Source organism: Coffea arabica, chromosome 5e (genome assembly GCF_036785885.1).
Source record: "Coffea arabica cultivar ET-39 chromosome 5e, Coffea Arabica ET-39 HiFi, whole genome shotgun sequence".
In the NCBI taxonomy this organism is placed as follows: domain Eukaryota; kingdom Viridiplantae; phylum Streptophyta; class Magnoliopsida; order Gentianales; family Rubiaceae; genus Coffea; species Coffea arabica.
This window is the reverse complement of record NC_092318.1, coordinates 17,033,718-17,097,026: the sequence shown is the minus strand read 5'-3', so window position 1 is coordinate 17,097,026 and position 63,309 is coordinate 17,033,718. Positions and strand designations below refer to the sequence as shown.

Below are 63,309 nucleotides of genomic sequence, written 5' to 3'. Positions count from 1 at the left end.
ATAATGGTTGTTAGTTGTGATTGATTATGGTGTCTCTTATGTTTATCACTTGATTTTATGGATTAATTTAGTGAAAGATGAGGCCTTGAGGTTCGGCCATATGAACCCTAATTAGGGTTTCATGCTAAACATGTTGGTTAGCCTTAATCTTGTGTTATTGAACTTGTAATGGTTATGTTTGATGATTTATTTCAATTGTTTGGTGAGTGGGTGGTAGAAACTGATTTGGGTTAAGAAACCCTAGGCTAAAGTAAGAAGTATTTGCTTGGTTAGGGTTAACTTGGTTAGGGTGTGATACACTAATGGTTAGTTTAAGTGAATGGGTGCATATGAAGTTGGATTAGAAGGTGTAGATAACATGAGGTTAGTTTTGTAGAATTGTATGGTTTAATTTCGGATTCTGAGAAGGGAGTTAGGAGCTGGTTTAAGGGTGTGTATTTGGTGTGTATTTGGCCAGCAAACTTGCATGTTACTCATAGAAACGGACCATGCGTTTGCGACGCGCAAAAACCGGCAAATCCGGGTAAACAGGGCAGCCAGCACCAGAAATTGAGCTCCATTTTTCTTGATACTACGTATTGATTCAGAGTTTTCTCAAAACATGAAAGTTGTAGCTTTTGAAGTCTTTGTGGTGGCTGAAAAATTTCAGGTCAAACGGATCTATGTAACCTGAGTTATGGCCAAAATAGTCGCATCTATTCTAAACTCAGAATTCTGCCGCGTTTCTTGTTTTAACCTCTGACCATGTTCTGTCCATTTTGATAACGTACGAACTGGGTGTTGACCTCTTCATAAGAAATGTAGATCTTGGTTTTGGCTTTGAAACAATATAAAGTTCATCTAAATCCGAGTCCCGTAGCTTCAGTTATGACCAAAACAAGATCAGTCGTCAGAACTGCCTTCGAATTTGGACAGTTCTGACAGGAATGTTTAGACCCATTTTCCTCCATGCTATGTATTGATTCAACTTTTAGTTCAAACCCGAAAGTTATAGCCTTATGGATGATCTTTCTAACGCCTCTAGAATTTCTTGATTCCAATTTCTGAGCCATGAGTTACGGTCTTTCAAACAGGGCCTGTTTGGTAAACCAAAATGAAATGGCTGGAACTATTTTGTGTATTTTTGACCAATACCTATTGAGATCTGGGTTGAGATGTTTAAATAAAAGTTGTATCCCTTCCTCGTAGCTTCGAAACGGTGTCTCACCCACCTTGATTTGATATTCCTAGCCTAACTTTTGATCAAAACGGTCTGAGGTGGCAGATTTGGCCGTTTCCGTTTGCCGTTCCGCGCGCGCGCGTGTGTCCATTTTGCCGTTTCCGCACTTGCATGTGCCGATTTTTCCGTTTTGCTTGTTTTGGGCATGTTAGTGGCCGTTTGTGATATAATGTGATGTAATTTTCTATTTCAGACCGTGGTGAGTTAGGCGGAGCTGGTGGGGTGATGAGAATATAAAGACCAAGGCCCATTCAAGCACATGGGGAATTGGAAGATTCAAGTGAAGACCAGTTGATTGCACGGATACTTGAGTTTAGTAGGATTATTTGATTTTCCTCGTTGATTTTGGTTATTTCTCGCTTTAGAAAGTCTAGGTAATTAAGCTAGTTTAATTGCGGCCCATTTGTTAGTAAGTGAGGCCCAAAATCTTCCTTAAGTATGTAGGGTAGTTTGGTCAATTTTTGGATTAGGGTTAATGCTTGTAAGGGCTATAAATAGCCCCACTTCTTCTTTGTTTTGGGATCAGTTTTTTGACTATTAAATACAATTAGTGAGTTTTCACTTTTTTCTTTGGCAAGAGAGTTGCCTTTGAAAACTTGAGAATCTTCTCAAGTTATTCACCCGAACTTATCAATCGAGTATCTCCTTGATTATGGCGTTCTACTACCTCCAATTTGGTTCGTTAATTCGAGTAGTTACGGGTTGAGATAATATCAAAATTGTTCGTGACTTCTAGGGATTAGTTGGGTCAAATTTTCGCTGCCTAAGCCATGGAGTTTTGGTTGTCTAGATCGGGGTTTCACATCAGTTGGTACCAGAGCTAGTCGACAACCACCAGGTTATATCTTTTTAATTTTTGTTTATTTCGAGTCATATATGTTTATCCCAATCTGTTCGTTTGTTTAGAACCAAAAAAAAAAAAAAGAGTCACTGTTCACCGGTACTGTTCACCCAACACTGTTCATAGTTACTGTTCATCCGAATACAAATCTGTCCAGCCTTGTTGTTTGTGTTATCCAACTTGTTTACTTGGTTTTCAAATCTGGATTTTGGCAAAACTTGCTGGAATTTTGTGAATCTTGAAGAGAACTTACAATAATCTTGAGCTTCTTGCATTCTTGATCACAATCTTGAAATTTCTGAAGTTCCTGACAACTTCCTTGAAAGTTCTTGAAAGATCTTGGAGTTCTTGGTAGTTATTATTTGTGGACTTCCTTGTTTTGTGTCGTGGTTGATAGTTGTAGTCAAGAAAAAAAAAACAGAAAACAAAAACGAAAAAAAAAGGAAAGGAAAGAAAGTGGCAACCGAATTGTTTTGAATAGGGAACCAAATCTGATTTGTGCAATCTTTCTTGGAGTAGAATTTGGAAGTTACCAAAAGTTGTTTCAAGAATATTACCAAAGGTTGTTTCAAGAAGGTTACCAAAAGTTGTTTCAAGAAGGTTACCAAAAGTTGTTCAAGAGGGAAAGGATTTTCAAAGGGTTTCCAAAAACTAATTTGTTTCCAAAATCAATTAGGAAACTAAGTAAAGCACTTGGATAACTCTTTGTACTCATTTGGACACTCTCTTTCCTACCTTTTTAGGAAACTTTCCCAAACTCTCTCATCCATTTTTTTTGGAAACTTTCCTAAATTCTCTCATCCATTTTTTTAGGAAACTTTCCTAAATTCTCTCATCCTTTTCTTTTGGAAACTTTCCTAAAGTCTCCCATCTATTTTTAGGAAACTTTCCTAAATTCTCTCATACATTTTTAGGACCTTTCTTATATTCTCTCATCCACTTTAGGAAACTCTCCTATATTCTCTCATCTACTTTAGGAAACTCTCCTATATTCTCTTCCAAGATTTTAAGAACACTCTCCTACACTTTCTCCTATATTTTTTCCTATATTTTCTCCTAGTTTTTAGGAACACTTCCCTACACTTTCTCCTACATCTCCGTGATTACTCTTGAGGAAGAAGTTGGTGACAATTATTTGGGCTTGAGCAGCATTTCTCAAACTACCTAACCCAACAGGTAAAAGTGTTTGGTAAGTCCATTGGAGCGCTTTGAGTGACATACACGAGGATGAGTGATACACTAAGGGAGTGAGTGAGGCAGTTTCTACTAACTGTTTGTTGAGCCTTGCAGGTACTCTATAAACATGTCTCAAACTCATGCGACAAGTGACCCTTATGACATGAAACATGTTCTTGAAGCATTAACAGGCGCCATTGATCGCATGGCTCAGAGAATTGATACACTGGAGGATAAGGTGGAGCAATCAACCCTAGGCAAGAATGCCTCCAAGAGACAACCATACGTGGAGGAGTTAGGTGATTCGAACAATGAGGAGGACATGGCAGATGGAAACCGATTCCGGAATTATAAACGCATCCCTAATCAAGGGGATGATGAACTAAAGGGAATCAAGCTCAAAATTCCTACCTTCCCAGGCAAGTCGGACCCTGAAGCATATTTGGAATGTGAGAGGAAGATTGAGATGCTCTTTGACTGCAACCACTACTCAGAGTCCCAAAAAGTGAAGTTGGCAACCATTGAGTTCACTGAATACGCAGCCATTTGGTGGGATCAGATTCGCACCAGACAAAGGAGACATGAAGAACCACTCATTCGCACTTGGGAAGAACTCAAAAGGATCATGAGGAAGCGCTTCATACCAGCGTATTACCACAGGGATTTGCACCATAAATTGCAAACTCTCACCCAAGGTAGTATGACGGTTGAGGATTACTTCAAGGAGATGGAGATGGCCATGCTGCGGGCTGATGTTCGGGAGGATATAGAAGCAACCATGGCACGTTTCTTGAGAGGACTACACGCTGAAATTGCAGATGTTCTGGAGCTCCAACATTACCTTGACATGGATGAATTATTGGACAAAGCTATCAAGGTGGAAAGGAGGCTCAAAAGGAGGGGTATCCCCCACCAAAGCTCCAACGCCCAATCTGGAAATTGGAGAACTCCGCAGTATAAAGGCGAGATTACCAACACGAGCGAGCAAAAGTCCGCTAAGGCAAGTGGGGTTTCGAATGGAGCATGGGTGCCTGGTTCGTCATCTTCAACACCGACCCAAAAGGCCGAATTTAAGGCTGATCTAGGGGCATCTAAACCTAGAAACCGTGACACTAAGTGCTTTAAGTGTCAAGGTTTCGGTCACATCGCGTCCCAATGCCCAAACCGAAGGACCATGCTCATGCTTCCAAGTGGTGAAGTGCTAACGGATATGGAGGATGAGTATGAAGGCATGCCACCATTGGTTGAGGAAGAAGAGATAATTGCCCCTGACCAACCAGTTGGACTAGGCCTTGTTACAAGGTTGGCATTGAGTGCTCAACGCACAAATGAAGAAGAGCAGCGTACCAACATCTTCTATACCCGATGTCTAGTTAACGGGAAAGTGTGTAGCTTGATTATCGACGGAGGAAGTTGTACCAATGTCGCCAGTGCCTTATTTGTCAAGAAGTTACACCTACCTGTCCAAGATCACCCTACATCATATAAACTTCAATGGTTTAGTGATTGCAGCGAAGTGCGAGTGTCCAAGCAGGTTTCTGTGAAGTTTAACATTGGGAGATATGAGGATGAGTTGGTGTGTGACGTGGTTCCTATGCAAGCTGCCTATCTTATTCTTGGAAGACCTTGGCAATTTGATCGCGAGGTTACTTATGAAGGTCATTCCAACAAATACTCGTTCATGCATAAAGGGATAAGGATCATACTTGTTCCACTCTCACCTACACAAGTTCGAGAGGACCAAAATATTTTACAGAAGGAATGGGAGTTGGATCGATTAGAAGGCAAGGAAAAGAAAGGGCGAACATTGATCCTGCTCGCTAAGCCTGAGGACAACATCGGGCACTGGGAGCTGGATCGTTCTACCTTGGTGGTGTTTAACGTGTTTTCATTTGTGCAGGTTGTTCGTGGTCAGATATCCTTCATCTTGCAGTGTGCAATACCCGCAACCATAGAGATCTGCGAAGAGAGTGCTGGTCAAGTAATTCTAACCAACACTAGTCGAGTTACATTGGTCTTTGATGCAGTGTTTGCACGTCTTGATGCGTACAACTCGCAGCCCAACCAAACCTTGGTTCACCGGGCATCCGCTCACGATCCACCCATAGGGTTGAGATGTCGCTTATGTGACCATTGTCATGGAAATCTTGCTGTCCGCAACATGTATCTACCACCGCCACGAGTTGTCCTTGTTCCACACAAGGATGTCATGATCATTCTTCGCTTAAGAATGCGACATGCAGGCTGCTTGGTGACTATACACATGCTCTCATCACTTTTGTTTTGTAAGAGAGTCATGATTTGGGGACAAATCGCCTTCAAGAGGAGGGGAATGATGAGAATATAAAGACCAAGGCCCATTCAAGCACATGGGGAATTGGAAGATTCAAGTGAAGACCAGTTGATTGCACGAATACTTGAGTTTAGTAGGATTATTTGATTTTCCTCGTTGATTTTGGTTATTTCTCGCTTTAGAAAGTCTAGGTAATTAAGCTAGTTTAATTGCGGCCCATTTGTTAGTAAGTGAGGCCCAAAATCTTCCTTAAGTATGTAGGGTAGTTTGGTCAATTTTTGGATTAGGGTTAATGCTTGTAAGGGCTATAAATAGCCCCACTTCCTCTTTGTTTTGGGATCAGTTTTTTGACTATTAAATACAATTAGTGAGTTTTCACTTTTTTCTTTGGCAAGAGAGTTTCCTTTGAATACTTGAGAATCTTCTCAAGTTATTCACCCAAACTTATGAATCGAGTATCTCCTTGATTGTGGCGTTCTACTACCTCTAATTTGGTTCGTTAATTCGAGTAGTTACGGGTTGAGATAATATCAAAATTGTTCGTGACTTCTAGGGATTAGTTGGGTCAAATTTCCGCTGCCTAAGCCATGGAGTTTTGGTTGTCTAGATCGGGGTTTCACATCATGGGGCCTACTACTAGCTAACACGCACGAAGTGATTTCTGCTCTTGTACTACTTTTGTGTTTTGAGTAAGTATTCAGGCCATTCTTACGTGTTACTTGCTGATGTGTTTTGGTATGTATAAAAAAGGTACCTAGGCGAGGGTGTACTTTATCGCACTCGACCTACACCCTAATTTGCACACATATTTGTATATGGCATATGTATATGAACTATTTTGGAACTAACCCCTTGAGCTTGTAGCTCGGGGTGACTTTTGGGTAGTTTTGTGAAGTTCGTGAGTTTGGGGCCCGATCATGTTTACCTAGATGGACTATTCGAGCCGGTTAGGGTTTGGTCGAAATCAGTCCAACCTAGTCTGAGGTCACCAAGTTTGTGAATCCGGTTCACCGAGTATATGAACCAAGTTTATGACCCGAGCTTTTGAACCAAGCTCAATTTCGTTCGCTCGAGCAAGGTTGTGAGGTGACTGGCCAGTGAGGGTGGTAAGGTGTACGGTGGGAGTACAGGTGGAGTTCTACGGACCATTATTGTGGTCGACGGAGTGTCGACAGAAGATTACACGTGGCATACGATTTGGCTTTGGAACCAATCTGTATCCTTCATTTGTGTTGTTATTCTGTACTTTTGTTTTGACATTTCGTGGCATAATTGTTCGTATTTCTGTGCAATTTACGTTTTTACCCCTGTTTACTTACTAAGCATATAGCTTACCCCTTTTCCTTTGTTTTTCTTAACAGGGGCCGACGCGGGGAACTCTTTGGCACATTCACTAGTTTAGTTAGGTGTGCTTGTAATAGTTCGATAGTTAAGGTGTTTATCCTAATTTTAGTGATGTGTATAAGAACCTGTCTTCGAGTCTACTTTAGCTTTTGGTTAGTGGTGTGGAATTATATAGTAGTCTCGATAGCCCCTTTCGAGGATGTAAATACTCTTTTGAGGATTGTATATATTTTGAATAGTGCTCTTTTGGCTCATATCGTTAATATTTTATTTTGAAATTTTGAGTCCTGGCGCGAGTTAGGCAGGCATCCTGCCGATACCCTAGGGTCCGCCCTTGGGAGAAGCGGGGGCGTCACAAGTATTCTGCATATCATCATGGTTAGAGTTAGAGGAGGATCTGCTGGTGTCAGACGCATTACCCGGCTTATAGATAAAGATGTTGAAATTGTTGAACATTCGACAACGAAATCACCTAGAAAAGGAACTGAAACTCATGGTGGAAAAAGAAAACAGTCCACCAGAAAAGAAACGGACTGCTCAAACTAAGGAACTGCAAACTACTGAGCCTTCTGTTGAGCAAACTGAGGAACAACAAACTGCTGAGCCTTCCACAGGAAACCACCAAGAACAAGGACTGATGTACGGACTGATGTACCAACCGTTCAATTCTGTGAAAAGAGGAAACGCCCTGCCAGAAAGCAACCTGAGGCTCAAATTGAAGAACAACCTACTCCGTCATCCAAATTCATTGATAATGATGCCAGGGAAAGGTTTGAATGGATTTCACAGAAAAGCTTCATCACTCAGAGGACCATTATCCCTTATGAATTTCGTGAATTTGACCTTGAACCAGTTATTAAGTTTTTTGAATTCCAAAAATGGACTCATATTCTGACCATTCCCAACACTTATTACCCTAATATGCTTTACCAATTCTTTTCCAATCTTAGGAAGGGTAACTCTCACACTGATCTTGTTTCTCGAGTCAATTCAGTCAATATTGCTTTTAATCCTGATATTGTTAATGTTATTTTAAAGACCAAAATTGAAAATGGTTTTAAAAGAAAAATTGCAAACTTTTTCTCTTATGAAGAGTTTCCTTCTGCCTATCATCATTTTCATGTTGTAAAACTCATGACCTATTTTCAAACAAACTTTAACACTTCTGCTGAGGCAAAATTGGAGGATCTCAGTCCTCAAAATTTGATCATCTTTCAATAATTTCAAATCTGTTGGTTCCTACTGATGGTCATAGGATTGATGCCAACAAAATGGTGCTTTGTTTGTTTTATTGCTTTCTTGAAAAGATCAGAAATGATTTCAATTTTGTTATGTGCAAGTTTTTACTCAAAATTAGCACTGATAGCCGTGGAAAACTTTCCTATGAAAAATTTGTAACTCCAATCTTTGCTCACTTTAAGATTTCTTTCATTGGAGTGTCACCAAAAGAGAGTGAATCCATCATTTTTTCAAAAGCCTATTTTGAAAGAAAAAATCTAAGATTTTTTGATAGTAAGTGGTGCTACAAGGAGTCTGTTTTGGAGTCCAGGACAAAGAGTCGTCATGAAATTCCTGTCTCCCCTAGAACTTCTCGAGATCAATCTAAATTTGTTTCATCCTTTACTATTATTGAGTGAAAGAGAATTGCTTTTCAACATTGAATTCAGTTGATAATAAGGAATTGATTGGAAGATTTTTCTAGTTAATTTTACTATTGAATGTCTTGGCTTTCGTTAACTTTAAGGATAACCGAATTTATTTGCTTGAATTGAAAGGATGAGTTTCGCACTTCAATAATCAACATAGTCTATGAAGTGAATGTTTAACCTTGAAACCAAGTTATTTTAAATTGATTAGTTTCTTTAATTTTCTTGAATTTATTTTTAAAATTTTTAATTCAAACCCCCTTTTTCTTTCCTAATTTCAATTTCTTGTAGAATGTGTAGAGTTAAATTTTCTAGGGGTTGACCTGATTTTCACCATCATATCACAAAGTTTCTTTGTTTTGATAATAAAAATCAATATTATTTTAGAAGTTTTGTCAGCTAACCATAAATAGCATGGTAATCAGTCCAATAATGAAAGAAAAGAAGGTAAAAAGCGTAAGGATGATGAATTGGTTGGAATTAATTAATTCTTTTCTTTTTCTCCTGTCGCGCCCCACTTTTTGATGATGTGTGGTGTGTGAGTGTGTGTGAACGTGTGCAAAATGAAAATAAAGGCCATGGGACTTAATAATGCGACGGTTTGGCCATATAAAGTTCAAAAAGGGTTTTTTGTATCAAAAATGGAGTCGCCACTTGGTATAGAGTTAGGGTGTACCAAGTCACCCAAAAATGATTTTTGTTTTTGAAAAGTAAATAAACCCTTTTAGAGAACTTTTGGGTCTACGTAACCAAAAGAGGGATCGGGGGTCACATTTGACGAAGGGGAAGGCAAGGATAAAAATCCAAGGCACCCCTTCGACCTAGCCAAGGCTAGTTGCGTGACTTAAACCAATTTTCCCTAAATTTTCTACCCAAGGTATGTATCGCGTATTGGATATGTCTATATGAATGCAAAAACCTAGACCTAGGGGGACATGAGGGAAATTTCTCTTCAAAGGTTGAGTGGTGCCAATCACATTAATTGCGAAACCCACTAATGAGCCTTTGGAGAGGTCACACGTAATCCTAAATGACGTAAAAATGAATGGAGTGCATGTCATGTGAAAATGTGAGTTTGTGTGAAGTGAGAAAAGTGATAAAAATAATAGGATGTAAGTGGAGGTGTGCAAATGTATTTACAAGGTAAGGTGAGTAAAGAATGATAATGTGAAAATAACATAAAGTGCATGTATGCGAGTGATATTATATAAAGTGTAAGTAGTTGAATGAAAACGTGTAAAAGTAGTGTGAAGTGAGAATGTAGAAAAAGAGAGAGAAGTAAGTGTATGTGATCGTGAATGAAAAATGCATGAATCCTATAGGAATGCATCAAGATGGGAACGGGGAGTCCTAACTTTGTGACTTAATTTTCCCTTTGATAGAGGGAATACAAGCGTGCTAAGGCTTGGAAAAAGCCACACTCGTCTATATCCCATATTTAAGGGGACTCTCAAACAAAATGGACCCTATAACTAGCATGGGATGCAAGAGGCTTAAAATGAAGGGGAAAGGGGAATCGAGGAGCATGCCAAATGATAAAACTAAGGAAAAATGCATGATATGTAGTGAACAGGCAAATAATGCATTAATGAAAAACAAAGGGAAAATCCTATTGGGTCTAGCGTTGGACTAGCCCTTCCTATGAATTCCTACTAGCATTAGACTAGTAGAAACGATAAAAGAAGCCACAACTAGCGTTGGACTAGTGTGGTGACGTACATTCATCCACCACAGTCATTCATGGCTATGGAAAGCGAGTAGACATGCCAAACACTCGTAAACAAGTAGCACATAACACTTAGCATGCTCGACTAGATGCAAAAGCCTAATAAAGCAAATTAACACATAGCCACAAAAGCAAGCAATCAAACTAATGGACCTATTACATTTGCTAGCTAGGCACACGTCTTCAATAGGTCTTCATCAAGTGCTTTCCAAGCCCTATCTATTACAAGCCAAGAGGTGTACACATACCCCATAAAGAATAACTAAAATAAAAGTAAAAATAAATGAAATAAATGCAAGGAATTAAGGAAAGGCAAAGAAAGCGAAATAGACATGCATATTCACATAACACGTAGGAGCACGTAGGGTCAAATGAAGTGCAAATATAAGGGATAGAGTGTACCTCCCTTGTATTGACGCCTTAACGGAGTGAAATCACTTATTTATCCTCAAAAATAAAAGAAATGGTCAAGGTACCAATTTATTTGGGAAAATTAAAGAAAATAGGCAAACACAAGCTCACTTGGTCATAAAGCCCCTAAAGTCATGAATTAAATGCAACTGAAACAAAGCATGGTAGTCAATTAAAACAAACAAGCAATGAAGTTGTAGAATTAAAATTGTCAAGGACCAAATTGAGGAAATTATTCAATTGGTTGGGTCATAGTGAAACAAAGGGGACTTGGGGGGTCAGAGTGCAAATTTTCTGGAAATTATTCATGCAAATGCATGCAAACCAACGTGAAAGAGCATTCTGCAAATATTTTCTTAGGCTTTGAAGCCTTCACAACTTTGCATGACAGATTTTCTAAGAAAACAAAACAAAACTCTCAAACCAAAATCCAACTTCAAGTTCCTACCAAACTCATCATACATGCAAGAGCCAAAACGAAGATGATTTCTATGCAAATCTGGTACAACAAACTGAAAATCATTCCAGCAACAAAAAGACTTTTAGCAACAACGAATGAAGCTTGCTGCAACTGTCTTACCAATTCAGATTTTTATCACAGCTTTGATTAGATGTTTCCAAACCAACATCATCAATTCAAACTAAGCAACCAACTTCACTCGAATAAACAGAAAACTTAGCAAGACAGCATGCAATTTTGGACAGTCCAAACAACTTCCTGCAAGGCGTATGAAACATTTCTGCAGCAAAAGAGAAGGCTTTCAGTAGCCAGCTGAAGCTTTGGGAGCTTCAGCAACTGCATGCGGCCGAAACAAAAGGTTTTAATAGGAGGAAGACTTGACTTCCAAGCTGTTATAGAACCCAGAAAACCACGGACATGAGAAACAAAATGCAGCTACGTAAGAAACAGAATTTTCTGCAACTACAAAAACCTGTTGCCTTTTCTCAAACTTGCAGCAAATTCCAGCAACAATTACATCCATTTCATCATACAAACAAGTTCATCAAACCAGAAATTATTGACCCAAATCAAAACATGAAATTTTGTTTGCAGGATTAAGATGGCAAATCTGGTTTTGATCAACAACAGAGGAAGGAAAGAAAGCTGCAGCAAGATTTATTTTCAAATGGCAACTCTAAAACCAAGCCAAATTGCTGCATTTTTGGTTGACAAACACATATTTCTGGTCCAAATGCACGACCTTGATCCAAACTTTGAACTAAACATTAGAGCTCTAAGCCAAGCAACAGAATGCCATTGTCTACCTCAACGAAATCAGCAAGGAAACTAATCATAAAAACAGCAAAAGAAGATGAACTTGGAGCAGCGAAGGTTTTACTCATCCAAAGCTTTCTTTGTTTCTACCATATCATAGCTCAAACAAAAGAAAGAAACATGCATCCCTTGACAACTAGATGTTCTGACTACCTCAGCCCAAGCAATACACAACAAGCATTGAAAATCAAAGGGCTAATTAAATAACCCAAAACCCGAAACTTCAGCAACTGAATTCTAAAACGCAATTTCCCTTTTCATTCAAATGCATCTCATGTCTCGCCCAAACGACAACTTGACCAAAGTAGCAAGATAACCAAGCTTCCTTTTAACTTTTCGACATAAAAATTTATGTTTAAACTCCAGAAATTCATACGAAGAAACTAGCAAACATCGAATGACAGTACTTTCAGAGCTTCTGCAATTTTCCTTTTGCTGCCAAGATTGTGACTTTATCATCGATCAATTAGACATAGAGTTTAACCCATGAACTAGAGAACCAAATTATTTATGGCCTGCTAAAGGGAGCAAAAACATGGAAATCAAACAGCTTCATGCTGAAGACGTGAGAAAGTTTTTGAACAGAGTTTTGGCAGCAGGACATTCATGACTTCTCAGTCAAGCCGCGCATACAACAAACGTCAAACGAACCACCATTTCAGCCACCAAGGAGCACAGACAATCAAAGCAAGACTCGGAACAACAACAAGCAAAACCAAAAAACTTACAGTGCTTGTATTCTCCCTTGGTGAGGATCCGTGACTGATGTTGGCTTAATGAGATGATAACAGCTTCTTGTGAGGGTCAAACAGTCCTAGTACCTTCTTCGTTCCTTGAGGAGACAGCACCTGATCTCTCCTTCTTCCTCCCTGCTGTCTCGTTTTGCCTTGCTTCCCCTGGTTTCTGGGTTTTCCCCGTTCAAAGCTCGTTCCTTTCACAACCCGTAGCCTCCCCTTCTAGTTATTTCCTCTCCACAGCCGCCAACCAAAGCTCTCTGGTTTTCTTTTCTTAGCCGTCAACTCTATCCCCCTTGCTTTCTCTCGCTTTTCTCACTTCTCAGATTGCAGCCTCACCTTAGCTCTCTATCCGTCTACTCTCTCCTCAAACCGTAGGTTTCTTGCCCAGAACCCCAGCTGCCCTCAGCCTTTCTTTTCAGCCCAGCCGTCCTTCTTCCCTCTCTAATCTTCCTCGGCCGTCACTCTCAAAAACCTCCCGTAGCTTTTTCTCTCGTCGACCCTAGCCGCCCACTACCTATCACGACTCTCGGTTTTCTCTCTTTTCTTTTAGACTTGCAGCCGCCACCTCCTCTCCTCTGGTTTTTTTTTCAGTTTGCAGCCGTCCACTCTCCCTCTTACTCTCTCCCTTGCGGCTGCTCTCTCTATCTCTCAAAACCTAGCTATCCTTCTAGATTCATCCCCCCTCCAGGTGTCCTAGACACCTGGCCTTTTGCAACTCCAAATTTCATCTCCAGGACCTCTTCCAATCTCATTTGCAAGCTGCGGCAAAAAACGCAGCTTTCTGGATTGCCGTGACCTTTTTTATTTTTTTATTTTTTTATTTTTTTAAGTAAGAAATAATTTTAACTAAAATAAATAAAATACTAAAAAAATGCCCCAAAACATATTTTCGTGAACAAATTCTTTTCTTTCTTTTCCTTTTCTTACAAATTTTATGCTAAAATGTCTAAAAATGAGATTAGTAAAACCAAACTAAAATAAAAATCAATAAACTAATAATGAAAAAATAAAGTCAAAAATTTGGTGTCTACATCTCCAACATGCTAAACAAAGGTAATTGGATCAACAATTTAAAAAGTTTATTAAATTTTTCAAGAAACTCCACGTGTACATTTCTTTTGTAGATGCATTACAACAAATTCCAACTTATGCAAAGTTCTTGAAAAATATTAACCAACAAAGAAAAGTCTATAACTTTAAGACAATGTGCTATAGCTGAACAAAAGAATGCTCAGTTCTTTTGCAAAATAAGTTGCCACCAAAACTAAAGGATTTAGAGGATTTATTTTATTTATTGTATTATATGCAACTTAAATTCTAATAAACTCTTATATGGTTTGGGAGCTAGCATTACTCTTACACCTTACTATGTGTTTAAGAAGTTAGGTTATGGAAGGCATAACCTACAAATATCTTCTTGCAATTGGTCAATTGAAAAAATAAGTACTCTAAAGTAGTAATATAGGATATCCTAGTGATGGTTGATGTTTTTCATATTTTTGTGGTAGTTTCATAGTTTAAGATATGGACAATGATTATAAGATACTCATCATTGATGGTCAATGTGACGACCCCACCTCCTCCTAAGGCGTACCAAAGGGTTCGGCGAATCGCCTGCCCAACTCTCGCCAGGACTCACTCACTCGTATCACGTGCATACATCCATAGACAATAAATAACATCGCAATTCAAACTTATAATTTACATCGATGCACAATCAAGATACAAAGCCTCTATATGCCCAAACTGGTTCAAAGTGTACACATTCCAAGTACAAATCATCCTAATCGAGTGATAGGGCGAGTACAAGTCAAAAGTCAAAAGCATCAAGTCTATGCTAGTCTGTACAAATCTCATGCCTCGCTCGTACCCCTGTAAGGAAAACAAAACTAACGGAGTGAGCCAAAACTCAGTGAAGTTCCAAATATCGAATTGGCCATCAAATAAAGTAACAACAGCGTGATAGTGAAATAGCGAGCAAACAAGTCAAATCAGAGAGATAACATTTCATATAGTCAAGGAATAAATGATTCACATGTCACATGTAAGGATACAGTAGCTCATATCTCGGCTCCACAACGGCTTGGTCGATTGGTAGTTGACACTCCGTCAACTTTCAAGTAGTAACTAGTCCAGTAAAACCCCACTTCACACCAGTCTCCATCCACCGATCAACCCCTTACCGGGCCCGCACGCCACACGAAACACTGGTGGTAATACTCGAGTGTACCGATTAGTCGAGGAGATAACACTCCACTCGACATTACAAATTACCCAAGGTTCGTTATCTAATCGACCAGACCCTTGCCGGCTCGACTCGATTAACTAACCACAGGGTTTTTGGAATTCCAGGTAGGATATATCTTATGGGCATATATAGCAAATCAAGTGCAATCGATGAACAGGTACAAATCATATTAGGGCAAGTGCGATAAAGTACACCCTTGCCTATCAAATCACTTATTTAACATGTAATCACATAGATCAAATATGAAACACATATTTCTAGTGCAATCGGATATTCGGAAGCACTCACCAAAATGTAGTGCCCCAAGTAATCATGTTCGAATTATTCTCTAGGTTTGGAGTCCAAATCTGCGATAAAACTCAGTTTAAGAACTTTGAAACATGACTAAGATTTGAAACTTAGACATCTCGTTCAATAAGAATCAAGTAGTTGAAATTCGATTCGAGAATATTCGTGAAACACTTGCTCACTTTTCAAACTGAAAAATTTTGTAGCATGTATACTTGGAAATAACATTTGAGTCGAAAGTGCAAGGAAAATAGATTTACAGTGATTATTACTGCGTTTCCTAAGGGTACAAGTTCGGTTAGGTTCTAACGTATAACCCTCGATAAACAAAGTAGCAAATGTCCTAGATGGTTCAAGTGATATTCATTTACCAACTTTACTCAAGTCACAAATATATTTCTCTAGTTCTCGAGCGTAAATTTGGGCAGCACGCCCTTTGTATTTACCTAATTTTTCAGCCATTTATGGCTTCATTATTTTTCTAAGCCAATCCCAAAGTCATACACAATATAAATTCATCACAATATTCATTTAATAGGCTCAAAGTCATTCAAGTACAAGAGTTAACTAGGAAAATGAACTTTTAACTATGAAACCAAAAGGCAGATTCGTCGTCATTTGGCGTATTGGACACAACCAAATCTACGCTTATCAGATTGGGTTGTAATTTATACCGTTGCAAAGCTAAAACAAAGGGCTACACTTTTGATGAAGACCACTTAGTCCAAATTCCAGTCTAACCTAGTCAAATTCCCAATTCACAGAACCAGATTTTGACTAACAGGCCAGTTAACCGTACTACCTTCAAATGGCCATATCTCAAGCTACCAAAGGCCGTTCAAGACGTTCTTGGAGGTTTTGGAAAGCTAAGACATAGTAATAAAACTTTCATGATTTCTCTAAAAGCTAGTTTAGTACGTATCAAGGTGAACAAATGCAACCAACTTAGTGTACTGTCAAAACTGTCCACTGACTTTACTCCTAAGGCAGTCAGGGTATTTTCATCTTTTCACAGGTTACGTTGCTCCGATTGAGTTGAAATTTTATAGAAAATAATAAAATATCATTCTATACAACATTCATGTTTTGTACTAAGTCTAATTCGGCCTCTAATATAATGAAATGGAACCAGGCAGAACTAAAACTACAATTTCCAGAAATCTGGGATTTTGTTATAGTCAAGTTATAATTCACATTTTTACCTTAAAACTATCACTACTTTCTCCTTTACAAGATTATATACCATATATACACATCATATAACACCCAACCCACAAGAAACCCTAACTCAAAATTCATCTATCTAATCATCAAAACCATTTGAAACAAGTATCACAAGCACAATTCTAACATTAATACCCAACTTAATCATGATTAATAGAGAAAGAAAGGTTGATCAGCCATTATACCTCAAGACAAGAGCTTGCAAGAATGATCCTCCACCTCTCCTTGAAATTTTTGGTTCCTTAAGCTTCCCAAGCTTCCAAACTAGTAATTAATCGGTTTAGTTTTTTTTGTTTGCACTCAAAAGGTTGGATTCAAGGTAGAAAATTGAAAACTCTCTTCACTCTCTTGCCTCTCCTTGCTCTCAGCCAAAACAGAAAGAAAATGGTGGAAAATGAACTCAAATGGAAGATAAGAAGGTGAGACTTTGGCTTGGTCAAGGAACCATAGGTGGCCGACACTTGTCACCACCAAAACCAACTAAAATTTTGTTTTCTTTTCCTTGCATTTTGGGTCAATAATTTCGGCTGTTAGGCTGAGGATGAGGGAGATATTTTACAAAAATATCAAGGTTATGTGGTGGTATGGAAGTGGTGGGTTCAATCGGTAGTGATTGATACCCGTCGGTTTGAGCTGATTTCTTAAATCGTGTATACTAGGGTTTTTACCTTCTAATCACTAATTTATTATTATCACTTCTAATCATATAATATTTCATCATCCAAAAGTCACTCTTACCTACCAAATTTGATCCTCATTCCGTACCGAATAGTCACACTATGGAAAAATGTGAAATCCTAATTCGCTCTAACTTGAAAACGGACAACGAAAACCCTTACTTCTATATTCATTTACACTTATTGTGGATGATTGGGTAGTAGGGCCATCATAAATGAATAATTTTCAAATAAAAGGGCATTTTTAATAAAAATATAAGGAATTTGCAAGTCCTCACATTCTCTCCCCCTTAAAAGAATTTCGACATCGAAATTCATACCTTTCGTCGTAAACAGGTCGGGATATTTCTCTTGCATGTCCTTTTCTAGCTCCCAGATTACTTCTTGCACTTCATGATGCTTCCATAGAACCTTTACTAATGGCATCTGCTTGTTTCTCAGGTCCTTCACCTTCCGATCCAATATTTGAATGGGTCGTTCTTCATAGATTAAAGACTCGTCGAGTTCAACATCTTCTGGTGGTAAAATGTGAGTCGGATCTGGATGATATTTCTTAAGCAAAGAAACATGGAAAACGTCATGGATCCGAGACAAACTAGCTGGTAACTCAAGTCGATAAGCCATCTTTCCTATTCGCTGGAGTATATTGAAAGGTCCTATATATCGTGGTTGCAACTTTTTCCCTTTTCCTGCTCTAATCTTTCCTTTCAACGGGGTAATCTGAAGAAACATCTTATCTCCTATCTCAAACTCCAAATCCTTCATCCGATGATCGACATAACTTTTCTGTCGGCTTTGGGCTGTTTGAAGTCTCTTGCGGATCACCTTTATCCTTTTGTAAGATTTCTCAACCCATGGTATTGTAGCCGGATCTATAATCTTTCTCTCCTACTTCATCCCATTGGATTGGAGATCGACACCGTCGTCCATACAAGACTTCATATGAGGCCATTTGAATAGAGGAATGATAGCTATTGTTATATGCAAATTCAACCAAGGTTAAGTATTGACTCCAATTTCCTCCAAAATCCACAATATAGGCTCTCAGCATATCTTCAAGAGTTTGAATGGTTCTCTCCGATTGTCCATCAGTTTGTGGGTGATATGCTGTACTATAGTTCAACTTAGTTCTAAAGCCTCTTGCAATTTCTGCCAGAATCGAGATACAAACCTAGGGTCTCTATCAGATACAATACTCACTGGTACCCCATGTAATCTCACCATTTCATCCATATAAAGTTTGGCAAGTTTCTCCAAAGAATATTTCATATTTACTGGCAGGAAATGTGCGGTCTTAGTTAATCGGTCTACTATTACCCATATCGCATCATTCCCCTTTTGTGTTCGTGGCAACCCTGATACAAAATCCATCGTTATGTGCTCCCATTTCCATTCAGGGATCTCTAAAGGCTGTAACAGACCTGACGGTTTTTTATGCTCAGCTTTCACCTGTTGGCACATAAGACACTTTTGTACAAATTGGGCAATCTCCGTCTTCATATTATCCCACTAATACAGACTTTTGAGATCTTAGTACATCTTATTATTCCTTGGGTGCACCGTATACCTAGAGCGGTGAGATTCCTCCAAAATTTCCCTCTTTAACTCCTAATCCCTAGGTACAACGACACAATTTCGGAACTTTAAGATTCCATCAGGACCTAGGTTAGAGTTAGACAACTCCCCTTTCTTCACTTTTTCCACCCACTTTTGCACCAGTGGGTCCTTCACTTGGCCCTCTTTAATCCAATCCAACAGTGTCGACTTCACCTCAATATTTCCAAAAATCACCTTCTTCGGTTCCAGATGAGGTTTCCACTCACATACATCTTCTAACAAGCTCCACTCTCCCACCATGGAACTTGCTAGTTGTGCCTTTCGACTTAAAGCATCTGCTACAACGTTGGCCTTTCCGGGATGATAGCTAATCGTACAATCATAATCTTCTAAGAACTCTACCCACCGACGTTGTCTTAGATTTAGCTCATTCTGAGAAAAAAAATACTTAAGGCTCTTATAATCCGTATATACCTCGAAAGTCACCCCGTATAGATAATGTCGCCATTTTTTCAAAACAAACACAATAGCTGCAACCTCCAAGTCATGGGTTGGATAGTTTTGCTCATGAGATTTTAACTTCCGAGACGCATAGGTAATTACATTCCTATTTTGCATTAACACGCACCCTAGCCCCTCTCTCGAAGCATCGGTATAAATCGTGTAACTATCGTTTCCATTGGGCAAAGTTAATACTGGAGCCATAGTGTGAGAACCCGTATTTTTCCCTAATAATTTTCCTAGGGTTTTACCCTTTAATTGCATGTTTTCTGCATTTTCTGGTATAGGAAAATTTTCTTGGTGGATTTTATGAGTAATTATAGTTTTTAGATGATTTTTCTAGCATTGGGTCATTTTTGAAAAATTACGGATAGAGAATGGACGTGGGCCCCACTAGTGCGAAAAGTTCGGAAAAATTCGGCCAATAAGGTTAAGTTTCGGATACTGTGTAAAATTTATCGGGTGTTAAGAGATAAGTAGAGGAGGTGAAGTGATTGATGTGAGAGGTGACCAAAGGATAGAAATGCATTTAAAGAGGTGCCAAGTGTCACAATATCATTGGGTGGACTTTATGGAACACTATTCATGTTTTTGACTTTTGACCCATTGGTTAAATATCTTAAAATTACCACCAAAAATCACCATTTCTTGCTCCTTGGTGGCCGGCCCTCTCTATCAAAGAAGAAAGAAAAACTCTTCCAAGTTTAGCTACCATTTAGTGCCAATCATCCAACTCAAGTGCTTAAACTAGTTTCTACTCCATAAAATTCCTCCATTTGGTGCTAGTGAGTGTTTTGGTGAAGTTTCTTTGAGAAGCTAAGGTGTTCTACAACTTCCTCTCTCTTGTTTACTTGGTAAGTGGTGCTTACACTTCCTCTTACACCTAATGATGTTTAATTTGTGCCTAATGGTGGCTATAGTGTTGAAAATTGTGGTTTATTTCTTGGTTTGGAATGAATTGGTGAAGTTTTCATTTTTTTGAGGAATTTTCTGGTTTAATGTGATCATGGTGTTGTGGTTATTTATGATGGTTGGTAATAAGGGGTTATGCCTCTAGTGGATGTATATGATAGGAAATTGCAATCAATTTTGAGTTTGGATTGAAATGTGAAAAGTTAGGGTTTCATAACCCTCTTTTCTGTCCGGTTTTGGATCATATGGTTAGAGGCCGAATTGGCCTTTTCTTAAAACATGAAAGTTGTAGGTATTGATGTGTTTGAGATTCCTGTAAAATTTCAGGTCATTTGGAGTAGTGTAGAATGAGATATGTCATTTTTACTGTTGCTATTCTGGGTGATCAGAATGTGCGAACTGCGATGGTAATCGTCTGTTTTGACTGGAATTGCTTTGGATTTGGATGTTGGTGTCTTATGATGAAATGTAGCTTGATGTCTTAGCTATCATATGCCTTTGGAATCAATGCATTTGGACCTGTGTAGACTGAGTTGGACGAATTACAGCATTGTGTGATTTGGGAACCTGCAATTGCGGTTCTGGTTTGGTATTCTGCATTTTTGACCTAGTTGTGCTAGGATTTAGACTGAGTGGCCTTCTACATTGTTGTAGCCCTGTCTTTTAGGTTCGAGATGGTGGGTCTTACACCCTCATCCGATAAGCGTAGAGTATTTTGTGCCATTACCGCAAAAGGAGGACGAAAACTGTTTTTTTTGTTGAGGTCAAGTTAGTGCATTGCTGAAATTTCTGGTTTGCAATAATGCTTGTATATGTTGATAAAACCCTATTGGGGTTGTGATTGGCATTGCTTTATGACTCGTTATCGAGTCTCATTGTACTTGTTTACGTGTTCTAGGGCGTGACGGTGGTTCACGACATTCTCTTGACGGAAGTGCTTGAAACAACACTTAATTGATAAGTGAGTATACTACTCACTTTAATGGTACAATGTGGCTTTGTTATATGTGAATGTGATGCCTTGAAGGCTTATTTGGCTATTGGAAGTGATTGAGGTGAGGGTGTACTTGACCGCCCTCACCCCCTTGTGATTCCATTCATGTCTGTTTACCGTTTCACTGAAATACTGCACTTGCTATATGAGATATTGAATTCCATTCATGGAAAACTGATTTGGTGTCGTTTGGACGAATATCCAACGGCCTTACTGTATTACTGAGCTCAACCCCGTAGGTAGTCAATTGAATCGAGCCGGCGAGGGCTTGGTCGTGAAAATTGACATGCCACGGGGACTGTACTGGGGAATCTTGTAGTAATGAGACTCTTGGTTCCGGTATACTCGAGTATTACCAAAAGCTACTGATTGGAGTGCGGGCCCGGTTGGGGTATGTTTGGTGGAAGGAATGGGAGTGAAGTGGGTTCTACGGTTGGTACTCATAAACGTTGACGGAGAGTCAATGAGATCGGATCAAGAATGTAAGCGTGGAAATGGGCTCTTGAGAGCCGTCCGTATCCTTTTACCTATTTGTTTTGCTTCTTATTTGTATACTTGAAATGAACGGTTATGCTTAAGTGATCTTGGTTGATTTGTGATAGTTGCTCACTGAGCTTTAGCTCACTCCGTTCCATTTGTTTTCCTTACAGGAAAATGATCATTTTTGGAAGATCATACTTGTTGGTTGCCAAATTGAGCCATGTATATGTCTATTTTGAGTAGCTCTTTGCATGAAACCCTAAAGTGTATTGGGTTCATCTTTTGATTGGCAAACCGAACTTTGTCTACCTATGATGAATAGCTTTTGACATGCCAAAGTGGTTGTAAATGTTGAATTTCAATGTATTTACGTCTGGTTGATGTTTGGTTGACTTTCGGATCGATTCGGCTTGCAAACGGCAAAAGGAAAATTTTTGACGGAAAGGCACTGGACTGAATCCGGCCAGGAATCCGGCCAGAAACTGGCCGGATTGTCGGCCGGATTGCTTGGGAAAATTTTGAATCTGGAAGTTCGCCACTGGACAGTATCCGGCCAAGAATCCGGCCGCTAATCCGGCCAGATTCCGGCCGGATTCTGCTGTCCCAGGCCACTATTCACTGTTTTCGTTTTTTTTTTTATTTGGTTATTTTGATATTTGTGGCTTGTCCGAGCGCACTTTTACTTTCCCGAAATGTTCTAGATCGCATGTAACTGCTCGTTAGTCCTGGCGAGAGCTGGGCAGGCAGTCCGCTAACCCCTTTGGTTCGCCTTAGGGGAAAGTGGGGCTGTTACACATAGTCAATTGCTTCTTAAGCTTTTGGAAACTACTCTCACACTTAACATCCCAAATGTACTTTCCTTGTTTCTTTGTCAAGTTAGTTAAGAGTCCCGCAATTCTCGAGAAATTCTTTATAAATTGACGGTAGTACCCTGCTTGTGACAGCCCCACCTTCCCCTAAGGCGAACCAAAGGGGTTAGCGGACTGCCTGCCCAGCTCTCGCCAGGACTAACGGTTCGGTATAGAGCGATCTATAGCGTTCCTGAACTTACGAACGCGCGTAAACAAGTCAAAATGTCAAAATAAAAAAAAATGAAAACGGAGTCGGTTATGAATAGTAACTGCCCCGTCAAAATTCAACCAAACGTCAAGCAAATATTTACGTCTCGAAATTAAGCATATACAACCCAAAGGGGCATACCAAAGTGACTCAAAAGTGGATACATGTACGGTTTGCCAAATTCAAAAGAGAAACGGATCCAAAAATACATTTAGGGTTTCAATCAATGAGCTATACAAAAGATATGTCCAACTAGCTCAATTCGGCAACCAATTGTCAAATCCAGTCCAAAAGTATTTATTTTCCTGTAAGGAAAACAAAAAGGAACGGAAAGGGGTGAGCTTGCGCTCAATGAGGTACCAGACATATAGCAGTAAGAAACATGGAACTTCATATTCAATTAATCACATATATGCATCAAATAAAGAAGTGGACAAACACCATAGACAGAAAGGATACGGGTGGCCCTCAGGAGCCAAATACCCATTCGCTTCACCGAAACTTGATCGAAATAACAGTTGACACTCCGTCAACGTTACAGAAGTAACCAATACCGTAGACTCCACTTTCTTCGACTCCTTCCACCACACATACCCCCACCGGGCCCGAAATCCAATCAGATCAGAATTGGTAATACTCGAGTATATCGGAATCAAGGGTCTCGATACCCAAAGATCCCAAAACAGACTACCGTGGTTCGTTATCTAATCGACCAGGCCCTTGCCGGCCCGACTCGAGTAACTGGCCACAGGTGTTGAGGTCAGAGGTCCCAGAAAGGTCGTTGGATACAAGCTTCCAAACGACGTCAGAACAGATACAGATAACAGATACAGATAGCAGATTCAGATACGCGTTCAAAATTGGCATATGAACAGACAAGAGAACGAGTGTGATAAAGTACACCCTCGCCTCCCTTTTATCAAAACAGTATTTGGCTCCAACAGTCATAAATCAAGTATTTCAGATATTCAGATATTTCACATAACGGGTAGCAGGTAGTGGAACACTCACCGGGGTCAGTACAGATACCTCCCAAAAGAGAGCTTTAATCACCAAGAAACCCTAAAATAATCCAAGGAAAACAATTGAAGGTTCCACTTTCAAAAATCGAGTATATAGAATGCACATGTGAGGCTCGACTACCAGTCGTATGCCTCGCCAAATAATTACTAAAGCAAGGGTGCAAAACATGATTTTTTTTTTTTGGAAACGAAAAGGTAACATGAAGACCTAGGCTCAAACAACCCAAAAGCCCTTCGCTCAAATCACAAGTAAATCCAACTAGCCTTCAAGTAAAATTTCGGCAGCATATCCCTTGTGTTTACCTATTTTCCAGCCATCATGGCTTCATTATTTCCTCAAATCAGTCCCAACATCTCGTACAAAAATAATTTCATTCCCAAAAGCCGTTCACTAGGCTTAATGGCATTCAAGTACAAAATTTAGCTAGGAAATGACCGGATATGAAAGTCAAGCCCTAAACTATTCAAATAAACACAATAAGACTCGATTACAAATCATAAACCATTGCCAAGTACTACCAAAATAGGGTTCCATAAGCATACATAGGCATTAGAGGAAACCAGAAAAATTCGGAATTAGAGTTAAGCGTTAACCCGAAAAAAATAGTTTTTGACATCATTTTGCGGTTTTGGTACCAATGGCACTACGATTATCAGATGAAGGTACAAGACCCACTGTTTCGAAGCTAAGAGATAGGGTTAAAATATTTCATAAGGTCACTCAACCCAGTTTCGAGTGTAACTAGGTCAAAAATGCAAGATACTACACCGGAACCGCAAACACAGATTCACAGAACGCATTCTGGTTCAAACATCATAAGTCAACCTACCTAAGTCCAAATCAAGAAATTCAAAAACCAGCTGAAAGCTAAGAAACATGGATACATTTCATCAGAAGACCTCAACAACCAATTCGGAAGCATTCCTGACCAAAAAAACCAATTACAGAAGCAATTCCCAAATTCGGGTAAAACCAGGGCAGCAAGGGTAATTTCGACTTTTCTCAAGTTACGCTACTCCGATTGACCTGAAATTTTGTAGGCACCTCTAGAATATCATTCCCTACAACTTTTATGTTTTAATCCAAGGCCAATTCGGCCTATAAATAGGAGCTACAAAATCGGGCAGAATGTTATCATCATAAACCCTAACTTTCCAAGATTTCTTCCAAAACAGAAATTGTTTGCAATTAACCACTTTTTCCACCTCATAGATTCCTTAAACATCATTTCCAATCATCATATATAGCCACACAATCATGTTCATATTAAAACATAAAAATCCCCAAAAATTATAAAACTTCATCAATTCAACCACAAATCAAGAAATAATCCATAATATTGCATCTCATACTACCACTAAGAATGATTTAAGCATCAATAAAGGGAGGAGAGTGGTTCTTCACAACTCACCTTAGAAACAAGAGAGAGAGAGCAACAAGTCCTCTTAACTTTCCAAATAACTCCACACAACACTTCACTATCACTCCCTTAAGTGGTTTTATGGAGCAAAATCAAGGTTGGATGGTTGAGTAAGTTGATTGAAGCAAGATTGAAGCCAAAATCTTGAAGAGTTTTCTTTCTTTTGTTGCTCAAGGAGCTCGGCCAAGATGAAGAGAAAATGGTGAATTTTTTGTTATTTTTTTGATTTATTTGGTCAATGGTAAGAAAAGGAATAGTAGTCTTACTTAAGGACCAATCCAATGGTGACACTTGTCACCTCCATTAATGCAAGTCTATCACTTTGTTTCCTCTCACACCAATCCAAATTGCAACCTCTACTTATCTCTTAACACCCGGTAAATTAATTCCAGTATCCAAAACTTAACCTAGTTGGCCGAATTTTTCCGAACTTTTCGTACTAGTGGGTCCCACGTCCGGTATACACTCTTAATTTCTCAAAACCTATTCGATACTAGAAAAATCATCTAAAAACTATATCTGCTCCTTAAAAAGATCTAGAATTTGTCCTAATCATGATAATGCAGAAAACAAGCCATGAAAGATAATAAAACCTAGAAAAATAACAAAACCTAGAAAATGGAAAAGTTACGGGTTCTCGCACTGCTATACCTAGAAAACTTCGCACCTCCATGGGATTCTCTTGCCGCTTCCATTTGGCTACAGCTTCCACTTTTGCCGGGTCTACAACAAGCCCATCTTTTGAAATTATATGACCTAGAAAAGCCTTTTTGCAACCAAAATTCACACTTGCTGAACTTAGCGAACAATTGGTGCTCTCTTAGGGTTTGCAACACTATTCACAAGTGCTGTTCATGCTCCTCCCTTGACTTCGAATATACTAGGATATCATCAATAAACACCACTACAAATCTATCCAAGTAAGGTTTAAACACTCGATGCATTAAATCCATGAATGCCGCCGGGGCATTGGTTAAGCCAAAAGGCATTACCGCGAACTCAAAATGCCCATATCGAGTGTTAAACGCCATTTTTGGTACATCCTCCTTTCTAATTCTCAATTGATAGTACCCTTGTCGAAGGTCCAATTTAGAAAACACCACAGCCCCTTGTAATTGATCAAACAACTCATCGATGTGGGGCAAAGGATATTTATTCTTAACAGTTACTGCATTCAACCCTCGATAATTAATGCATAACCTTAAACTCTCGTCCTTCTTTTTAACAAATAGCACTGGAACTCCCCACGGGGACTCGCTCTCATGTATGAACCCCCGTTCTAGCAAATCTTGCAATTGCACTTTTAACTCCTTAATCTCAACAGGTGCCATTCGATAAGGGGTTTTCGAAATGGGAATAGTTTCGGGTACTAGGTCAACAATTCAATCTCCCTTTCGGGTGGCAGTGACCCCAATTTCTCTGAAAATACGTCCGGATATTCACTGATTACCGGCATGTCTTCCAACTTAATCTTTTCTCCCACAGTGTTAACTAGAAAAGCTAAATAATCGCGTTCCCCATGACTAAGCAATTTCCTAGCCCTTATTCCCGAAATGAGCTCAGATGAGGCTAACATACCCCTTACGTCTAACTTTAAACTTGCCTCACCTGGTATGCAAAACTCTACCACCTTCATCCTACAATCTACCTGAGCATGATAATGAGCTAGCCAATCCATACCTAGAATAAAATCGTACCCCTTAATGGCTAGACTAATGAGGTCGACTACCAATTTCTGTTCACCAACCCAAATATCAATTTCTGTACACCTCATTCGCAAGTAAAATTTGGTTACCCGTAGGTGTTCTTACTTCTAAATCATAAGGTAGTCTTTCAACTTTCATGTCAATTCCAAGCATAAATGTAGGGTTAACAAAAGAATGAGTGGCACCGGGGTCTATCAAAATTTTGGCTAATCGGTGAAAAACAGGGATCGTACCTTCCACTACCTCCGTTGGTTCAGGCACCGATTGTTGGTCCAGTGAATACACTCTGGCCGGTACCCTCGACCTGGTCCCTCCGACATTAGTCTGCTTTGGGTTTGACTTGCCAGTCGACTAAGTATCGCTGATCAACGGGTAATTGACTATCTGATTCTCCGTACTTCCACACCTTAGGCACTTCCGACCTTTTCTCCAGCTGTTATCCTCTGTATGGTTTGGTTTCCCACAATATCCGCACGTTACTCGGGGAGTGGAGGTCTGGCCTTCCTATGGAATGCCTTTACCTTGTCCCCTACCACTTTGATCTCCCCTCTGGGCACCTCCTCTCTGAGCACCTCCCCTGGATGCACTCGGAAACTGTCCATCTCCAGCCCCACAACCGGATTTAGCAGGTGGCATGTTCCGATCACTATGCGCTGATCCTTGAACTCCACTAGGTGCCCCTCTCCGTTTTGCGTGGAAATTTCTCACTTATGCCCTGGCAGTTTCTATCATTTGGGCCTTCTCTAGAACCTCCATAAACGTATTAATCTGGGCTGACGCCAAGGCCTCTTGTATCTCCATATTGAGCTCTTGCACAAATCTTCGTACTCTTCTTTGCTTCGTAACAATCAATTCAGGAGCAAATTTTGATAATTTTGTAAACTGAATCTCATATTCAGCTACACTAGAAGTTTCCTGCCGGAGCTTAATAAATCATCCTCTCTCTTCTCCTGGGCGATAGGTGGAAAGTATTTCTCGTTAAATTCCCGTACAAAGTTTAACCAGGTCCATGCAGTTCCTTCTGTCTCCCATTTGGCCCTAATTACATTCCACCAAGCCCTGGCTGGACCTTCGAACTGGAAAACAGCGAGTTGTACTTACCTATCCTCTGTATAGTTTAAAGCGGCAAAGATGTTGATCATGGCCTCTAGCCATCTCTCGGCTCCTTCCGGGTCTGGTTCTCCCAGGAACTTAGGTGGAGAGAACTTCTGAAATCTCTCTAAGGCCCTATCTTGCCACATATCGGGGTCCCTAAGTTGATTTACAGGGGCTTGACCCTGTTGTTCCACTAAACGGGCCATAATATTAGTCATTTGTTGGATTGAAGTTACCACTTGATCTCCTCCAACAGCTTGGAGTCCAGGTTGTGGCTCAATCGTTGCCTCTCCCTCCTCTCTTGGTTCTCGCACTGATTCCTGTGCTTGTCTACCCCCACGCCACGACTAGGACCGCGTCCTCGGTTAGTTCCCGTGGCTTGACTTCTTCTACCCTCCATGTTTTGGATTTAACCAACTATAGACATGTAAACAAGGTAAGGTATGGCTCATGTAGCACGTTGCAAAAGAATAAACAGAGGCAATAAAACGTATAATAAACAGGTTCTTCATATATATAGCAAACAAGTCACATATACATGCCAACCTAGACGAGTCAAAGGCTATACTAGCCAAGGATAATAGAACAAAATAAACCCTATTGACATCCACCGTGACACATTAAAATCAAAAACAAAAGAAGACGTGTCGTCCTACTATGTTCCTACCTATCCCACAAAACAAAAAAAATCTCCTCTGTGAGGACCAGTAATTTTCTTAATTTCTAGGTTTTAATTTCTTTTAATTATACGTTTTTCTACCTTTTCTTTATTCAAAAAATTGTGCAAATAAATTTTATGAGTAAATATAGCTTTTAAATGATTTTTCTAGTATCGGTTAGTTTTTGAGAAATTAAGAGCGTATTTTGGACGTGGGACCCGCTAGTGCGGTAAATGCATTATATTTTTTACAACTTGTTGGCATTTTGTATTAAGTGATATTATTTTACAAAGTGTTAAGATATTTGTATTGGAGAGACAAAAAGATAAGTTTTAAACCAAAAGGTGACATGTGTCACCATATGATTAAATCTTGTTTTGACTTACTATTCAACCTTTTACCATTTACCATAATAACTTCAAAAATTGACCAAAATATCTTCATTTCTAAGCTTCATATGGCCGGCCACCTTCAAGAAATAAGGGAAGAAAAGCTCTCCAATTTCTTTGCTCCAAGCTTGCTTAATCTTCACTTTTAACCGTTTAATTTTAGTTTTACTCCATAAAACCTCTTCACTTAGTGTTTGTGAGTTGTTTGGTGGAGTTGTTTAGGAAGCTAAGGTGACAAGTTGCTCTCCCTCTTGTTTTACTAAGGTGAGTAGTGGATGAACCCCTCTCCTCCCTTGATTGATGCTTAAATCATGATTAGTGGTGGTATGAGATGCAATAATATGGATTATTTCTTGATTTGTGGTTGAAGTGATGAAGTTTTATTATTTTTGGGGATTTTTCTGTTTTAATATAAGCATGATTGTGTGGTCATGTATGATGATTGGAAATGTTATGTAATGAAGCTAGAAGGTGGAAAAAGTGATGAATTGCAATCAATTTCTGATTTGGAAGAAATTTCAGAAAATTAGGTTTCGTGAAGGAACATTCTGCCCGAATTTTTAGCTCCTAGTTAAAGGCCGAATTGGCCTTGGCTTAAAACATGAAAGTTGTAGTTAATGACATTTTAGAGGTACCTACAAAATTTCAGGTCAATCGGAGAAGTGTATAATGAGAAAGGTAGAAATTACTATTGCTGTTCTGGTTTTACCCGAATGTAAGAATTGCGCCTGTAATTGGTTGTTTTGGCTGGAATTTCTTCCGAATTGGTTGTTGAGGCCTTCTGATGAAGTTTAACCCTGTTTATTAGCTTCCAGATGGTTTTGGAATTTCTAGATTTGGACTTGGAGAGCCAGATTTATGATGTTTCCGCTAGAATGCGTTCTGTGAATCTGTTTTTGTGATTCTGGTATGGTATCTTGCATTTTTGACCTGTTTGCACTCAAAACTGGGTTGAGTGACCTTCTGTGATGTTGTAGCCCTGTCTTTTAGCTTCGAAATGGTGGGTCTTTCACCCTCATCCAATAATCGTAGTGAAATTGGTGCCATTACCGCAAAATGAGGTCAAAAACTATTTTTTTCAGGGCTAAAGCTAATTCCATTTCCGGATTTTTCTGGTTTCCTCTAATGCTTATATATGCTTATGGAACCCTATTGTGATCGTGTTGTCATCGGTTTATGACTTGTAATCGAGTCTTCTTGTGCTTATTGGAATATTCTAGGGCTTGATATTCTAGGGCTTGACTTTTATTTCCGGTCATTTTCCTAGCTAACTTTTGTACTTGGATAACCTTGAGCCTATTGAACGGCTGTGGTGATGAATGTATATTGAGTATGACTTTGGGAGTTGATTGAGGAAAATAATGAAGCCGTGATGGCTGGAAAAGTAAGAAATTTAGGGGAAGTGCTGTCCAATTTTTCTAGGCCGATTGGTTCCTTTAAGTTTGAATTGGCTTGTGATAGAAATGAAGGGCTTTTGGGTTGTTGAACCTAGGTCTTCATGTTACCTTTTTGTTCCCAAAAATCATGTTTTGTACCCTTGCATTAGTAATTATTTGGCAAGGCATACGACTAGTAGTCGAGCCTCACATGTGCATTTTGTTTACTCGATTCTGGATGTGAAACCTTCAATTGGTTTACTTTGATTATTTTAGGGTTTCTTGGCGATTAAAGCCAATCCGAAGTGAAAACTTTTGAGGTATCTGTACTTGAACCGGTGAGTGTACCACTCCCCTCCATTGCTGTTTAACTTGATTTCTGCTCTGTAATCTGTTTAATTTGTTTGAGACGAGGGTGTACTTTATCACACTCATTCTCTTGTCTGTTCATATGCCAATTTTGGTGTCAATCTGAATCTGTATCTGTATCTGATATCTGTATCTGTATCTGTTCGGACGCGTTTGGAAACTTGTAACCAATGACCTTTCTGTGACCTATGAGCTCAAATCCTGTGGCTAAGTTATTCGAGTCGGGCCGGCAAGGGCCTGGACGATTAGATAACGAACCACGGTAGTCTGTTTTGGGATCTTTGGGTATTGAGACCCTTGATTCCGGTATACTCGAGTATTACCATTTCTGTTTCTGTTGAGGTGAGCGGGCCCGGTAAAGGGATGTTTGGTGGACGGAATTTGGTGTAAAGTGGGGTCTACGGACGTGTTGGTTCTATATACGTTGACGGAGAGTCAACCGGCTTGGATCAAGTACTGCGCTGGAAAGCTGGCTCCTGAGAGCCACCTGTATCCTTCCTATTTGAGTTCTTGTGTTTACCTGTCTGACTTTATAGCGAGCATGTGTATCTGGTTTGTATAACGTGAAATACCTGATTTTTCTGCTACATGTTTGGTACCTCATTGGGCGTAAGCTCACCCCCTCCTCGTTATCTTTGTTTCCTTACAGGAACTTCTTTTGGAAATCATGATTTTGAGAAGCGAGTTGAGCTAGTTAGGAAATTTTTTGTTCTTTTGTATAGCTCCTCGAGAATGAGCAAACCCTAAATGTATTTCGTTTCACTGGTTCCATTTGAATTGTAAACCTAGCGACATGTATATATGAAAGCGTTTTCTCCATGTTTAAGCTTGGCGGTCTTCAATCGTTCATTTCTCTTGGGTCCTATCTCGCGTAATATCGAATTTGTGTGATTCGACTCCGTAGTCCTGGCGAGAGCTGGGCAGACGGTCCGCTGAACCCTTTGGTTCGCCTTAGGGTGAGGTGGGGCTGTCACAGGTGGTATCAGAGCCACTTCGCGTGGTCTCTGCGCGGAGAGAGCTTGGGCCAAATGGTGTTATGGTCCTGCTTTCGTGAAAACGACAAAAGGTATATGTGCTCGTTTGAGCGTAAACGATGAACTGTGCATGTCATAAGTGTAAGGATCATTACCATGGGACTTGAGGAAGTTAGGAATGTATGTCGGGTAGGAATCTTTAATATGGATGATTTACGCTTGGGACCGGGCGGCTCGAGTTGTGAATTATCTTAGATGGGATTCTTGCGCCCGAATACGAGAGAGATGAGAGCCTAGGTTAGAAAGGACTTGGGCGAACTAGCAATGTGATTCGATGGAACTTCGCGCAGTCTGTTCGGGTGTAGTTAAGCATGATCAACCTTGATTAAGATATCAATGGTGTTGTTCTCGTAGATTAAGGACGGAGCCCTAGAGGGGAAAAGCTTTTCGTTAGTTATTCTTGTACTTGTGACCTAGTGTGTCTATAGTACTTTTGGATAACCCCGCTATTTTCATGGATTTGTATCTAATTGATTGCTACTGTGTGGCTTGTTTGATAAATTGTGATCCGTTGGGTACCTTAGATTTGATGGATTCCGCTGATAAGAAAATTTTGAGGACGAAATTTCTTTAAGGGGGAAAGAGTGTGAGGACCCGTAATTTTCTTAATTTCTAGGTTTTAATTTCTTTTAATTATACGTTTTTCCACCTTTTCTTTATTCGAAAAATTGTGCAAATACATTTTATGAGTAAATATAGCTTTTAAATGATTTTTCTAGTATCGGTTAGTTTTTGAGAAATTAAGAGCGTATTTTGGACGTGGGACCCGCTAGTGCGGTAAATGCATTATATTTTTTACAACTTGTTGGCATTTTGTATTAAGTAATATTATTTTACAAAGTGTTAAGATATTTGTATTGGAGAGACAAAAAGATAAGTTTTAAACCAAAAGGTGACATGTGTCACCATATGATTAAATCTTGTTTTGACTTACTATTCAACCTTTTACCATTTACCATAATAACTTCAAAAATTGACCAAAATATCTTCATTTCTAAGCTTCATATGGCCGGCCACCTTCAAGCAATAAGGGAAGAAAAGCTCTCCAATTTCTTTGCTCCAAGCTTGCTTAATCTTCACTTTTAACCGTTTAATTTTAGTTTTACTCCATAAAACCTCTTCACTTAGTGTTTGTGAGTTGTTTGGTGGAGTTGTTTGGTGGAGTTGTTTGGGAAGCTAAGGTGACAAGTTGCTCTCCCTCTTGTTTTACTAAGGTGAGTAGTGGATGAACCCCTCTCCTCCCTTGATTGATGCTTAAATCATGATTAGTGGTGGTATGAGATGCAATATTATGGATTATTTCTTGATTTGAGGTTGAAGTGATGAAGTTTTATTATTTTTGGGGATTTTTCTGTTTTAATATAAGCATGATTGTGTGGTCATGTATTATGATTGGAAATGTTATGTAATGAAGCTAGAAGGTGGAAAAAGTGATGAATTGCAATCAATTTCTGATTCGGAAGAAATTTCAGAAAATTAGGTTTCGTGAAGGAACATTCTGCCCGAATTTTTAGCTCCTAGTTAGAGGCCGAATTGGCCTTGGCTTAAAACATGAAAGTTGTAGTTAATGACATTTTAGAGGGGCCTACAAAATTTCAGGTCAATCGGAGAAGTGTAGAATGAGAAAAGTAGAAATTACTATTGCTGTTCTGGTTTTACCCGAATGTAAGAATTGCGCCTGTAATTGGTTGTTTTGGCTGGAATTGCTTCCGAATTGGTTGTTGAGGCCTTCTGATGAAGTTTATCCCTGTTTCTTAGCTTCCATCTGGTTTTGGAATTTCTGGATTTGGACTTGTAGAGCCTGAGTTATGATGTTTCCGCTAGAATACGTTCTGTGAACCTGTTTTTGTGATTCTGGTATGGTATCTTGCATTTTTGACCTGTTTGCACTCAAAACTGGGTTGAGTGACCTTCTGTGATGTTGTAACCCTGTCTTTTAGATTCGAAATGGTGGGTCTTTCACCCTCATCCAATAATCGTAGTGAAATTGGTGCCATTACCGCAAAATGAGGTCAAAAACTATTTTTTTCAGGGCTAAAGCTAATTCCATTTCCGGATTTTTCTAGTTTCCTCTAATGCTTATATATGCTTATGGAACCCTATTGTGATCGTGTTGGCATCGGTTTATGACTTGTAATCGAGTCTTCTTGTGCTTATTGGAATATTCTAGGGCTTGATATTCTAGGGCTTGACTTTTATTTCCGGTCATTTTCCTAGCTAACTTTTGTACTTGGATAACCTTGAGCCTATTGAACGGCTGTGGTGATGAATGTATATTGAGTATGACTTTGGGAGTTGATTGAGGAAAATAATGAAGCCGTGATGGCTGGAAAAGTAAGAAATTTAGGGGAAGTGCTGTCCAATTTTTCTAGGCCGATTGGTTCCTTTAAGTTTGAATTGGCTTGTGATAGAAATGAAGGGCTTTTGGGTTGTTGAACCTAGGTCTTCATGTTACCTTTTTGTTCCCAAAAATCATGTTTTGTACCCTTGTGTGACAGCCCCACTTTCCCCTTAGGCGAACCAAAGAGGTTAGCGGACTGCCTGCCCAGCTCTCGCCAGGACTAACGGTGCAGTATAGAGCGATCTTTCACGTTCCGGAACTTATAACGCGCGCAAATAAGGCAAAAGGGCAAAATAACCCAAAATAAAAGAAAATGAAATCCGGAGTCGGCCATGAATAGTAACCGACTCGTCCGAACCCAACCAAACATCGAATTACATATACCCCATAACATTTAGCCTTTACAAACCAAAATGACATTTAAAAGTGATACAAAAGTCACTACATATATGGTTTGCCAAAACAAAAGTGAAAACGGCCCTAATGATACATTTAGGGTCCCATTTTATATACAATACAAAAGAGTCATTCATCTAGTTCATTTGGCAACCATTTATCAAAATTCATTCCAAAAGAGTCATATTCCTGTAAGGAAAACAAAAGGAACGGGGTGAGCTAATTGCCCAGTGAGAATACAACTCAAGCAACCAAGTTCATGGATACATCAAGCTTAACAGTCCAATTTACCAAAATAAATAAAGCTACACATTAATAATGAGGATAAAAGGATACGGGTGGCTCTCAAGAGCCCTTTTCCTCGTTTGAATTCTTGATCAGGTCTCATTGACTCTCCGTCAATGTCTGAAAGGTAACCAACCGTAGACTCCTCTTAACTTCCATTCCCTTCCTCCTAACATTCCTCAACCGGGCCCGAAATCCAAACACTTGCATTGTGGTATTACTCGAGTAAACCGGAATCAAGAGTCTCTCATACTACAAGATTCCCTATGATGTTGCCCCAAGGCACATTAATTGGCACGACCAAGCCCTCGCCGGCTCGATTCAATCAATAACCAATGGGGTTGAGCTCATGGATAATATTTGAAGTCATGTATTTCATTTCATATAACATTTCATATAACATTTCCAATAACATGCGGAACAATATGTGAAAGTGATAAAGTACACTCTCACCTGGATCAATCAACATTGTGACAGCCCCACCTTCCCCTAAGGCGTACCAAAGGGGTTAGCGGACTGCCTGCACAGCTCTCGCCAGGACTACTAAAGCGGTAAAACATTAATTCAAGTCGTTCGGGAAACTACTAACGCGCTTAACCCAACCATCAATCAAGAAACGGAAAACAAAAGTTAAAACGTAAAGTGAATAGTGACTGCCACGTCACAATCAGCCAGAACCCAATCAAATGCAAATAACTGCTTACAATCCCGGAAAGGAATATATATACAAGCCAAGTAGAATACATGGAACATGAATACCCACACACTGTTACCAACCACATTTGTATGATTACAAGCCAAAAGGAAACATGTAAATCCAAGTACAATCAAGTTGCCAACTATTGAGGAGCTATACAAAATCTCTCAACTAGCTCTACTCAACTCATCTTCAAACTCAAAAGTCCAAAAGGTAAATCCCTGTAAGGAAAACAAAATTCACGGAGTGAGCTTTCGCCCAATGAGGTACCATCACCAAAATATACCAGGATCACATAAACACAAGAATATTCAGTCCAAATACGCACGTCAAGTAAGTAAAATCAACAACACCCAAGTGTAGGGAATAAAAGGATACGGATGGCTCTCAAGAGCCCTTTTCCTCTTTTGCCATGCTTGATCTCATCTCATTGACTCTCCGTCAATGTATACCAGGTAATCATGACCGTAGACTCCTCTTTACTCCAATTATCCGTCCACCTCACTTTCCCCTTACCGGGCCCGAACACCAAACAGTACAGAATTGGTATTACTCGAGTATACCGGAATCAAGGGTCTCATACCCAAAGATTCCCAACTACAGTCCCCATGGCTTGTCAAATGTCCCCGACCAAGTCCTTACTGGCTCGAGTCCATTGACTTCCAATGAGGTAGAGCTCAGAGTGAACAGTAAAGTTGGTATCCAAGCGATACCAAATCCAGTATAGTCAATAATATTCAAGTAATATCATAAACAGTCAAGTAAGCTTAGTATAATACCCAGTCAAGGAGGCTAGAGAGTACGAGAGTGGTAAAGTACACCCTCGCCTCACCTAGCTCAAACAATCATCACAACTAGTCCAAACCACAGAATTCACGTACAAGAAAGCCACGGAATAACAAACATGTGAGTAGTACACTCACCAAGTTTAACAAAGAAATTTCACAAGTTTTCGCCCGACGTGAGCCTCGGATCACCGGTACGCCCTATAACAATCAAGAAAGTACAATGAAAACTCAAACACAAGTCGAATACCTTTTTCTAGGAACTATTAAGGCAAGACCCAAATATAGCTTGGAAATGAAAAATACATAACATTTAGGGTTAAAAGGAGAAACAAACCCAAAACCGTTCATTTCTAATCCATCTCAACCCAACTCACAAGAATCTAATACCCTAGACACTCGGACAGCATTTACCCTAAAATTTCAGCTTTTCCAACCTGCAAGACAACCAATAAAACTATCCAACACAACCACAAGCACCCAAACAAGTCATAAGCCATTCAATATACTTCATTAGGGTCACAATACCCTTCAATGATAGTCAATTAGAAGTTCAACAATCAACTCTAGAAAACCCCCAAATTGAAACCCTAAATCTGAAATTTTCCGCACAAGCGGAAATTTCCCGCAATTCTCTCCAATTAACGCACAAGAGAGCTATAAAACACCATTTGGAACCATCAATTCAAGCTCAATCATAATCAATCATGGAAAACAGAAAAATTCCAAGAAAAATCAGAAAATTAGGAAACTTCACTCCAATCCACCAAATCTTCCGGAAAATCACGTATATAACTACCATAAGGCACCAATTGGCCAAAATTAAAACCAAAAGATGAGTTCCAAGCAAGATACCTTAGTTCTTCAAGAAAGGTTGTAGCTTGTGAGGTTTTCTTCCAAACCAACACCACTAAGTTCTTCAAACACTCCTAGGAAGATGATTTTATGGACTACTTTGGGAATTAATCGGTTTGCTTTCAAGATTTGGCAAGAATTTGTAGATGAAAGGTTGAAGAGTTTTTCTCCTTTGCTCCCAAGAAGTTTCGGCCAAGACAAGGCTGAAATGAAGAGCTCTTGGTCAAAATTACACTTTAAATCAAGTAAGGTAAGTTTGGTCAAAAGTTAGGCAAGGTTGGTCCAACCAAAATTGGACACTTGGCACTTTGTCTTGCTAGAGTTATCTTCTTGTCTCCTCAGTATTAATTCATCTAGGTAATCTCCAATTATCTCCTAACACCTAGTCCTTAAATCCCTATATGCAATATTTAACCGAATCGGCCGAATTTCTCTCACTTAATGCACTAGCGGGTCCCACGTCCAAAATACGTTCCAAATTTCTCACGAACTACCTTATACTAGAAAAATGATTTTAAAACTATATTTACTGATAAAATGTTGATAAAAGTAATATAATAAAGAAAATAAAAAAAAACGGGTGCACAGGAATAAAATAATAAATAAATAAATAAATTTTTTTTTTTTCTGGGTTCTCACACTCTCTCCCCCTTAAAGAATTTCGCCCTCGAAATTGCTCACCTGGGTTACTAAATAGCTCAGGGTATTTCTTTTGCATCTCTTCCTCCAACTCCCAAGTTGCCTCTTCTATTCCATGATTTCTCCACAAAACCTTCACTAATGGAATTTGCTTATTCCTCAGTTCCTTAATCCTCCGATCGAGTACTTGTACAGGTCTTTCTTCGTAAGTAAGTGCCTCATCTAACTCAATCTCCTCTGGTCGCACAACGTGGGTTGGATCAGGATAGTATTTTTTCAGCATCGAAACATGGAAGACGTCATGAATCCGAGATAAACTTGGCGGCAACTCGAGTCGGTACGCTACCTTCCCAACTCGTTGGAGAATTTTGTAAGGCCCCACGAACCGTGGTTGAAGTTTCTTTCCTCTACCCGCAGTGACGCTTCGTAGTGGTGTGATTTTAAGGAAAACACGGTCTCCCACTTCGAACTCCAAGTCTTTCCTTTGGTTATCTGCGTAGCTCTTTTGTCGGCTTTGAGCTGTTTGGAGTCTTTGACGGATCAATTTAACCTTCTCTTGTGCATCCTCCATCCAAGGAATGGTTGTTGGATCTAGAGCTTTCTTTTCCCCTACTTCATCCCAATAAATGGGCGAACGACACTTCCGTCTGTAGAGAGCTTCATATGGTGCCATTTGAATGGACGAATGGAAACTGTTATTGTAGGCAAACTCTACCAAAGTCATATGTTGACCCCAATTACCCCCAAAATCCAGAATACAAGTCCGTAACATATCCTCGAGGGTTTGAATGGTTCGCTCTGACTGTCCATCCGTCTGGGGGTGATAAGTGGTACTAAGGTTGATTTTGGTCCCCAAGTTCTCCTGAAACTTTTGCCAAAACCGCGATACAAAACGAGGATCTCGGTCTGAAACTATACTCACTGGAACCCCATGCAACCTCACAATTTCATTCAGGTACAACCTAGCCAACTTATCCATGGAATCCTTCACATTCACGGGTAAGAAATGAGCCGATTTGGTCAACCGATCAACGATCACCCAAACGGCATCATGTCCTTTCTGAGTTCTTGGCAGTCCAGAAACAAAGTCCATCGTGATATTTTCCCACTTCCATTCAGGTATCTCAAGAGGTTGTAACAGTCCAGAGGGTTTTTGGTGTTCAGCCTTGACTTGCTGGCAAATCAGACAGGTTTGGATATATTGAGCAATCTCCCTCTTCATCTTATCCCACCAGTACAACCGTCGCAAGTCTTGGTACATCTTATTACTACCAGGATGGATCGTGTATTTCGATCGATGGGCTTCCTCTAAAATTTCTCTTTTCAGGTTTTCATTATTGGCTACCACTACTCGGTTCCTATACCTTAAAATCCCTTCAGGACCCAAATTGAAGTCAGGTAGTGCTTCCTTTTCCACCTTTTCCTTCCACTTTTGTACCATCGGATCCTTCTCTTGGGCTTCTTTAATTCGATCGAGAATAGCAGATGTCACCCGAATATTCCCAAAAGTTATTTGTTTGCCTCCCAGTCTAGGGTTCCACTCGCTAGCTGCTCCTAACATTTCCCACTCCTTGACCATTAACCCTGCTACTTGAGCCTTCCGACTTAAGGCGTCCGCTACTACGTTAGCCTTACCGGGATGGTAGTTGATCGTGCAGTCATAATCTTCTAAGAGTTCCATCCACCGGCGTTGCCTCATATTCAACTCTTTTTGGGAGAAAAGGTATTTAAGACTCTTATGGTCTGAATAAACCTCAAAGGTAACCCCGTAGAGATAGTGTCTCCACTTTTTCAGAGCAAAGACCACAGCAGCTAACTCCAAGTAATGGGTAGGGTAGTTTTGTTCATGGGTTTTCAGTTTCCTAGAGGCAAAAGCAATCACGTTCTTGTTTTGCATTAACACACACCCTAAGCCTTCCCTCGAAGCATCGGTATAAACAGTAAAACTGTCTTTCCCATTTGGTAAGGCCAAAACAGGAGCCATGGTTAACCTTCGCTTCAACTCCTGAAAACTGGTTTCACACCTAGTATCCCACACAAAACGGCTATTTTTCTTCGTTAGATCGGTTAAAGGGCCGGCCAGTTTGGAAAAGTCTTTAATAAAGCGTCTATAGTACCCAGCCAACCCTAAGAAACTGCGAATCTCAGTGGGGTTTTCTGGCCTCTTCCATTCAGCCACTGCCTCTACTTTCGCGGGATCCACTGTAATACCTTCTTTTGAAATCACATGTCCCAAGAAAGAGATTTTCTCCAACCAAAATTCACACTTACTAAATTTGGCGTATAGCCGATGATCTCTTAGGGTTAGTAACACTAGCGTCAAATGCTGCTCATGTTCCTCACGGGTTTTAGAATAGACCAAGATGTCGTCAATAAACACGACAACAAATCGGTCCAAGTAGGGTTTGAAAACCCGATGCATCAAATCCATAAAGGCGGCAGGGGCATTGGTCAACCCAAAGGGCATGACTGCAAACTCAAAATGCCCATATCTAGAATTGAAAGCAGTCTTGGGTACATCTTCTTTCTTAATAAGCAACTGATAGTAACCCTGTCGGAGATCTAACTTGGAAAAGACCACCGCGCCTTGCAACTGGTCAAACAGTTCATCGATATGGGGAAGTGGGTATTTGTTCTTAATGGTCATATTGTTTAATCCCCGATAATCGATACACAATCTTAAAGTTCCATCCTTCTTCTTAACAAATAGTACCGGAGCCCCCCACGGAGAGCCACTCTCCTGAATAAACCCACGCTCCAACAGGTCTTGCAACTGTAATTTCAACTCCTTGAGTTCAGCAGGTGCCATTCGATAGGGGGTCTTAGAGATAGGTGATGTCCCCGGTAACAGGTCAATCTTAAACTCTATCTCTCTCTCCGGAGGTAAAGTTACTAATTCATCAGGAAACACATTCGGATACTCACTTACTACAGGCACATCTTCAACCCTCAACTTATCAGTAGGAGTGTTTATAAGAAAATCTAGGAACCCTTGGGCCCCTTTATACAGAAATTTCCTAGCCCGAATACCCGAAATCAATGCAGATGAGGCTAAACTACCCCTTATATCGAGCCTTAGGGTTGCCTCCCCCGGTATACGAAATTTCACTATTTTTCTCTTACAATCAAGTTGTGCATCGTACTTAGCTAGCCAGTCCATACCCAATATAACGTCGTACCCCTTAATAGCTAAACTTATAAGATTCCCCAAAAGCTTCCTCTCTCCTACCCAAATTTCGCAATTTGTATACATCAAACCAGTAATCAAACGTTGGTCCCCCGTAGGTGTACTAACTTCTAAGTCATAAGGCAAGCTAACAGGGGTTATATCAATGCCGTACATAAAATCGGGGTTAACAAAGGAATGGGTAGCACCAGGGTCGACCAAAATCCTAGCTAGACGATGAAAAACAGGGATCGTACCTTCTACAACCCCAGAGGAATCAGGGACTTGTTGTTGCTCAAGGGAGTAAACCCGAGCTGGCACCTTTGGCTTTGTCCCTTCTACCTTGGACTGTCCCGAGTTAGCCTTCGACGACTGGGTGGTTACTCTAGCCTCCCGAGGTAACACCGGACAGTTAGCTATTTGATGCTCCGCACTCCCGCAGCGCAAGCATTTCCTTTCTTTCCTCCAACAATTGTCCTCAGTGTGGTTTGGTTTCCCACAAAATCCACAGGGTCCGCGGGTAACTGAGGCCGAACTTCCTTGTGAGACGCTTCTCTGCGGGCCCCGTCCATTGTGACCACCCCTCGGTGGAGTCCCTCGTGTCATCCCCGATTGCCTTCCTCCCCCTGCTCCTCTTCCAAACTTGGGAGGGGCCCCTTTATCCCCTTGGGTCGAACTACTCGCAGAGAACCCCCGTTTTTTCACCTGAAAGTTCCTTACTTGAAGCCTGGCATTTTCAACTCGCAAAGCTTTCTCCACAGCGTCACTAAAGATATTGATCTGGGCTACCGCCAGATCCTTTTGGATTTCCACATTGAGCCCTTGAATAAAACGTCTAACTCTCCTTTGCTCCGTTAGAATGAGTTCAGGGGCAAACTTAGATAAACGAGTAAACTGGCTCTCGTACTCAGCCACCGATTGAGTCCCCTGGCGGAGTCTAATGAACTCGTCCTCCTTCTTTTCCTGGACTAGAGGAGGAAAGTATATCGCATTGAAGTCCCTCACAAAGTTTACCCATGTTCTTGGGGTTTGTTCCCGGTCCCACTTCATTCGTATCACGTTCCACCAAGAACGCGCGGCCCCTTCCAGTTGGAATATAGCGAAAGTAACCTGTCTCTCTTCTGAATAGTGTAGGGCGGCAAAAATATCTATCATTTTCTCTAACCATTTTTCGGCCACGTCCGGATCTGGCCCTCCCAGAAATTTTGGCGGAGAAAACTTCTGAAATCTCTCTAGGGCCCGATCTTCACTCTCTACTACATGGCCAGGGTTCCCAGGTTGCTGGATAGGAGTTTGGCCCTGCTGTTGCACTACGTGGGCTAACAGGTCGGTCATTTGCTGCATAGCAGCAGCTATCTGGGCATTAGGGTCAACCCTAGGTTCAGGATTTGGTTCAGTCGTGGTATCCCTAGTACCCTCGTTAGTTGTGGGTTGCCTAACCCCGCGCCCGCGGCCTCGTCCACTACGAGTGCCTTCCATTGTTCTAATGTCACTCTAAAGTCGAGGTACAAAATAATATTAAAAGTGCATATAAATATAGTCATATAAGCATGATCGAAGAACCAAAATAAACACCACATAAGATATGTATACACATAGAACAGTTATACACAGAACACATAACGGTGACAAACAGTCATACATGAGCAGTCAAGCAAATATATACAAAAGTACTCCCGTGAAGCCAAAAGAGGGTCTGTCAAGATACACTGTACAACCTAGGTCCCAAAAGATACAACACAGCTAACCAAAAGCTTTTCCTAGGTATCCCTCACACGGGATCAAAACAAGGCTCAAAAACCCTAATCTAGTCCTCAACGGAGCCAACCGACTCCCCCCCCGAGCTAGAGCTAGGGGCGCCTCCCTGACCTGGAGCTCCGCCACCTGGAACTCCCCCTGGCGCATTGGCGCCAATCACTCCCTGGATGAGTGCCCCACACTCATCGATAATAGCGCCGGACCGGTCTCTCACCTCCCGGACTACCCTAGTGAGGCGGTCGTTAACCACCTGCAACTGCTCTCTCAGAGCGTTCGTCCTCTCCTGCTCCATGGCCACGTTCCCCTGGAGCTCCCCAATCCTATCGGCCTGCATCCGCGTGATGCCCCTAAGCCTAAGGGTCTCAGTGCGCTCCCTGGCGGCGGCACATCTAAGCCTCCGTCGCTCAGCAAGCACTGCCACAACCACGTGGTCCGCGTAAGAATAAAACTGGCAACGCCTACAGCGGCGGGTTCGGCTAGCGGTATACCACAGCCGAATCGGACCTCCTGGTCTCTCCTGGTAGTCAATAACCCGTGGGTGCCTCTGAGGTGGCTCGTCTCCGCCCGCTCCACTAGTGCCGGCCATAACCTACAAAGAGAGCAAAGGTTTATAGCTTAGACAATATATTCATACTTAATGGCATCTAAGGACCAGGTTTGAGGTTCGCCCAGGGTAATTCTAACCTAGGCTCTGATACCACCTGTGACAGCCCCACCTTCCCCTAAGGCGTACCAAAGGGGTTAGCGGACTGCCTGCCCAGCTCTCGCCAGGACTACTAAAGTGGTAAAACATTAATTCAAGTCGTTCGGGAAACTACTAACGCGCTTAACCCAACCATCAATCAAGAAACGGAAAACAAAAGTTAAAACGTAAAGTGAATAGTGACTGCCACGTCACAATCAGCCAGAACCCAATCAAATGCAAATAACTGCTTACAATCCCGGAAAGGAATATATATACAAGCCAAGTAGAATACATGGAACATGAATACCCACACACTGTTACCAACCACATTTGTATGATTACAAGCCAAAAGGAAACATGTAAATCCAAGTACAATCAAGTTGCCAACTATTGAGGAGCTATACAAAATCTCTCAACTAGCTCTACTCAACTCATCTTCAAACTCAAAAGTCCAAAAGGTAAATCCCTGTAAGGAAAACAAAATTCACGGAGTGAGCTTTCGCCCAATGAGGTACCATCACCAAAATATACCAGGATCACATAAACACAAGAATATTCAGTCCAAATACGCACGTCAAGTAAGTAAAATCAACAACACCCAAGTGTAGGGAATAAAAGGATACGGATGGCTCTCAAGAGCCCTTTTCCTCTTTTGCCATGCTTGATCTCATCTCATTGACTCTCCGTCAATGTATACCAGGTAATCATGACCGTAGACTCCTCTTTACTCCAATTATCCGTCCACCTCACTTTCCCCTTACCGGGCCCGAACACCAAACAGTACAGAATTGGTATTACTCGAGTATACCGGAATCAAGGGTCTCATACCCAAAGATTCCCAACTACAGTCCCCATGGCTTGTCAAATGTCCCCGACCAAGTCCTTACTGGCTCGAGTCCATTGACTTCCAATGAGGTAGAGCTCAGAGTGAACAGTAAAGTTGGTATCCAAGCGATACCAAATCCAGTATAGTCAATAATATTCAAGTAATATCATAAACAGTCAAGTAAGCTTAGTATAATACCCAGTCAAGGAGGCTAGAGAGTACGAGAGTGGTAAAGTACACCCTCGCCTCACCTAGCTCAAACAATCATCACAACTAGTCCAAACCACAGAATTCACGTACAAGAAAGCCACGGAATAACAAACATGTGAGTAGTACACTCACCAAGTTTAACAAAGAAATTTCACAAGTTTTCGCCCGACGTGAGCCTCGGATCACCGGCACGCCCTATAACAATCAAGAAAGTACAATGAAAACTCAAACACAAGTCGAATACCTTTTTCTAGGAACTATTAAGGCAAGACCCAAATATAGCTTGGAAATGAAAAATACATAACATTTAGGGTTAAAAGGAGAAACAAACCCAAAACCGTTCATTTCTAATCCATCTCAACCCAACTCACAAGAATCTAATACCCTAGACACTCGGACAGCATTTCCCCTAAAATTTCAGCTTTTCCAACCTGCAAGACAACCAATAAAACTATCCAACACAACCACAAGCACCCAAACAAGTCATAAGCCATTCAATATACTTCATTAGGGTCACAATACCCTTCAATGATAGCCAATTAGAAGTTCAACAATCAACTCTAGAAAACCCCCAAATTGAAACCCTAAATCTGAAATTTTCCGCACAAGCGGAAATTTCCCGCAATTCTCTCCAATTAACGCACAAGAGAGCTATAAAACACCATTTGGAACCATCAATTCAAGCTCAATCATAATCAATCATGGAAAACAGAAAAATTCCAAGAAAAATCAGAAAATTAGGAAACTTCACTCCAATCCACCAAATCTTCCGGAAAATCACGTATATAACTACCATAAGGCACCAATTGGCCAAAATTAAAACCAAAAGATGAGTTCCAAGCAAGATACCTTAGTTCTTCAAGAAAGGTTGTAGCTTGTGAGGTTTTCTTCCAAACCAACACCACTAAGTTCTTCAAACACTCCTAGGAAGATGATTTTATGGACTACTTTGGGAATTAATCGGTTAGTTTTCAAGATTTGGCAAGAATTTGTAGATGAAAGGTTGAAGAGTTTTTCTCCTTCGCTCCCAAGAAGTTTCGGCCAAGACAAGGCTGAAATGAAGAGCTCTTGGTCAAAATTACACTTTAAATCAAGTAAGGTAAGTTTGGTCAAAAGTTAGGCAAGGTTGGTCCAACCAAAATTGGACACTTGGCACTTTGTCTTGCTAGAGTTATCTTCTTGTCTCCTCAGTATTAATTCATCTAGGTAACCTCCAATTATCTCCTAACACCTAGTCCTTAAATCCCTATATGCAATATTTAACCGAATCGGCCGAATTTCTCTCACTTAATGCACTAGCGGGTCCCACGTCCAAAATACGTTCCAAATTTCTCACGAACTACCTTATACTAGAAAAATGATTTTAAAACTATATTTACTGATAAAATGTTGATAAAAGTAATATAATAAAGAAAATAAAAAAAAACGGGTGCACAGGAATAAAATAATAAATAAATAAATAAAATTTTTTTTTTTCTGGGTTCTCACACTCTCTCCCCCTTAAAGAATTTCGCCCTCGAAATTGCTCACCTGGGTTACTAAATAGCTCAGGGTATTTCTTTTGCATCTCTTCCTCCAACTCCCAAGTTGCCTCTTCTATTCCATGATTTCTCCACAAAACCTTCACTAATGGAATTTGCTTATTCCTCAGTTCCTTAATCCTCCGATCGAGTACTTGTACAGGTCTTTCTTCGTAAGTAAGTGCCTCATCTAACTCAATCTCCTCTGGTCGCACAACGTGGGTTGGATCAGGATAGTATTTTTTCAGCATCGAAACATGGAAGACGTCATGAATCCGAGATAAACTTGGCGGCAACTCGAGTCGGTACGCTACCTTCCCAACTCGTTGGAGAATTTTGTAAGGCCCCACGAACCGTGGTTGAAGTTTCTTTCCTCTACCCGCAGTGACGCTTCGTAGTGGTGTGATTTTAAGGAAAACACGGTCTCCCACTTCGAACTCCAAGTCTTTCCTTTGGTTATCTGCGTAGCTCTTTTGTCGGCTTTGAGCTGTTTGGAGTCTTTGACGGATCAATTTAACCTTCTCTTGTGCATCCTCCATCCAAGGAATGGTTGTTGGATCTAGAGCTTTCTTTTCCCCTACTTCATCCCAATAAATGGGCGAACGACACTTCCGTCTGTAGAGAGCTTCATATGGTGCCATTTGAATGGACGAATGGAAACTGTTATTGTAGGCAAACTCTACCAAAGTCATATGTTGACCCCAATTACCCCCAAAATCCAGAATACAAGTCCGTAACATATCCTCGAGGGTTTGAATGGTTCGCTCTGACTGTCCATCCTTCTGGGGGTGATAAGTGGTACTAAGGTTGATTTTGGTCCCCAAGTTCTCCTGAAACTTTTGCCAAAACCGCGATACAAAACGAGGATCTCGGTCTGAAACTATACTCACTGGAACCCCATGCAACCTCACAATTTCATTCAGGTACAACCTAGCCAACTTATCCATGGAATCCTTCACATTCACGGGTAAGAAATGAGCCGATTTGGTCAACCGATCAACGATCACCCAAACGGCATCATGTCCTTTCTGAGTTCTTGGCAGTCCAGAAACAAAGTCCATCGTGATATTTTCCCACTTCCATTCAGGTATCTCAAGAGGTTGTAACAGTCCAGAGGGTTTTTGGTGTTCAGCCTTGACTTGCTGGCAAATCAGACAGCTTTGGATATATTGAGCAATCTCCCTCTTCATCTTATCCCACCAGTACAACCGTCGCAAGTCTTGGTACATCTTATTACTACCAGGATGGATCGTGTATTTCGATCGATGGGCTTCCTCTAAAATTTCTCTTTTCAGGTTTTCATTATTGGCTACCACTACTCGGTTCCTATACCTTAAAATCCCTTCAGGACCCAAATTGAAGTCAGGTAGTGCTTCCTTTTCCACCTTTTCCTTCCACTTTTGTACCATCGGATCCTTCTCTTGGGCTTCTTTAATTCGATCGAGAATAGCAGATGTCACCCGAATATTCCCAAAAGTTATTTGTTTGCCTCCCAGTCTAGGGTTCCACTCGCTAGCTGCTCCTAACATTTCCCACTCCTTGACCATTAACCCTGCTACTTGAGCCTTCCGACTTAAGGCGTCCGCTACTACGTTAGCCTTACCGGGATGGTAGTTGATCGTGCAGTCATAATCTTCTAAGAGTTCCATCCACCGGCGTTGCCTCATATTCAACTCTTTTTGGGAGAAAAGGTATTTAAGACTCTTATGGTCTGAATAAACCTCAAAGGTAACCCCGTAGAGATAGTGTCTCCACTTTTTCAGAGCAAAGACCACAGCAGCTAACTCCAAGTCATGGGTAGGGTAGTTTTGTTCATGGGTTTTCAGTTTCCTAGAGGCAAAAGCAATCACGTTCTTGTTTTGCATTAACACACACCCTAAGCCTTCCCTCGAAGCATCGGTATAAACAGTAAAACTGTCTTTCCCATTTGGTAAGGCCAAAACAGGAGCCATGGTTAACCTTCGCTTCAACTCCTGAAAACTGGTTTCACACCTAGTATCCCACACAAAACGGCTATTTTTCTTCGTTAGATCGGTTAAAGGGCCGGCCAGTTTGGAAAAGTCTTTAATAAAGCGTCTATAGTACCCAGCCAACCCTAAGAAACTGCGAATCTCAGTGGGGTTTTCTGGCCTCTTCCATTCAGCCACTGCCTCTACTTTCGCGGGATCCACTGTAATACCTTCTTTTGAAATCACATGTCCCAAGAAAGAGATTTTCTCCAACCAAAATTCACACTTACTAAATTTGGCGTATAGCCGATGATCTCTTAGGGTTTGTAACACTAGCGTCAAATGCTGCTCATGTTCCTCACGGGTTTTAGAATAGACCAAGATGTCGTCAATAAACACGACAACAAATCGGTCCAAGTAGGGTTTGAAAACCCGATGCATCAAATCCATAAAGGCGGCAGGGGCATTGGTCAACCCAAAGGGCATGACTGCAAACTCAAAATGCCCATATCTAGAATTGAAAGCAGTCTTGGGTACATCTTCTTTCTTAATAAGCAACTGATAGTAACCCTGTCGGAGATCTAACTTGGAAAAGACCACCGCGCCTTGCAACTGGTCAAACAGTTCATCGATATGGGGAAGTGGGTATTTGTTCTTAATGGTCATATTGTTTAATCCCCGATAATCGATACACAATCTTAAAGTTCCATCCTTCTTCTTAACAAATAGTACCGGAGCCCCCCACGGAGAGCCACTCTCCTGAATAAACCCACGCTCCAACAGGTCTTGCAACTGTAATTTCAACTCCTTGAGTTCAGCAGGTGCCATTCGATAGGGGGTCTTAGAGATAGGTGATGTCCCCGGTAACAGGTCAATCTTAAACTCTATCTCTCTCTCCGGAGGTAAAGTTACTAATTCATCAGGAAACACATTCGGATACTCACTTACTACAGGCACATCTTCAACCCTCAACTTATCAGTAGGAGTGTTTATAAGAAAATCTAGGAACCCTTGGGCCCCTTTATACAGAAATTTCCTAGCCCGAATACCCGAAATCAATGCAGATGAGGCTAAACTACCCCTTATATCGAGCCTTAGGGTTGCCTCCCCCGGTATACGAAATTTCACTATTTTTCTCTTACAATCAAGTTGTGCATCGTACTTAGCTAGCCAGTCCATACCCAATATAACGTCGTACCCCTTAATAGCTAAACTTATAAGATTCCCCAAAAGCTTCCTCTCTCCTACCCAAATTTCACAATTTGTATACATCAAACCAGTAATCAAACGTTGGTCCCCCGTAGGAGTACTAACTTCTAAGTCATAAGGCAAGCTAACAGGGGTTATATCAATGCCGTACATAAAATCGGGGTTAACAAAGGAATGGGTAGCACCAGGGTCGACCAAAATCCTAGCTAGACGATGAAAAACAGGGATCGTACCTTCTACAACCCCAGAGGAATCAGGGACTTGTTGTTGCTCAAGGGAGTAAACCCGAGCTGGCACCTTTGGCTTTGTCCCTTCTACCTTGGACTGTCCCGAGTTAGCCTTCGACGACTGGGTGGTTACTCTAGCCTCCCGAGGTAACACCGGACAGTTAGCTATTTGATGCTCCGCACTCCCGCAGCGCAAGCATTTCCTTTCTTTCCTCCAACAATTGTCCTCAGTGTGGTTTGGTTTCCCACAAAATCCACAGGGTCCGCGGGTAACTGAGGCCGAACTTCCTTGTGAGACGCTTCTCTGCGGGCCCCGTCCATTGTGACCACCCCTCGGTGGAGTCCCTCGTGTCATCCCCGATTGCCTTCCTCCCCCTGCTCCTCTTCCAAACTTGGGAGGGGCCCCTTTATCCCCTTGGGTCGAACTACTCGCAGAGAACCCCCGTTTTTTCACCTGAAAGTTCCTTACTTGAAGCCTGGCATTTTCAACTCGCAAAGCTTTCTCCACAGCGTCACTAAAGATATTGATCTGGGCTACCGCCAGATCCTTTTGGATTTCCACATTGAGCCCTTGAATAAAACGTCTAACTCTCCTTTGCTCCGTTAGAATGAGTTCAGGGGCAAACTTAGATAAACGAGTAAACTGGCTCTCGTACTCAGCCACCGATTGAGTCCCCTGGCGGAGTCTAATGAACTCGTCCTCCTTCTTTTCCTGGACTAGAGGAGGAAAGTATATCGCATTGAAGTCCCTCACAAAGTTTACCCATGTTCTTGGGGTTTGTTCCCGGTCCCACTTCATTCGTATCACGTTCCACCAAGAACGCGCGGCCCCTTCCAGTTGGAATATAGCGAAAGTAACCTGTCTCTTTTCTGAATAGTGTAGGGCGGCAAAAATATCTATCATTTTCTCTAACCATTTTTCGGCCACGTCCGGATCTGGCCCTCCCAGAAATTTTGGCGGAGAAAACTTCTGAAATCTCTCTAGGGCCCGATCTTCACTCTCTACTACATGGCCAGGGTTCCCAGGTTGCTGGATAGGAGGTTGGCCCTGCTATTGCACTACGTGGGCTAACAGCTCGGTCATTTGCTGCATAGCAGCAGCTATCTGGGCATTAGGGTCAACCCTAGGTTCAGGATTTGGTTCAGTCGTGGTATCCCTAGTACCCTCGTCAGTTGTGGGTTGCCTAACCCCGCGCCCGCGGCCTCGTCCACTACGAGTGCCTTCCATTGTTCTAATGTCACTCTAAAGTCGAGGTACAAAATAATATTAAAAGTGCATATAAATATAGTCATATAAGCATGATCGAAGAACCAAAATAAACACCACATAAGATATGTATACACATAGAACAGTTATACACAGAACACATAACGGTGACAAACAGTCATACATGAGCAGTCAAGCAAATATATACAAAAGTACTCCCGTGAAGCCAAAAGAGGGTCTGTCAAGATACACTGTACAACCTAGGTCCCAAAAGATACAACACAGCTAACCAAAAGCTTTTCCTAGGTATCCCTCACACGGGATCAAAACAAGGCTCAAAAACCCTAATCTAGTCCTCAACGGAGCCAACCGACTCCCCCCCCGAGCTAGAGCTAGGGGCGCCTCCCTGACCTGGAGCTCCGCCACCTGGAACTCCACCTGGCGTATTGGCGCCAATCACTCCCTGGATGAGTGCCCCACACTCATCGATAATAGCGCCGGACCGGTCTCTCACCTCCCGGACTACCCTAGTGAGGCGGTCGTTAACCACCTGCAACTGCTCTCTCAGAGCGTTCGTCCTCTCCTGCTCCATGGCCACGTTCCCCTGGAGCTCCCCAATCCTATCGGCCTGCATCCGCGTGATGCCCCTAAGCCTAAGGGTCTCAGTGCGCTCCCTGGCGGCGGCACATCTAAGCCTCCGTCGCTCAGCAAGCACTGCCACAACCACGTGGTCCGCGTAAGAATAAATCTGGCAACGCCTACAGCGGCGGGTTCGGCTAGCGGTATACCACAGCCGAATCGGACCTCCTGGTCTCTCCTGGTAGTCAATAACCCGTGGGTGCCTCTGAGGTGGCTCGTCTCCGCCCGCTCCACTAGTGCCGGCCATAACCTACAAAGAGAGCAAAGGTTTATAGCTTAGACAATATATTCATACTTAATGGCATCTAAGGACCAGGTTTGAGGTTCGCCCAGGGTAATTCTAACCTAGGCTCTGATACCACCTGTGACAGCCCCACCTTCCCCTAAGGCGTACCAAAGGGGTTAGCGGACTGCCTGCCCAGCTCTCGCCAGGACTACTAAAGCGGTAAAACATTAATTCAAGTCGTTCGGGAAACTACTAACGCGCTTAACCCAACCATCAATCAAGAAACGGAAAACAAAAGTTAAAACGTAAAGTGAATAGTGACTGCCACGTCACAATCAGCCAGAACCCAATCAAATGCAAATAACTGCTTACAATCCCGGAAAGGAATATATATACAAGCCAAGTAGAATACATGGAACATGAATACCCACACACTGTTACCAACCACATTTGTATGATTACAAGCCAAAAGGAAACATGTAAATCCAAGTACAATCAAGTTGCCAACTATTGAGGAGCTATACAAAATCTCTCAACTAGCTCTACTCAACTCATCTTCAAACTCAAAAGTCCAAAAGGTAAATCCCTGTAAGGAAAACAAAATTCACGGAGTGAGCTTTCGCCCAATGAGGTACCATCACCAAAATATACCAGGATCACATAAACACAAGAATATTCAGTCCAAATACGCACGTCAAGTAAGTAAAATCAACAACACCCAAGTGTAGGGAATAAAAGGATACGGATGGCTCTCAAGAGCCCTTTTCCTCTTTTGCCATGCTTGATCTCATCTCATTGACTCTCCGTCAATGTATACCAGGTAATCATGACCGTAGACTCCTCTTTACTCCAATTATCCGTCCACCTCACTTTCCCCTTACCGGGCCCGAACACCAAACAGTACAGAATTGGTATTACTCGAGTATACCGGAATCAAGGGTCTCATACCCAAAGATTCCCAACTACAGTCCCCATGGCTTGTCAAATGTCCCCGACCAAGTCCTTACTGGCTCGAGTCCATTGACTTCCAATGAGGTAGAGCTCAGAGTGAACAGTAAAGTTGGTATCCAAGCGATACCAAATCCAGTATAGTCAATAATATTCAAGTAATATCATAAACAGTCAAGTAAGCTTAGTATAATACCCAGTCAAGGAGGCTAGAGAGTACGAGAGTGGTAAAGTACACCCTCGCCTCACCTAGCTCAAACAATCATCACAACTAGTCCAAACCACAGAATTCACGTACAAGAAAGCCACGGAATAACAAACATGTGAGTAGTACACTCACCAAGTTTAACAAAGAAATTTCACAAGTTTTCGCCCGACGTGAGCCTCGGATCACCGGCACGCCCTATAACAATCAAGAAAGTACAATGAAAACTCAAACACAAGTCGAATACCTTTTTCTAGGAACTATTAAGGCAAGACCCAAATATAGCTTGGAAATGAAAAATACATAACATTTAGGGTTAAAAGGAGAAACAAACCCAAAACCGTTCATTTCTAATCCATCTCAACCCAACTCACAAGAATCTAATACCCTAGACACTCGGACAGCATTTCCCCTAAAATTTCAGCTTTTCCAACCTGCAAGACAACCAATAAAACTATCCAACACAACCACAAGCACCCAAACAAGTCATAAGCCATTCAATATACTTCATTAGGGTCACAATACCCTTCAATGATAGCCAATTAGAAGTTCAACAATCAACTCTAGAAAACCCCCAAATTGAAACCCTAAATCTGAAATTTTCCGCACAAGCGGAAATTTCCCGCAATTCTCTCCAATTAACGCACAAGAGAGCTATAAAACACCATTTGGAACCATCAATTCAAGCTCAATCATAATCAATCATGGAAAACAGAAAAATTCCAAGAAAAATCAGAAAATTAGGAAACTTCACTCCAATCCACCAAATCTTCCGGAAAATCACGTATATAACTACCATAAGGCACCAATTGGCCAAAATTAAAACCAAAAGATGAGTTCCAAGCAAGATACCTTAGTTCTTCAAGAAAGGTTGTAGCTTGTGAGGTTTTCTTCCAAACCAACACCACTAAGTTCTTCAAACACTCCTAGGAAGATGATTTTATGGACTACTTTGGGAATTAATCGGTTAGTTTTCAAGATTTGGCAAGAATTTGTAGATGAAAGGTTGAAGAGTTTTTCTCCTTCGCTCCCAAGAAGTTTCGGCCAAGACAAGGCTGAAATGAAGAGCTCTTGGTCAAAATTACACTTTAAATCAAGTAAGGTAAGTTTGGTCAAAAGTTAGGCAAGGTTGGTCCAACCAAAATTGGACACTTGGCACTTTGTCTTGCTAGAGTTATCTTCTTGTCTCCTCAGTATTAATTCATCTAGGTAACCTCCAATTATCTCCTAACACCTAGTCCTTAAATCCCTATATGCAATATTTAACCGAATCGGCCGAATTTCTCTCACTTAATGCACTAGCGGGTCCCACGTCCAAAATACGTTCCAAATTTCTCACGAACTACCTTATACTAGAAAAATGATTTTAAAACTATATTTACTGATAAAATGTTGATAAAAGTAATATAATAAAGAAAATAAAAAAAAAACGGGTGCACAGGAATAAAATAATAAATAAATAAATAAAATTTTTTTTTTCTGGGTTCTCACAAACATTCAACATCTCAAGTACAAAGATCAAAGCCATGTAATAGCACATAAGTGAGTAGTACACTCACCAAGCTAGCACAATGTGGTTTCAAACACTTTAGTCAAAAGAACGTTGTGCACCACCGTCACGCCCTAAAAACATGCAAACAAATACAATGAGACTCGATAACGAGTCATAAACCAAGGCCAAACATGACCCCAATAAGGTTCCATAAACATTTACAAACAATAGAGGAAACCAGAAATTAAGGGCTTTAACTAAGGCCTTGATATGAAAACCGGATTTGACCTCATAATGCGGTAATGGCACAACTCTCACTAAAATTATCGGATGGGGATGTAAGACCCACCATTTCGAAGCCAAGAAACAGAACTACAACAATGTAGAAGGTCACTCAATCCAGTTCCTAACACAACTAGGTCAAATATACGAAATACTATACCAGAATTCCCAAAACAGGTTTGCAAAACGCAGAACACTGTAATCGGTATATCTCAGTCCATACAAGTCCAAATGCCAAAATTCCAAAGGCATATGTTAGCTAAGACATTCAGCTACATTTCATCAGAAGACACCAACTTCAAAATCCAAACCAATTCCAGTCAAAATAGCCAAATACAAACTCAGTTTTCGCATTCTGATCAAAGCAGAACAGCTACAGTAATTTCGTCATAACTCACTCTACACTCATCCAAATGCCCTGAAATTTTGCAGGAACCTCCTACTCATCAATACCTACAACTTTCATGTTTTGAGAAAAGTCCAATTCGGCCTCTAACCCTATGATCCAAAACCGGACAGAATTGGGAAAAATATGAACCCTAACTTTTCATTTTCCATCCAAATCCAAAATTGATTACATTTTCTTATCCAATACACCTCATAGAGCCATTATCAGCCATTACCATTCATCATACAAGGCCACAACATCCCATTCATATTAAACCAGAAAAATTCCCAATAAAATAAAAATTCACCAAAACTCTTCAAATCAAGAAATAAATCATATATTCCTTCACTCATGCCACCATTAAGCATAATATAACCATCATTAGGTTTAGGGGAGAGGTTGTAGCATCACTTACCAAGAAACAAGGGAAAGAGAGATTGTGGACACCTTTGCTCTTCAAAACAACTTCACTACAACCCTTACTAGCACTAGAAGATATGATTTTATGGAGTGGAATCTTGTTTATTCGGTTGATTTAGATGATTTGCTAGTAGAAAGCTTGAAGATTGAAGAGTTCTTCTTCTTGCAAAAGAGTGAGAGAGAGCCGGCCAAGGAGAAGGAAAAATGAGGAAATTTTGTGAATTTTTGATATTTAATCCTTTGGTCAAAAAAGTCAAGAAAGTGAATAGTAATTCTTAAAGTCCAACCAATGAGATTGTGACACTTGTCACACTCATTAAATGCATTCCTATCTTTCTTTTCTCTCTCACATCAATCACTTCACACACACTACTTATCTCTTAACACCCGATAAATTTTTCACAGTATCCGAAACTTAACCTTATTGGCCGAATTTTTCTGAACTTTTCGCACTAGTGGGTCCCACGTCCAATATAGATTCTTAATTTTCTAAAAATTCACCAATGCTAGAAAAATCATCTTAAAACTATAACTGCTCATAAAATCCACTAAGAAAATATTTCTAAGCCAGAAAATGCAGAAAACATGCAATTAAGGGGAAATAAACCCTAGGAAAATAATTAGGGTTTTACGGGTTCTCACACCTTGCATTAGTAATTATTTGGCAAGGCATACGACTAGTAGTCGAGCCTCACATGTGCATTTTGTTTACTCGATTCTAGATGTGAAACCTTCAATTGGTTTACTTTGATTATTTTAGGGTTTCTTGGCGATTAAAGCCAATCCGAAGTGAAAACTTTTGAGGTATCTGTACTTGAACCGGTGAGTGTACCACTCCCCTCCATTGCTGTTTAACTTGATTTCTGCTCTGCAATCTGTTTAATTTGTTTGAGACGAGGGTGTACTTTATCACACTCGTTCTCTTGTCTGTTCATATGCCAATTTTGGTGTCAATCTGAATCTGTATCTGTATCTGATATCTGTATCTGTATCTGTATCTGTTCGGATGTCGTTTGGAAACTTGTAACCAACGACCTTTCTGTGACCTACGAGCTCAAATCCTGTGGCTAAGTTATTCGAGTCGGGCCGGCAAGGGCCTGGACGATTAGATAACGAACCACGGTAGTCTGTTTTGGGATCTTTGGGTATTGAGACCCTTGATTCCGGTATACTCGAGTATTACCATTTCTGTTTCTGTTGAGGTGAGCGGGCCCGGTAAAGGGGTGTTTGGTGGATGGAATTTGGTGTAAAGTGGGGTCTACGGACGTGTTGGTTCTATATACGTTGACAGAGAGTCAACCGGCTTGGATCAAGTACTACGCTGGAAAGCTGGCTCCTGAGAGCCACCTGTATCCTTCCTATTTGAGTTCTTGTGTTTACCTGTCTTACTTTATAGCGAACATGTGTATCTGGTTTGTATAACGTGAAATACCTGATTTTTCTGCTACATGTTTGGTACCTCATTGGGCGTAAGCTCACCCCCTCCTCGTTATCTTTGTTTCCTTACAGGAACCTCTTTTGGAAATCATGATTTTGAGAAGCGAGTTGAGCTAGTTAGGAAATCTTTTGTTCTTTTGTATAGCTCCTCGAGAATGAGCAAACCCTAAATGTATTTCGTTTCACTGGTTCCATTTGAATTGTAAACCTAGCGACATGTATATATGAAAGCATTTTCTCCATGTTTAAGCTTGGCGGTCTTCAATCGTTCATTTCTCTTGGGTCCTATCTCGCGTAATATCGGATTTGTGTGATTCAACTCCGTAGTCCTGGCGAGAGCTGGGCAGGCGGTCCGCTGAACCCTTTGGTTCGCCTTAGGGTGAGGTGGGGCTGTCACATCCTCAACCCTAACAAGTGGTCTGGCTAGATGCCGATCGAATCGACTTCGTAGGTGCACTCGGCTCCTCCTCAGGAGTGCCAGAAACGTCAAGGACCGCAGGCACTTGACCCTCTTCGGCCAAGTCCTGAATCACATCATCCACCAGAGCCTCGCACTCAGTCAGGATATGGTCAGTCACTTTCGAATATCTCCAACCACTCGCATAAGGCGTCCAATAGTCGCCTGAGCCTGCTCGCGGAAGGCATCAGTCCGCTGCTGCTCCTCCAAAACCGAGGCCTCCAGCTCTCGGATCCGGACTCCCTGAACTCGGAGAGCAGTTTGGAGACGCTCTATCTCCGACTGGCACCTACAATTGGCGCTACCCAATCGTCTCCGTTCATCGTCCATTGCGAGCACTACCCGATCGGGATAGGAGTAGGTCTTCTAGGAGTCGCAATGCCGGATCTTACGCGCTGGGGACCACCGATGCACTGGCCCATCGGGGCTCTCCTGGTACGTGAGCACGCTACAGACGGGCCCCTCCAGATATGGCTCGTCAGTAGGTGCGTCAATAGGTACGTCAGTAGGCGCGGGCTGAGACGGCCCAGCACCACCAGAAGCATCAGTACCCGCCATCACCTATGTTTGCAAGTAACATTGCAAAAGTAAGTACATGAGACATAGAAAACAAGCTCAAGAATAAAACCCTAGCCTATCGTATCAAGCACTCAATCTATCTAGATCAATTCACCCCTAGGCTCTGATAACACCTGTGACGACTCCATCTCCCCCTAAGGCGTACCAAAGGGTTCGGCGAACCGCCTGCCCAACTCTCGCCAAGACTCACTCACTCGTATCACGTGCATACATCCATAGACAATAAATAACATCGCAATTCAAACCTATAATGTACATCGATGCACAATCAAGATACAAAACCTCTATATGCCCAAACTGGTTCAAAATGTATACAATCCAAGTACAAATCATCCTAATCGAGTGATAGCACGAGTACAAGTCAAAAGTCAAAAGCATCAAGTCTATGCTAGTCTGTACAAATCTCATGCCTCGCTCGTACCCCTGTAAGGAAAATAAAACTAACGGTATGAGCCAAAATTCAGTGAAGTTCCAAATATCGAATTGGCCATCAAATAAAGTAATAACAGCGTGATAGTGAAATAGCGAGCAAACAAGTCAAATCAGAGAGATAACATTTCATATAGTCAAGGAATAAATGATTCACATGTCATATGTAAGGATACAGTGGCTCATATCTCGGCTCCACAACGGCTTGGTCGATTGGTAGTTGTACTCCGTCAACTTTCAAGTAGTAACTAGTCCAGTAAAACCCCACTTCACGTCAGTCTCCATCTACCGATCAACCCCCTTACCGGTGTGACAGCCCCACCTCCCCCTAAGGCGAACCAGAGGGTTCGGCGGACAACCTGCCCAGCTCTCGCCGGGACTCAGTCGATCACTTCAAGCAACCATTGGAATAACCATAAGAATAACATAATAACGATCCAATCTAAACAAAACTTATATACATAGATATCTTAAAAGGAAGTACAACCTTCGAGAATACAAAAGTTCTCAAGTCACCATACAACCAGCCCGTGCCAAGCACTAGGGCGAGAACCATTACAAAAGGAAACCAAGGGCTAGACCCAGCTAGTCTATACATGTTCTCGTCTTTGCTCGCCTTCCCCTGTTAAGGAAAACAAAACTAACGGGGTGAGCTATAAGCTCAGTGAGGTTCCGAACACATAGGTAACAAGAAGTTCAATGCATTCATTACCTATAACCAATAATTCAACACCCAATTATAAAAGAAAGCGATAAACACATTCATTAAAAGGATACGTGCTCACAAGGAGCCATTCGGTCATTCGTTCGTTCATTCATTCTCCTTTCATTCCCTTATACCTTCAATCCTTTGAAAATGTATTTTTGTATATGTAAAACCCTCGTTCATTCATTCATTCGTTCATTCATTCATTCACCAGGCTCCACCAACCTCCACCAACCTACAAGGCAATACTCGAGTATACCAAACGTTCACCGTATACCAAACGTTCACCCAGGTCCCTAATCGTCCGACCGAGTCCGCTTCTGGCTCGAGACGACCGGTGACAAAGGGCAATGGCCAGTTCAGCCAAAAGGCTTACATTCATGCACAAATAACATTTCAATCAATCAATCGTTGAAAACTTCACAATCATTTAGGCCGAGTGCGATAAAGTACACACTTGCCTAGAAAACTCGTTTTAACATTCATTGAAAGCATTTAACATGTTATCAATCATTCATACCGGCCATATAATCATGAAACATAACAAACAAGGAACACTCACCTAATACACGCAAAATAACGTCCACTTCTCAATCACCAATGAAACCTAAAATTAAACAAAGGACACATTACAATCCATCTAGCATGATTTAGATGAAATCAAGAATTACCCGACTACTCACGAGTAAATGTATAAAATGACTTTTAAAGTGTAATGATGGCATTTGGATTCGTGGACGGGAATAACTAGGGTTCATAAATTAAATACAAAACTAACTCCAAAAAGGTTATTAAGTTTCCGACAGAAAATACTTAACTAGAACAATTTATAACCCAACTCGATAGACTAAGAAATATTGTTTTCGAATTTGTTCGCGTGGTTCAAGATCAACTCATTTTCAAAGAAATATTATAGGCTAAACGTCTTCACTACAAATCATGCGAAAGGAAGACAAAATACGTTAACTTCCACACTTAAAGCCTCGCTTAAAAATAATTCACTTGTATTCTTAGGAAAGGGCGTAAAGAACATTTGGGGTTTCAAACGGAAAAGATATCATGTATTAAAAGGGTAAAACGATCACATTATTTGCCAAGCGGAAAATACGAGTTTAAATAGAAACTCAACCCTCGAACCCTTATTAAAAGACCCGATGGCATTTTCAATGCAATACGTTCAACTTGACACAAAATACATTTCCAAAACCACTTGAACTTATTCACAATACAAGAAAATAAATGGACGACATGTCCCCTTAATGTTTACATTTTCACCCTACAATCCAAAAACCCATTATTCATAGTCATTAACCAATATCACATATACAATTATCAAGCAATACAACACACTCAATAAGGCTATAAAACCCCTCAATCAAAGATAAATAGAAACCAATAAGCCAATCCTAGAAAATCCCCAAATTAAACCCTAGAACCGGAAATTCACACTACAAGCGGAAATTTTCCTAAAACAACCGCAAATAACATATAAAGAGTCCATTTAACACAATAACAATCCATCAATTCAAGTCCAATCCATGACTTTCATATAAAATCAAATAAATCCCAAATAAATTAGAAAATGGTCCAACTTGACCTAAACCCAAGAAATCATCCACAATATAGAATCTTTAACCTTCACAATCCATCAATAAACCATTATACGAACAAAACAATAATTTCCTTAGCAACTCACCTTGCAACAACTCAAGCAAAGGTAGGAACTTAAGACTTTCCCTTTAAAAGCAACTCGACCAAGAGCTTGTACCCAAATTAGATAAGAAATTAATCGGAGCAATTTGCAAAACAAACGGTTAAATCTCAAGCTTGGAGTAGAAATTTGAAAGAGCTTTTCTTGTTTTCTCTCTATGAAGCTCGGTTGAGCAGGGAACAAAAATGAAGACAAAAGCAACCAAAACCAAGATATTTATGAAGGAAACAGCCGGTCAAAGCTTCTGACCGGCTGTGACACGTCACAATCCGGCCTGATTTCCGGCCGGATTCCTGGCCGGATACAGGGCAGTAGCTACGACCATTTTTTTTCAAAACTGCACAACAATCCGGCCATCAATCCGGCCAAGAACTGGCCGGATTTCCGGCCGGATTCGGCCCTTCAGCCTTTTCGAAAAATTTTCCCTCTTTTCCAAGTTTGATTGCCACGCTCAATCGTACTTCTAACACATACAAATACATACATATCTCACACATAATTGCACATAACAACAAGGCCTTCTTTTGATTTAAAACGAGTAGGTGACAAATCGTCACTTAAACGGGAAACGAGGAAAAACCAAACACGTAGAAAATATGAAAAGTTTAGGGTTCTCACAATCTCCCCTCCTTAAGAAATTTCGCCCTCGAAATTTGACCTTCATTTGCCTTAGACGAGTCCGGGACTGTTTGGTTATCCAAAGCGTAAGCTTTTGCCGGTACACTCGTTCGTTGTCCCCTTTCGTTCGCTTGTTTCGATCTAGCTCCATCTGGTTGTGGAGTACTACCTTCACGGGACTGTCTCCTCGGACAATTGCTCACTTGGTGCTCACTGCTTCCACAGATTAAACATTTCCGTCCTTTCCGCCAACAATCATCTTCGGTGTGGTTGGCCTTTCCACAATAGGCACAAGTCAGGTGAGAAGCCATCTTTTGGCTTTCTTGAAGAATTTCCTCAGGTCCGGTTTGGCTCCCTTGAGTAGACCTTTTATCTACCGCCCCTATTGTCCATGGTGGGTAGGACAAAAAATTTGTTTTCTGCGTTTTGGAAGGGACTATCGATTCACTTGGTTCCTCACTCATACTACCAGCTACACCTCTTTTCCGAGTTTGGGAGGCTTTTACTTGTGCCTTTGCATTCTCGATTCGTTGAGCTTTTTCAAGAGCCTCCGTAAAGGTATTCACTTGCGCCACCGCTAACGCCTCCTGGATGTCCAAGTTCAATCCTTGTATGAACCGTCTTACTCGTCGCCGTTCGGTGGCTACCAGTTCCAAAGCAAACTTGGATAACCGCGTAAATTTCGTTTCATATTCGGCCACACTTAGCGTTCCCTGGCGTAGCCGAATAAACTCCTCTTCTCTCCTCTCTTGGACCAAAGGTGGAAGGTACTTTTCGTTAAATTCTCTTATGAAGTTCGCCCACGTCCAAATAGTCTGCTCTCTTTCCCACTTTGCTCTAACTACGTTCCACCATGATCGGGCCGGTCCCTCAAATTGAAACACTGCAAAGGTCACTTGCCTTTGCTCAGGGTAGTTTAGGGCTGTAAAAATATTAACCATGGCCTCTAACCATTGTTCGGCCATATCTGGATCAGACCCTCCAAGAAATTTCGGAGGATTAAACTTCTGAAACCTTTCTAAAGCCCGATCCTCTCCTATTTCAGGGTTCTGGGGTTGGTTCGCAGGTATTTGACCTTGTTGGTCCACCAACCTTGCCAAAATGTTTGTCATTTGTTGCATCGCCGCTGCCATTTGGTCTCCGGCTTCAACCCTCGGTCCTTGTACTGGTTCCGCCGATGTTTCCCTTTCTGCCCTTGGTTCCTGGGTTCGCTTAGCGCCACGGCTACTACCACGTCCGCGACTACGTCTTCCGTCCATAGATATTGTTTTCCTTTCTCTCTCTCTCTTTTTTTTTTCAAAAGTAATTTCAAGAATAAATGCAATAAGGTGACTCAAAGTAACCAAAATTGAGGCACCAAGTACACAAGTAAACATATATGCACATAGCACTCCACATATCAAGAAAATAGATGATCCATTACACAAGTACGTATCAAGTCAGGCAATTATTCATATACACACATATACATCAATGGACGTCATGTACTAAAAAGATACGGGTGAATCAAACAAGGAGGTGATGTGTCATCCCAGTCTCGGCTAAGGTAACCCCGTCCGGTCCCTCACGTCCCTTACTATTCAACCCAGATATCCCTTAACCTCTTGTACTCATTCCAGTCGAACAAAGCCTGTTCATGTTCCCACAATACAAGTCTCAAATACTTAACACCGTCTCAACTCTGAAGTACTCGGGTACGAGAATCCGAAATAAGATAATTCGCCTCTCGGGCTGGCCAGTCCAAAGAGTAAACCATCTACAATCGAAATTCCTACCAGACGTACCTATCTATGGTCCTCAAATACCACAAGACAATTTAAGGCCTATAACGTTCACAGTTCATAGCTTATACTCGAACGAGTACTTAATCCTTCATACTTATTCACCACTCAGTCCAGGCTCACTCCGCGCAGAGACCACGCGAAGCAGGCTCTGATACCAACTGTGATAGCCCCACCTCCCCCTAAGGCGAACCAGAGGGTTCGGCGGACCGCCTGCCCAGCTCTCGCCGGGACTCAGTCAATCACTTCAAGCAACCATTGGAATAACCATAAGAATAACATAATAACGATCCAATCTAAACAAAACTTATATACATAGATATCTTAAAAGGAAGTACAACCTTCGAGAATACAAAAGTTCTCAAGTCACCATACAACCAGCCCGTGCCAAGCACTAGGGCGAGAACCATTATAAAAGGAAACCAAGGGCTAGACCCAGCTAGTCTATACAGGTTCTCGTCTTTGCTCGCCTTCCCCTGTTAAGGAAAACAAAACTAACGGGGTGAGCTATAAGCTCAGTGAGGTTCCGAACACATAGGTAACAAGAAGTTCAATG

General features: G+C 41.1%; 2 protein-coding genes across 2 annotated transcripts; both read right to left on the bottom strand.

Moving 5' to 3' along the window:
• Positions 1-7,835: 7,835 nt before the first annotated feature.
• On the bottom strand, positions 7,836-17,871 carry LOC140006914 (uncharacterized). The gene is made up of 2 exons (XM_072049588.1): positions 17,427-17,871; positions 7,836-7,885 (listed from the first exon to the last, which is right to left on the bottom strand). Exons 1-2 carry the CDS (start codon positions 17,869-17,871, stop codon positions 7,836-7,838), a joined length of 495 nt encoding a protein of 164 aa, XP_071905689.1.
• Positions 17,872-26,421: 8,550 nt separating this feature from the next.
• LOC140006913 (uncharacterized) lies at positions 26,422-41,894 on the bottom strand. The gene is made up of 5 exons (XM_072049587.1): positions 40,974-41,894; positions 40,433-40,631; positions 39,300-40,201; positions 38,394-38,540; positions 26,422-26,700 (listed from the first exon to the last, which is right to left on the bottom strand). The coding sequence occupies exons 1-5, from the start codon at positions 41,892-41,894 to the stop codon at positions 26,422-26,424; spliced, it is 2,448 nt and encodes an 815-aa protein (XP_071905688.1).
• Between the last annotated feature and the right edge of the window lie 21,415 nt (positions 41,895-63,309).

Coding starts and splice junctions, on each gene's coding strand:
- LOC140006914 (XM_072049588.1), bottom strand. CDS start 17,871: ATGAAGGATTTGGAGTTTGAGATAGGAGATAAGATGTTTCTTCAGATT. Junction 7,886..17,426: donor CGACCTGTTTACGACGAAAG/GTATGAATTTCG, acceptor TAACAATATCAG/GATTAAAAGCAATATTGACT.
- LOC140006913 (XM_072049587.1), bottom strand. CDS start 41,894: ATGAAGTGGGACCGGGAACAAACCCCAAGAACATGGGTAAACTTTGTG. Junction 40,202..40,432: donor GTTGCAAGACCTGTTGGAGC/GTGGGTTTATTC, acceptor TTATTAAGAAAG/AAGATGTACCCAAGACTGCT. Junction 38,541..39,299: donor ATCCCGGTAAGGCTAACGTA/GTAGCGGACGCC, acceptor CAAAAGTTTCAG/GAGAACTTGGGGACCAAAAT.